We start from the raw sequence: 71,710 nt of genomic DNA, 5'->3' as shown, positions 1-71,710 counted from the left end.
GGGGGCCCGGCGGCATGGCCGCCGCCGCAGCCGCCGCGCCCAGCAGGGGCCCGCTCTGCTCCGCCCCCGCCCCTCCCTCCGCCTCCTCCCGCCCCCAGTCCCACAGCACCACCCAGCCGCAGGCCGCCAGGCAGGGGACGGCCAACAGGAACGGAGCCACCGGCCCCAGCCCCACCCACTCCGCCAGCAGGTTGGCCACAAGCCCCGCCCCCACCGCCAGCCCGTGGTTCCACCCGGCCGCCCGGGCGAAGGTGCCGGGTATCCACTCGCGCGGGAAGTCGCGCACGTCCAGGTGGCGGTGCAGGTACCAGGCCTCGAAGGCGGTGGTCAGCAGGGAGGTGGACAGGCCGCCCAGCACACGGCCCAGGACCAGGACGAAGTAGTCGCGCGACAGCTTGGTGAGGCAGCAGGCCGAGTAGGCCAGGCAGAAGAGCAGGCAGGTGTTCCTCCGGCCCAGGGCCTGTGGGAGCCAGGCGGCGACCGGGGCGAAGAGCAGGCAGGAGGCCAGGCCGCACACGTACAGGATGGCGATCTGGGACTCCAGGAAGCTGTAGTGGCGGTACAGCTTGTACAGGTAGGGCCCCTGGAGCCAGTCGGCCCACAGAGCCAGCAGGTAGCCGCGCAGGAACAGCGCCTGGAAGCCGCGGAAGGCCGGGTTGGCCGCGCCCGTCAGCCCGGGCTGCGGCGGCGGTGAGGCCCGACGGGCCGCCAGCTCCAACCCACCGCACAGAAGCGCCAGGACCGCCAACGTCACGTACGCCACCGCCAGCATGGCGACACGGCGATGGGGCGTACACGCGCGCGTGTGTGTGTGTCGTATTAAGGGAGACTTCACCCTCTGCTTATTTCTGCATACAGTCCTCTTCCTCAGGGTCTCATGGTCTTCCTAGATGAAGGGCAGCTTTGACCTGGGAGGGGAAACACAGGCACTTTTAAATGCTAGTTTACTTTTGAAGTGAGTCTGTGAGCGAGGCGACACATTAGAAATTTATTATAAAAGCACTTGCTAAGGAATGGTTTTAGAATTCAGTCATTTGGCAAAAGCTTTCAGTCAAATGGACTTTATAAATGTGCATTTAACATGGAAAGTAAACACCGTATTAAACATCTTCCTACACCTAAAAATGTTACCCTAAAAATCATCCTTTTTCTCCGGCAGTGCTTCTCTGACCGAACATATCTGAACACACATTTATATGTTATTTGTTATGTCACTCTGGATAGGAGTGTCTGCTACATTTCAATAAAGCATAATTAAACATCTTAATGATCAGGTGTAGCCGGCACAACAGGCCGAGTACACTCATACAAACAGGGAGGAATTTCGTAGCAACAAGCAGCAAACTTCAAAAAGGACGCGGCCACTGTGGATACCATTAACCCTGGTGCATACGCATAACTTGTGGGTGTGTACGAGAAATTTACGCATACGCCTTTGAAAAAGTTCGCAAGGCAGGTGCACATAGCAGATTATTCCCAAGTGTTTTCATGAGATATTATAATCGCTTGTGTGAGCTGCACACACACAACAAAAAACAACAGAGAACGAGAAACCTCCAGACAGTATAGAAGCCATGTGATGTAGTTGGACAACTCTAAAAATACAGTAACCTAACATGATCTCAACAAGCATACAAACTACGAACATTGGCCGAGCAAGGGTCTGTAAGAGTATTTGTTGCTAAACAAACACATTCGATACAGGCAACGAACAACGAGCAAGCAAGTCAGTTAACCAGCTATCCATGAACATTTTCTTCATGAACTCTGTCAGCTTACCATTTATTTGACACTCAATAGTCACGGATTTCCTCTCTGCCAAATCGTGCTGTCTGCAAACTATTGCATTTAACTGCCCCATAACTATTCAGGAGAAGATAAATATGAATTTATCGCTTCCTGCTAACATTTTATCCGTCCATGGACGTTTACTTCCGGGTTCTGTTCCGTTTGTGAACGGAGACTATGACGTGTACACTTACTGGTTAAACCCACTAAACTGGATGGTTAAACCGGAACAAAGTAATGAATGAATTCATCACGATATTGAGAAGTTATTAATACACGTGAGGGGGGATGCATTTTTCGTATGTAATACTTTGCTCGTGGGATAATAAGATTAAAATATATACGATTTTTATTTGCTTTAAGTTTGAAGCCCAACGACCAAGTTTTCTTTCTTAAAGACAAAATCAGAAAATATGATATATAACAAATTATGTACTAACTGATGTCCTTCCACAATTTGTCACTATGCACCCTAGAAGACACCGTATTTGTTGACAGGGATGGATCGGAAATGTATGCAGTAGAAATTATATTTTTAAAAACCATGCTGGCTAGCTATATTGTTGTTGTGTTGTGATAAAAATATATATGACGTTATATTCCATTTGAAATTACGTCTTAAGTTAGTTATGATAGGTTGTACTCTTGTATACGGTCTATGGTTGTACTTTATAATTCCCTGAAATTAAATCCTGTTGTCATCACGACCATGCAATTATGAAGTGAAATAAACTATATAACTTAATAGTAACAAATCAGTTATTTCCAGTAATTCTAAATTGAAATACGATATCAGTGACACTAGAAGTAGGGCGCAAGCGTGTTCCAGCTAAGCCGTGACGATAAAAGCGTGCGTCGTGAGCACAGTACCGGTATGTGTAGTTCCTAAGCGTACTGAATGTACACAACGTTGTGCCTTGTACTTCTCATGGGTCAATCGTGCTGCTGATATTATATGTCATGAGTCATATATGTTATGAGTACCGCATACCAATAGCTAACTGGTTATATCGCTTATTGAAAATTGCCCCATTCATTTTCCCATTGACAAATTTGCGGGAAAACGAGGGGAGTGGCTTGGTGACGTTTTCACTTACAAGCTCGCTGCATGCACATGAACAATGCTGTATAGAATAGGCCTATTCCAAACACTATCTACGCAAAATAGACCCCTAATATATAGCAAGATACAAATATATTTGAATCACAGCACTGTTTATTTCGGCTGTTGATTTGTTTATTTATACAAAAGGGTTACAGTGAAGACGTATTTTTGTAGGCCAACCCGGAAGTTTCTTCCGCCATGGGATGCACGGCAGATTTCCAATGCATTTTCCCCGTAGGGATTTCGTTTTCTGCCGAAAATAAGACTTGTGGTTAATATGCCTGAGACAGTTTTAGGTTTTGTTCTACGAGTTCAACGCCCATTAATATCTCAACCGTGAATTTCGAAGCCGTTATTACCTTTAAAGAAGTAAGTTGCTAACAAGTTGCTGCATTGAAACTACAACGGTTACCGCGTGCAGGCGGGCTAGTATGAAAACAAGAGTGGCGGTTGCAAAAATGCGACCATTGTTGTAGTTTCAACAGCAACTTGTTAGCAACTTTTTAAAAGCACACAACAGCTTTGAGATCCACGGTTGAAATATTAATCGGTGTAATTTATCTCGCAATACTTTTGCGTTCCCTCGTAAAAAAAACCCAAAAAACATTAATAATAGATTTGCCACACACATAATAAATAAGATAGTATGCATTTATTTACTTCTGGGTGCATATTGGTTAGCGAGGGCTAGTTAGACCTTTCTGAATACGAGAAAATAGTAAGAGAAATACTATGGACCCGAAGCTGACTGTAGTTTTACCAATTAACGATTCAAATGTAACAAAGCCCCAAAACACTATGACATCATACGTGTTCAGAACTTTGACATTACATTGCTGCTATGACATCACTAAACATTGCATAGCTTGCATATTAAAAGGAAAATGCTCACGGTTATGTATCAGAACTTCATAGTGCTTCACCTGAGACTTTACACAGTGCGATTTTTAGTAGTTAATTAAGTATAATTACGATGAATTTTTTCAGCCGATTTCTAGTAAGTGGATTTCAATTTATATTATTGTTATTGTTATATTATTGTTAGGATTTAAATTAATTTACATTGTGCTAAGTGTGTATCAATGTATCGCTTACATTGCCATTGACCTTGTTTAATCATTGGAGACTACCATGAAATACCTCTGATGATTCTCTATGAAACCATATTCATTCAATGGAGACATGGCTAAATCTAGGACCATTTAAAGCCATGTTTGTGAAAGTAAGAGCATTAGTCCAGCTTGCAGTTTAGTCTAGGACTTAAGCTGACTGGTCCATAAAGTACACACTTTTTTGCCTCACTCAGTGGTAATATTTACAAATTTTTGGTGATGTTTGGTGCTCATGCTTCATTCTTGTTTCCTTCCTTAAGTGTCTCGGCTGTCTGCCGAAGAGGAAACCACGCAGGCCACGCCAGAACCGTTCTGACCTGCAGGTTCATCCCAGAAAAATGGGGTCTTTCGTTCACCCTGAACAAGAGAACAGAGGCATACAAGCTCACTTTGTTTGCAGGGATGTACGACACAGTGCTGATCTGGAGACGCTGACAGCTCAGATTCAACATGGCCTTGAAGAAACAGCGCCCAAAATACAGATTGACTTGGAAAAAATGGAGCCCTTTAGTCAGGGTGACTTTAAAATTCCAGTCTGCGAGGTTCAGCGTGACCTGGAAGAAATTTCCGCCAAGATCCAAAGGGACCTGGAGGACTTAGTTGCCCAAAGGCAGCATAGCCCGACAGGGAAAGCTGGACCGATCCGACCTCAGCTGGATGGAAAAGATGAGATCATCCAGCGTGACCTTGATCAACTAGCAACCTGGACCCGACGTGACCTTGATGGAACAGTTGCCAGGATTCAGTCTCAGCTTGATGAAGCAGCAGCTTGGATCCAGCGTGACCTAAATGAAACGGTAGCCTGGATTCGACGTGACATCAATGAAAAAGCGGCTTGGATCCGACTTGACCTGGAAAGACTGGAATCCCATATTCAGCATGACTTGAAAGTACCAGTAGACAACATTCAATGCGGACTGGAAGAAACTTCCATCCAGGTCCAAAGTGACCTACAGGACTTGGTTTCTCAGTGGCAGTTTAGCCTGGAAGAGAAGACTGAGCAGATCAAACCTAAGGTGGAAGAAGAAGATAAGCAGGTCCAACGTAAACTCCGAACAGCAACCTGGATTGAAACAAAAGTTGAAACAGCTGCATTTCATATTCTGCATGACCTGACTGGATCAGAAGACCAATCTGAATGTGAGATGGATGACATTTTAATCCAGATACAAAGGGACCAGGAGTTTAGCCTGGAGGAAATGGATGAATGGAATAATTCTGACCTGGATAAAAATGCTGCAGACTACGAAGAAGAGTGGGACGAAACGGAAGCATTGATCCACAGTGAGCTGGGAGTGAAGCTCACCACACCCCACTTCGAGCTGTTGGAAAACAATGGCATGTCCTTGGAGAACTTTGTGTTGCACAAAGTGTTGGGCAGGGGCTCATTTGGAAAGGTAGGGCCTGATCTTCTTCTGGTTCTGTCTCAATGTAAAATCTCAAGAGTACAACGAATGATGATTACAGCACTCATTAAACATATCTCTCTCTCTCTCTCCTTTTCCATCTCTATGCTTCTCTTCTTTCCTATGTTCTCCCTTTGTTCAGGTCATGCTGGCAGAGTTGAAAGGAAGTGGCGAGTACTTCGCGATCAAAGCCCTGAAAAAAGAGAATATTCTGGCTAACAGCCACATACAGTTCCTCATGACTGAGAAGCATGTGCTCGAGCTGACCACAGAGTGCCCCTTCCTCGCCCATTTGCATTTCACATTCCAAACAAAGGTAATACCACCTCCCACTCCAACAGTTGTACTCCACCACTCAATAAAAAATAACATTATCACATACATGTGCCACACCTACTCGGCCAAGGAAAATGTCCATTCCTTTTATACACCTGTAATTCCATTTCCCAGACCAGTAGCTCTCCTCTCACATATTTATACTCCACAGATAGCATCCCTCCACTTCACACATCGTCTTTTCTGTCTAGACCACAGTACCCCCCCAAGTGCAGGGAAAGTCTTCCCCTGTCATGAGTGACAGTGCTATTTGTGTCCTTAGGCTAACCTATTCTTTGTGATGGAGTATATCAATGGGGGAGAACTGTTCTTCCACATACAAGAGAGGGGATGCTTTGACCTAGTGAGCACACAGTGAGTACCAAGCAGGTTTGCCCTTGCCACTATTACAGGGCATTGTTTCAGTGCCAATCAGTGCTGTGGTTCATGTGGTTGCAAAGTACGGTTTCGGATCACGTACAAAAGGTTGGTTTATGGATAGTGTTATTCTGATGATGTTGTTCAGGTCTCTCTGACCAAATCACACAGGCAGAAGCTCAAAAATGCTCTTGACTTTCTTTTCTTTGGATGACTTCCCTCATCCCTTTTCTTTCTCTCTCTCAGATTTTATGCTGCAGAGATGACATGCGGGCTTCAGTTCCTCCACAGAAATGGAATCATATACCGGTAAAAAAATTTTGTTCCTTCATTGGCAGGACGTTGCCTTGGCGATGTCAGCAACTCAGGAAGTCTCTGAGTTACATTTAGTCTCAGATACTAAATGTATCTCCACATGTTCATTTAATTTTGGTGTCAGATCTGTGAAAATTTCACTTCTAGCTTTATAATGAGCATTTTTGTGTCATCCCCATTGTAAATGTTAATGTATTCTGTGATTGTCAATGAAACTCAGCATCCGTATCTCTGTTTCTCTTTATTATCCTCTCCTCCCTCAGTGATCTGAAACTTGAAAACGTAATGTTGGATAGAGATGGACATATCAAAATTGTGGACTTTGGACTTTGCAAAGGCAACATGTTTGGGGATGAGCGTACCAACAGTTTCTGCGGAACGGACCATTATATGGCACCAGAGGTACGGGACCAGGGGGTGGAGAACAGGGGCCGAGAGGGCCGTGCAGGGGTACAAAAGACTGAGTAAATTGAATATGTTCTCTTGTGTGCCTGACAAACAGAGCCTATCAGTCAGTCTAAGCCAGCTATGTGAAGCTACGGTCAAGTCATGTTATTAATTAATAAATCTGGACCTGCTATTTCTCAGACAACAGAGGTTTTGAATTTCTTATTGAATTCTGAGGATTTATTGTGAATCTTTGGCTGAACAAGATATTAGCTGTATCATTTGAATGTCACTGCACTATATGAGTGCAGTGTGTTTGAGCATTTGTATTTGCAAGGCAGTATGCAACAGGACATGAAAAGGTTTACTTTAGATTTTTGGTTATATTTTGGGCTTCTTAACTGATCCCACTAGACCAACCACAAAAAACGTTCAGGTGAATGTGTCAGTACTGTTTAATAAAACTGTCTGCAGTGAATGTCTTTGTGATGATGTCAATGTATTCATCTCATGCACAGCTATTTCTGAATCAACCATACTTTTCCCCGGCTGACTGGTGGTCATTTGGAGTCCTTCTTTTCGAAATGTTGACTGGCGGGAGTCCCTTTGAAGGAGCTGATAAAGTGGAGCTTCGCATGTCTGTCTGCATGGACATTCCTCAGTATCCCACTTGGATCAACCAGGAGTCAAAGGACATTCTGGAAAAGGTCTGTGTGTGTGTGTGTGTGTGTCAACCCATCTGTCCTTCAAAGTTAATGTGGGGTTAATCAACCAATGAGAGCTCAGCAGTAAGAGTATTCAGTATGGGTTAGATCTACCACCCATAAATCAATGTCTTTGTCTGTGTGTCCCTTTGCAAATTTACTGCACCACTCTGACCATCTTTTTATCAATCAAATATTTCTGTTTGAGTCTTTCAATGAGTGAGTGAGTAAGTAAATGTTAGTCACTTGATGAATGTGACTGGGTGAATCTATCTGTGGGCAAGTGAATTGGTTTATATCAATCTCATTCAGCTTTACAGAGTGACCCTGAAGTGTACATTGTGTTGTTGACCATCTTCCAAACCTGCAATGTTCCCATGTACTTTACCCCCACAGCTATTGGAGAAAGACCCCAACGACAGGTTGGGCACGTTTGGATACATTAGAGAACACGCCTTCTTTGAGTCCATAGATTGGCCTAGACTTGAAAGGAGAGAGGTGGAGCCCCCATTCAAGCCTGAATTGGTACTATCTGCTCAGCCATTGGTTTATGTGCTGATCATATAGCAATATACAGGTCCTGTACTTTTAAGGTGAAGCTTATGTGAGATCAGCTTTACTAATGCTTACGAGCATCAATGCTTTTAAGACTTGTACAGGAGAGTCTACAAAACAATTCATTAAGTTCATAGAGTGTCAACTCGTATAATACTTCGGAGAGCGAAATGAGTCCGTCAGTCCAGGAATTTAATGAGGATTTGGATGAGCGCTCTTAAAGACACTCCCATGCTAAACTGTGAATGTACAAGTAGTAAAAATTGCAAATCTATATCAGCTCATGTGTGTGTCCTACCGCTCTACCATCTGATAAAACCTGAAAGGGATGAAACAGTTGCAGACAGGTTGTCCTCAGCTTCTGTTTTCCCATCATGCATCACTAACATTTCTTTCACTCTATTTCTGGTTCCTGACAGATTTTTATTTTCTGCCAATCACAGGTGAACCGCAACGATTGCAAGTATTTTGACGAGGTGTTCCTGAATCAGGCACCTGAGATGTCCCAGGGTAACTGCAGCTACTCTGACCCCATGGATCAATATGCATTTGCAGACTTCTCGTTCATTAATCCAATGTTTTACAGCACATATTGAATCATTTCTGTGCTATTTGTGCATCAATATTGTTCATTTACTGTATTCACTTCTAATAAATCTTAAATTAATACCTAAACTTTGTTGTCACAACTCATCTGTCACATTAACATTATCAGGATGTTGCATCAATCCGTTCAGCCATACCAAAGACCCAGAGCTCAGTGGTCTGACTCTGCACCATGAAAACGATCTATTTTCAGTATTTATGAGATAAAGGGCTGTTATTGTACCCAAACTAATGACAAATCTGGCAGTGTGGTAGAACTGTTGAGCATTTTAGTATCATTCAGCACTGATATAATCCACACACTTCCCACTGCTCTCAAAAAAATATATTCTTAATTTTTCATATATATAAAAATAATTTCTGATATTTCCTGAAGAAATAGTAGAACCTGAAGAACTGCTGATCCTCCCGGAGCCTTTTGGAACAGCGTCCTGTTCTTTCTCTGTGAGCCACTGAAAGGAGCCGGACCACTACTCCCCCATCAACGTACTCTCACCCGCCACCAACCACATCCCCAACTCCGAGGCTCCAAACTGCAGCACATGTAGCTGCCCTGTTTTGACTCCATTTGGGCTCAAATAGCTGTGTTCTGAAACTGGTTCTATGTAGGTGTGTATCACCTGCATTTGACATGGTGATATTGGGCTCATAGGCAGAAGCAATAAGGCTAGCAAATAAATCTGTGTAGTGTGAGTGTACTAATTCTCTGTATAAAAATCTTTATAGGAACATACATGCATGAATGTATGTATACACGTACAAGTGTGTGTGCATGTGCACATTTTTCATATTTTGTTTCAGTTCTCTAGCCTTCTTCTATGACAAGCTATCTGCTATCAATGTCCTCAAATGACACCTAACGGAGGAAATATTCAATTTTAGTGATTTTAGACAGATAACACTGCCCCCCTATGGGCAACTCAAGAAAATATTTCCTCTTCTGTTAAAAAAATCAGACCCCACCTGGATCGTTTGCTGTAAGCACCCTAAAATTACAGCACGTTTAGTTCTCTTCTTGAATAAATGGTTTGTAAAGGAGTTCACTTTCAGACATTCTATGCTTGAATTAATAAAGGCGCAAAATTGGCAGTAAGGAATGGAGTGCAAGCGGGCAGTTGCCGCGTCTTTACAGTCTGTGGTGTACACGTTAAACACTTTCTCTTCCAGACCGGCATTAACTCGGCACGCACACCTCAGACTCACAGCACAGACACACAACAGGAGGCTGCGTGTAATGAGAAACACTGACTCGTACGCAGTAGAGAGCAGCGACTGCCTGCGGAAAAGAGACAGCGCCGCGAGGACGAGAACTGCCATTTCAAATTATAGACTTGTAGACTAGCGCTGATTAACAATGCCAGCACTTGCCGCTTACTTACAGCTCTGGGAAGGAACGGCAAGTGTAGCCAACGCAAAACAGCCTTTCTGTAAGATGGTAGAACATATGCCCATGTAAGTACCATGAAATAAAAGCTGATTGTCTGTACTTTCGTGTTCACCTTTTGACCTCAAATCCGAATGCCTTAAAATATCGGCTCAAGTAACTGTAACCATATAACAGGGTCAGGCATTCTCTGATAATATTCCATGACAATGAACGTGGCCGTTAAGCAGACCAGAAACCCCTATTTGGGGTTAGGTTTACGGTTAGGGTTAGGGTTAGGGTTAGGGTCATAGGGTCAATATATTCTAATGAAAATATTTGTTATTTACTTAAAACAGGTTTAAAAAAACGGTTTACTTTATTAATAAGCTTATTGCTAGAATACATTGCCTTCTGGCATCCAGGAAAATGAATCTGAAAATGAATGAAGGCAGCATAACCAGATGCCGTACCAGGGAGCATGCTTAATGAAAACGTATTCCACCAGGTGGCGCCAAAGTTATATTTGCTGGGAAATGCTTATTCTCAAGAGCCAGTAATCTGCCTTCCTGAATTATTTTTCTCCCTTATATTTATTCGTCATTTGATCCTATCTAAAAATTGGGAATTGGTAATCATATTCGAGTGGGAATTAGCCTACATCTATTTTCTGTTATAGGTAACAATTTGGAAGTTTGGACATTACGATAATTTTGTTAAAAATTATTTTAATTCTCGTTTCAACCCAGTTTGTTGAATTCGCAGTCGCAGAATTGCCATTTTTACTTGCAAACATGTATTTTAATGTATTTTAATGTATTTTAATTAATAGATGGCACAGAACTGCACTCAACATTCTACAGAAAAAGTACCCTTTTTTGCAGGAGTGTGTCTGTGTGTAGTTGGAAGTGGCCCCTATGTGGTGATATGCTGTCAGAACTGCCTCTTCTTAATGGGTAGGCTTCTAATTAGGGGAAGGTTAGCTGGTAGGGGAAGTTCCTGCCTCCTGTTGTGTAATTACTGTGCAACAGCTTGCAAGCCTTCAGGTGGTTTACTACAGTAGAACCTCTACTATCCGGCATTCTACTTTGGGCTAAGACTTCCATTTATTGTATTCTATTCTATTCTGTTTATTTATTTGTTTGTTTATCTTTGTCTTCCATGGGGGACTGCTCCTTGCAGTGTGAACTGAATGCAGTAGCATGCGGAGGAGAGGGCCTCTCCAGCATCATCAGTGCTGATCTTCACAAGAGATCACCAGAGGCTAGGCCTCCAAAGCCCCTAATGGGTGGAGCTAGTGTGTGCTGTCAGTCACTGACTCTTATGAACCAATCAAAGATCTCTATAGTAAGACCTCATATTTCACTGAAATCTCTGACTTAACTTTTAATAGGTGATAGCTCCACCCATTTTGGGGTTCATGAATCATTAGTGTGTCATGACCCATTATAACAATGTGTTGATAGCTTAAAGGGTAGAATATCTGTAAATTCATGGAGGAATATAATACATATAATGTCTTAAACATGTCCTTATTTCAATCACTGAAAGATTACACAATGTGGTTGTGTTGCTTTATAGTAATATTCTAATGAATGTGGTACAAGTGCACTTTGTGATTGCCTTATTTTGGTGGTAACTGTTGTAAAGTGTAACAGTTTAAAAGAAGAAGTAAGTGAAGGAGAAATATTCTACATACACATGAAACTAGAAAAATAATATCACTATTTTCTATGCATTGATGGTGATGCTTAGATTATTCATTTTCTCACCAAAGATTAATGACAGCACTCAAGAAAGATGAACATCTAACCAGCTGGCACTGGATAAAGACAAAATATGCAATGAATTCAGAATAAGCGGGTATAGATAATGGATGGATGCAATGAATTCTGGGACAGGCTTCAAAAGCGGTAGCTCACTACCAGATTCAGAGAGCAGGTTTTTCACTTAGCATGCGTGCCATATGCTACGCTAGCTCATAAAGGCCAGTGTTCTGTGATTGACAGATCATCAGGCACGAGCTCCTGATCCTCACCTTGGACAGAGCTGTGCTTTAGACTAGAATGCACACAACGGTTCCTGTGCAAAATCCAGCCAATAGGAAAAAAGAGACCGAAGGCAGTGATCAGTATATAATCTCATCTTTAGTTTTTCTATGGAAGAAGATCAAGATCAAGAAGACATTAGCATTCATTTTGTTTCTACAATATATACAGTACAACGTGATGAATCAACAACAATCTAAGAACCTTTAACAACAAACAAGTCTGATTTGTGGTTTGGGTCCTGAAAAGGCAGGTTTTGGGGCCGAGGGGTGGGTGCTGGGCTTACTAAGGTTTACATAGACAGGTTGTGTCACAAGAGTTGTGTTTTATTCTCTTTGCCAGTGAAACTGTAACCCAATTCCCCCTGGAGCCCTCTCCATCACCCTACAATATACACACTGTGCCTTAAAACTGGACCCCAAGTTCTTCCCCTTGGGTTCTGGCCTGCCATTCAAAATGAAAACCATCAGAATCGATTGTGGAGCAAGCAACCGTGATACAGTATTTACAAAATCCGAGATCAAACCAGAATGAACAAACAAACAAAATCTTAACATGCATGAGACAAAAGGTCACATGGGCTCTCCCTGATTAGCTAAAATATGGCCAGGGAGGCCTTGTGAAGGAATAGTTTGCATATAATTGGATTGCATCTTTAATTGCAATTCATTGCTAATAGAAACAAAATATAATCTTCCATGAAACATTTGAAATAGCAGATTAGGAGTTATTTCAGAGCAGTCTGATGCAGTATCCCATACTCGACTATGTGCCCTTGCTATAGTCTTTCATTCAACATTGCAATATACAAACGGCTCATGTTTATGATGTTTTAATGTTTTAACTATACATGTTATGTACAATAAGTTAATTCCCTTTCCATTTACACACACACACACACACACACAGATACAGATACATGCATTCACACGCGCACACACACACACACATACAGATACATGCATTCACATGCACACACACACACACACACACACAGATAGATGCATTCACACACACACACACACACACGTACACGTTATTTGTGGTCCTTAACCCTTGTGTTCGGTCTGGGTCAAATTTTAACTTTTAAAAGAGGAACAACACTGTAGAGAGATATTTCATAACCAGGAACTAAACCACTGTAAATTTTTCTTGTTTTGCATTTCTCTTTGCTTTATGTCTTTATGCCTATATGGTTTCCTTGAATATAAGACGAAAAATAATTGAGAATGTCAGTCCAAAACAAATATCAATAATCTACTGCAACCATAAACCATATATGTATTATTTATATTATTTGGAATTTAGATAAAGATTATATATATAGTGTATTTTTGTGTAATTGTTATTTCTGTGTAAATTAAAAATCCCAATAATATCCTGCGTCTATTTGACCCAGGCTAACAGTCTCACAGGTACAGAGCACAAGGGTTAAACGATCCACATGTGCTGGCCTTATTCTATTTACTCTATTTCATTTAATCTGCGAGTGTGTGGGAGAGAGAGAGAGAGAGACAGAGAGAGAGAGAGAGAGAGAGACAGGGAGAGAGAGAGAGAGCTTTTTTTGAAACAGCCACTTCAGGTCCCGCATTTGCAGTAGGAAGCCAGGGTTCAGCCTCAAGACTGCACTGGCACCGTTTCAATGGAAAATTGTACTGGTCACACAAGCCATTTTTCTACAGTTCTGTGAACTGGGGGGGGGGGTGGGGGGGGGGTTAGGGGTTTGGCTGGCCTCGCCGAGCGGGCGGGCCGATCGGAGGACTGCGATTGGGGGAGAGAGGGGGGCCCGCGAGGCGGGGCCGCTCAGGGGTCGATGCGGAAGGCCAGCAGCTTGTCGGAGTGCAGGTTGTTGAGGGTCCGCAGGTCCGGCAGGCGCAGGAGCAGCTTGGGGAAGAGGGCGCTGTCCTCGGGGCGTCGCCGGGTGACGAGGGAGCGCAGGGCCCGGATTAGGCGCTCCTGCAGCTGCTCCACCGCCCCCACGTTCAGCACGCCCGAGCGGTCTGGGGAGACAGGTCACACAGAGGTCAGAGAGAGGTCAGAGAGAGGTAAGACAGAGGTCAGGCAGACGGCAGAGGGAGGTCAAAGGATGGATAGAGAACAGAGGGAGGTCAAAAGGAGGTCAGAGAGGTCAGAGAGAGGTCAGAGGATAGAGAGAGAACAGAGAGAGGTCAGAGAGAGGAGAGAGAACAGAGAGAGGTCAGAGACGAGGAGAGAGAACAGAGGGATGTCAGGGGTTGGAGAGTGAACAGAGGGAGGTCAAAGGAAGGTCACAGAGGTCAGAGAGAGGTCAGAGGAAGGTAAGACAGAGGTCAGACAGACAGCCGAGGGAGGTCAGAGGTCAGAGAGAGGAGAGAGAACAGAGAGAGGTCAGAGACGCGGCAGAGGGATGTCAGGGGTTGGGGAGTGAACAGAGGGAGGTCAAAGGGAGGTCAGAGAGGTCAGGTAGAGGTCAAAGGGGAGTGGTGCGTCAATCACAGCTCCTCTCACCTGCAGAGACCAGCACCACGGCCATGAAAAGCGCCATCTCGTCGGGCTCCAGGCCCAGAGCCCCCAGCTTCTCGCTGAACTCAAACATGGCGTCCAGCAGCGAGCCCATGCCCAGGGCCCGCAGGACGGGCAGCGGGTACGTCTGCCCGTTCAGGAAGGTCACCGTCCGCTCCTTAGGGCGGAACAACGAGCAGAACCGCACCATCAGCACCTGGCCAGGAGAGGGAGACAGAGCTGTGTCACGCCTGTAATGCTCCTTAGAACTGAAATTTTAAATTCAGAGAGTGAGAGTATACATACACACACATATTATATATTATATATACAGTACATTTATGTCTATACATAGGGTTAATGGTCTATATCTTACTTTTGTACTGCTAAAGTGCTGTTTTGCCCTCCTGATAAAGAATAAAGTGCACTAGAGTGTTACCACAGGTGGGGCAGGGCAGGGTGGGAGTGGGGGGGGGGAGGGTGGGGCAGGGTTGTGGGGGCGGGGCAGGGTGGGAGTGGGGGCGGGGGAGGGTGGGGCTGGGTTGTGTGGGGCGGGGCAGGGCGGGGGCTGGGGAGGGTGGGGCAGGGCTGTGTGGGGCAGGGCTGCATGGGGTACCTGGAATGTTCCGGCCTTGAGCAGCATGACCTGGTCCTGCTGGCTGAGGCTTTGGAAGCCCGGGATGCCCTTGGCGAACTCCACCACTTCGCGGACGGCGGGCGTGAAGCACTGCGAGAAGGCCTCCCACACCTGCTGACTGGAGCAGTCTGCGGGAGCCACGGGATGGGTGTTCAGGGGGCACGCCTGGGGGGGGGAGAGGTTCACACGGTTACACTTCAAACGGAGTCAAAATGGCTGCTATGGCGTAAAGACAGGTTGGGTACTTTACATGAACCAACATTCACACACACGCACACACACACACACATATAAACATACGCGCACACACACGCACACACACACACATTTACTCACCAGGACTTTGCCGCCTGCAGCCAGTCTCCACGGGCAGGACGTCTGGCTCTGGGACTCCCCTGCAGGATAGCTGTTGTAATTGGCTGAATAGGTCTGCGTGGGAGGGTCCACACTGGACCGGGAATGGCTCTGATTGGAGGAAGGTGACAGGCTGTAATGCCCGTTGTCAACGTAGGCGAATGAAGGGTCGCTGTCACGCAGGGTGACGGGACAACCGGGGGAGGTTCGGTACCCTGTGGCGGGGCAGGAGGGGTACCCCTGGGGTGGGTAGGTTTGGGAGGGGGGGTGGGGGCAACCGGAGTCCTGGGGGGAGGGGCTCTGGTAGTACGGAGGGTTGCTGTTGCCGTTGGTGTAGCATTTTTTCCCAAGCCGGTCCTGGCCGTTCACAAAGATGTCGTGGTAGGCCCGGGAGATGGCCCCAATGGCCGCCTCTGATTGGCTGTCCTCCGGGCTGGCCGGGGCCTCGGGGGGCGGGGCGGAGTCCATGTCCATGGAGGCGGACTCGTTCAGGCTGTTCATGTAGTTCTGCATCTCGTCCAGCAGCCTCTGCTTCTCGCGTTTCGGGATTCGCCCAAACCTCACCGCTGAGAGGGAGGAAGAGCGAGGAAGCCCGTTAGAAACCGTCGCTACGGGGTTTTAACGAGACACACTTTCAATCCCTTTCTTTCTCTTTATCGCTAAGGCATCCTCCGTCCATCCGTCCTCCGACAGACGAGACCGTGAGTGTGGAAGAAGGCACACTTACACTCTTGTCTGTCAAAGTCCATTTGAAATGCCACCCACCACTTCTTTGAACCACAGCTGAGCTGCGCAGTCACTCTGCAGTCCCCCAGCTCAACTGCGCAGTCACTCTGCAGCCCCCCAGCTCAACTGCGCAGTCACTCTGCAGCCCCCCAGCTCAACTGCGCAGTCACTCTGCAGTCACCCAGCTGAGCTTTTATTAAATCCACCATTTTATTGTAATGGATAAAAATGACATAGTGCACTCCTGAAAATCAATGAGTCTAAAGTTAGCTGTGACTAGTTCTTCTTCCTTGCTTGTCTTAAATCTGCCAGTAAGAATGCCTCTATAATGTAAAATAGTGTTACCATAACCATAATATTAATACATTAAACAAATCGAATTTTATCTGTTAGCATAATGCTAACCTAATAACCTAATAAACAGCTGGTGGAGGGGACCCTGGTAAGGTTCAAATACATTTCTACGAATCTAACAGCAGAACCCTGTACATCCAGTCCATCCCCATCTTTCACCCCCCCCCCCCCGCCCCCTCCAAGAATGGCAGTCAGCTGGCAGGCCTATTTATAGCCCCCACCACTCCTGTACCCTGCAGTACATCTCCCCCTCTCTCCCTCCTTCATTCCATCTCTACGCGCGAAAGTAGGTCAGTGGAACAGGAGGAACAGGAGGAACAGGAGGAACAAGAGGTTCCTGCTTCACACCAGGAAGAGAAAGAATCTGGGGTGCAACTGCAGTGTTCACAGGCATACGAGGGGGACTGATATCAGTTTTTTTTTTTGGGGGGCGGGGGGGGGGCGTAAATTGAAAATTAGTGAAATGATGAGAGAAGGGGGAGGGGGGGGCGCTTTAACAGGAAAGAGCGTGGGAGGAAGTACATTTTGGTGAAGCGGCCGTTGTACAGTTTTATGACCACGCGGAGAGAGACAGTTCAGATGAGGTCTGCCGCACTGCTGCGGCCATTTTCTGAACAGGTTTAGAGACGGAACGGTTCGGCCCAAAGAAGAGGACTGAGTCTGTCCTTTCTCTTACGACAGACAGTCAGCTCTGTTGCATGATGCTTAGCTGCGCATTCATGCATAAATTATGACCGCAAAATAGAACACTGAGATCAGAAAGAGGGCGGCAGTGTAGTATAATGGGTGAAGAGCTGGTCTTGTAACCTAAAGAAATCTCTCATTTGTAGGACTAAAGCTGTTATTGTGACTATTGCATGAGGATATTACATACTAATTACTACATATGTCAAAGAATTGTAATTTTGGAAATTTAAAGTAAAGTACAAGTTACATTATAAAGTACAGTGATAAATTGAGTTTTATTGCAATCTTTGCATTGACATAGTTAAAAAGGAGTCCTGGAATAGTCTGCAGACATCTTTTTCATTTTTGGCAATTTCATATTGCAATAAGCGAGCCTGAATAATAGACTATAACTTCTATACATACTGTATAATTGCATGTAGCAAAACCTTATAGCTTCATTACAACATCACCGCTAAAAAGCAAACGTTACTGTACACCACCCTATTCTTTGCATAAATGCCATAAGAATAGATGGCATTTATTTAATTGCGAATGGTTTCTGCTCAGGAAATAAGAGTGAATCACATGACTGCTCAGAAAAAAACATGATAGGACATCACACATAATTTGTCACAGTTATAAATCTGCTTTCACTTTCTGAGGCTAATTCTTCAGCTCGAAGCGGGCTTTTGGTTGGCCATTCTGTGCTTGTTAGAGCAGCAGCCATTGGAAGAGAAGCTGGTGCAATGGATTAAGGCCCCCTAGAGGAAACAGCCTGCAAGTGTCCCACGCTTTACAAAGATATAAAAAAACACCCTCAGTCTTGTGGGTCAGAGATGGTGAAATTAACCGAGCGCTTTCCCACCTGCACGAGGACAGCGAGATGACACAAGACGCTGAGCGAAATCGGGGCGTGCGGTCGAATGTAGGATGCAAGGCCGTTGCGAGAGGTCTTCCTGTTTTCACAGCAAGCGGCGCATTCGAAAAGGGGGTTTCTAGGTTGCGGTTTCTAACAGTTTCAAGATGGCCGATATGAAGGCCCTGCCCTCGTTTCACACACCCCCCCCCCCTTCCCCCACACGCTCCTTCTCCACCACCTTCTTCCGACCACAGTAACTGCCACCCAAAAGACCCAGCCTTCTCCTTCTCACGTGTGGGTTATGCAAGGCGAACGAAGGCTCGGGGTACAGTGAGACCAGCTGGCTGGCGGGAAAGTCGCGCTAAGCGGAGATAAGTAGGTCGAGTAAACCACGGCGCATTCGCCTTTTTCTGGCTCGGTTTTATTTTATTTTTTTTCGGCGACCCCAAAAAATGACTTCCGAAGCTTTTACCGAAACGCGGAGCGAAACGGCTCTCCGGAGTAACCACGCCGATCGGTACGGGGGGGATTAAACAAAGCGGGTTCTGAGAAACAGGCGGTCTGATGACTGATGAGATCCGCGCTAATGCCAGGGGGATTAATGTAGCGGTACTGCTAAGTTTCTTCCTTAATTGTTGCCGGTGTTGATAAATTAACTGTACGAGATGTTCAAAAAAAAAAAAAAGGGGGCAAACTGGAAGTAATCAAGGAGGCTGTGTTCCCATTTCCTAAAATAAATCCTACGCTCGCTGCACTTTTCAGGATGAATGATAGCTTCAGGGGCCACAGAACCTCCACGCTCATAAATCACTGTCTGCGGGAGAGAGAGAGAGAGAGAGAGAGGGGGGAGAGAGAAGGAGAGAGAGAGAGAAAGAGAAAGGGAGGACGAAAGAGAGTGGAAGTGGAATGGGGAGCTGAGGGAGGGAGGGAGAGGGTGGGGAGAAACGAGAACGAGAAAAACGAAGATAGGAGAAGGAAAGGACGAGGGGAAGAGAAACAGGAAGAGAGGGAGAGGGGAGGAGAGCGGAGGCCTTCGCAGTTCCTCCCCGGCGGCGGGGCGCTCTTGGCACAGACCGAGGCGCGCGCGCAGCGCTATCCTGGTGTGACCCGGCACCGTGCCCCACCCTCCTGTGTGGGTTTCGGCCGAGGGGGGGGGGGGGGGGGGCGTGGTTTGTGTGTGATATGCAGAGATGGGCGCGGTAACCACGACAGTCCATGCCTTTGGACACGCCTACGCTGGGTCACTTGCCCAGGGTCAGGGCCTGGGTATTTTTGGACAGGAGGGAATTTTAATTTTCGAGGGGGCCTAATCACATGACTTTGCATATAAGGGGGTGGGGTGGGGGTTTGAAATTGTGTTACTTATTCTGGGCTATGGCCGTGTAACCTATTGAAATTTGGGGGACACAAGCACCTTTTGGGGGGGGGTGGGGGGCATTGCCCTCTAATGTCTCCAGTACTGCACCACTATGAGGCAAACTGCATCAGTGGGTAAGGTGGGGGGTGGGGTCTGGGTGCGATGGGTGTGGTTTGGGCTGATTGACAGGCGCTCACCGTCTCGGGACATGCCCACGGAGAGGCACTTCTTGAAGCGGCAGTGCTGGCAGCGGTTGCGGTTCATGCGCATGATCAGGCAGTTCTCCTTCTTCACGCACATCTTGTAGTTGATGTTCTGCTGGATGCTGCGGCGGAAGAAGCCCTGCAGGGGGCGACAGAGAGGCGGTGTGAGACCGCGATATTGGGCAAGGGACCGGCTCGGCGCTCACTACGCGGCTAACGCTGCGCGGTGGAAGGGCCCGCCCCCTCCCTCCCTCAGGCTCTGCCCCCCCTCTCACCTTGCAGCCCTCACAGGCGTGTACGCCATAGTGGAACCCGGACGCGATGTCCCCGCAAACTTTACACAGCAACACCATACCACCGGTCTCTGTCACAGGGAGAGAGAAGGAGGGAGGGAGGGAGGGAGGGAGGGAGAGAGAGAGAGAGAGAGAGAGCAAAAGACAGAGAGGGAAGGAGACGGAGAAGGGAAAAATTAGTTATTATTGTTATATATAATTTGCTGTTTCCTCCAAATACATTACATTACAATCACTTAGCAGACACTTTTATCCAGAGACACAAACAGTAGAGGCAAAATATAAAGCATTTTTTATGTAGAGAAGTTAATGTTATCAACAGAGAGATAATCAGAAAAACATGAATCAATAAACAACGCCAAACTGTGGGCGAAATTGGTCCTTGATCAGACCTACAGTTGGACTATAACACACACACATTCAGAGGAGAGGAGATAAAAGAGAGAGAGAGAAGGGGTGAAATGGAGAAGGGAGAGAGACAGATAGATAGCTAGATAAATAGATAGAGAAAGATGAACAGAGAGGAATAAATTGGAGGTACTCACTGGTGAAAGTGCCTGTGAACCCAGCGGACCTCTTGCTTGTGACTGGGTGGTTGTCATGGGTGACCACGGGGGCTGAGGCGGGGGCTGCCGCGGGGGGGTGCGTGACGTCGGGGAACTGGAAGACCATTTCGGGCGAAGGAGGGGTGCCCTCGTAGCCGCCCCTGTGCTTCAGCACCCCAATCTCGGTGAAAGAGACTTCCTCCGGGGACGAGGGCTGGGACTGGGAGGAGGGGGACTGGGTCTGGTACCCGCTGGATGGGCTGCCGGGGCTGGGACTGGCACTGCCTGTAGACCTGGCGTACAGAATCACACCCCCTACAGGCACAGACAGGACAGGGGGGAGACTTCAGTCACTGCTGCACGAGCCATGCTGCCTAGAGACCATTACATTTACCTCAGATTTCATTACATTTACTTTAGATAACACTACATTTACCTTAGATTGCATTTACCTTATATTACATTACATTTAGTTTAGATATCGTTACATTTACCTTAAAAGACATAACACTTAATTCAGATTGTATTACATTTACCATAAATTACATTACATTTATCTCAAATTGCATAACATTTACTTAATATTCCATTAAATTTACCTTAGATTACATTACATTTACTTTAGATATTATTACATTTACCTTAAATGACATAACATTTACTTCAGATTGGATTACATTTACCTTAGATTACATTATATATATCTACAATTGCATAAAATGTACTTAAGATTGCATTATATTTACCTTAGAATACATCACATTTACTTCAGATCTCATTACTTATTTTAGATTACATCACACTGACCTCAGACTACATTTACCTGAAATTACATTTGCTTTACATTAGATTTAATTTAGTTTACATTACATTTGCCCTAGATTACATTACATTTACCTAAGATTAAATTAAATTTACATTATGCAATTTTCAGTAGTGGATACAAAGGTTTAGAACGAACAGCAGTTAGTTAATTAGTTAAAAGGATAATTAGTACTTTAGAATGATCATTGACACGTCATCAAATAGCTGAACAGGTGAAAAAAACAACATGAGAAGCATATTAGATATACACTGTTTTCATAGGTTTGGTTGTATTTGGTTTATATGTCATTGCCCCATGATTAGTTAGATGAAGTTAAAAGCACTAGATTTAGCTCTAAACTCCAAATGCACACACCTACAGAAATCAGTCACCAAAAACGGCTAATTTGGATTGATGTTTTCACTGCGCTCATTAACTGGCTTTTCATCATCACACTGACGCCTCTGTTCCCCTCAGTACAGTTTTTGTTAGCCCAGTTTAGACATCTCATGTGCAGCAAAAGAGAACACCCAGTACAAACTGCTCCTCGATACAACATTAATTCAAATTATGAGAGAAGTATAATAACTAGTCCAGAGATGCACAAGGCCTGCTGCCTCACATCTGATTCCACTAAATACAAACCACCAGCTGTTCATTTTGTTTTCTCTTGACACAACGGTAAAAATATTTTACAGCTGGCCAGATGGAAGTAAAGCAAACTATATGAAACGGCAGGGTAGGCTGATGTGTTATGCGGAGTTGTTACCTCACAAAAATCCCAGATGAGAATTTAATATAATGCATGGAGAAAAAAATTACTACGGTATTTTGTGTGACGCAATTTTGGACAGTATTCTGGACAACATGTCCAATTGCGTATTCAAACGAACAAGCGCTTGAGCGCTAAAAATAGTTTTAATAATCTGGGACAACAGACCAAACCTCTGCAGTGAACGAGAACAGCCCGCGGAGGTTATGCATTCATGTTAGAAATATTTAGTAGCTATACAATTAGGGTTGTTTCTTGTTTGTTTGTACGCGAACAAACAGACCGCTTTCACTGCACAGCGTTTCCTCCGTTCCTCTCACACACGCGCATTCCCTTCTGTTGTGCATCGCTATTCTCTCCAATCTCTCCAAACACGGGCTCACGTGGCAGTGAGTGCCTCCTGCCTCCACTGCTCCAATAATAGCTCAGCTCCCTTGGGGGCGTGCCTGTAGCCGGCTAACTGCACAACACCTGACCGCTGAATCACATGGACTCCTAACACAGTTACCGCCCGCGCGATTTCCGCAGTCCCGTGCAGACAACGAACGCGAATACCCCCAGCGCGTTCATTACTGCAACCACTACAGGACTAATGTGTTTAGACTGCCGCAGCAGTCAGCTCAGGCTTTGGATGTGGGTGGAGAGGAATTACAGTCACGTTGTATTTGTACTTTCGACATTGTTGGACAGTTTATTAAAATTATTTTGTTATATTGAGGCTGTGATAAGATTAGCACCGCTGGCTGTGTTTTCAGGCATAACATCATATAACCATGATAAAAAATGCCAGCATATGCAATATGTAGTTTCACTATAGGAGCAAGAAATATAATCCTAATTATATGCTACAATACTGATGGCAATGATAAACTACTGAGGAATTGATTTATATGAACCTTGGGTCACATTGTGCAATAGGTCACATTGTTCTCCCGTCCTTGCTCCATCACAAACAGAGATCAACACTTGATGACACCTAGGCATTTGAAAACATTCAGGTGTTAGTCTTGCATTTTAAACGGCAGGTTAGTCGGTGCTTATCTGTTTACCACTATTTAAGTGCTAAACAGAGGACTCAGTAACAATAGTGACAGCTATCAATGTTGAGATTTAGATGATTCAGGCAAATCACTACAATACACAAATATCTCTGGGCAGTTACTGTAAGTAAGTTTTCCATATTTTTTTTAAGACTACAGAAATGTAAATGTAGAAAGTGTTGTGCTCTGACTCAGATAATGTAAATGAAACAGGTAACGCTTCCCTCAAAAGAAGCACACCTTCTCCCAATTCTGGCTCCTGCACGTGGCTTCTGCTTCGTGTGTTTAATAGCTCCTCAGCCAACACATTTTTCTCAATGAATTTTGTTTTGTTATTGACACACAGCAGCGTCGGGCTTTCCCAAAAAAAAAGTACCCAGGGCAGTGGCTGGCTGCCAGACCTCATGCAAGCCCCCCCCCCCCCCAATCGGTCCCACAGCAGGCCCACGTGTTGGCATGGTGACCCCTAGCATGGCATCCTGACGAGAGCAAGGTGCAAGACTCGTTATGTTATATGGCTGCAGTATCTGTTTCTGTGGAACCAATTACCCTCCTCAAGGGCACGATGACACCACATCACAATATGGAATTCAATCCCACAATGCACTGGCTGTACACCCGCTGATGGAAGAGCCGTCGGGGCAAGGGACTCTGAAACGAGATAAGCGGGGCCTGCTGTCTCCATCGCTGCATTTCTACACATGTAACATCCAGAGGTTGGTGGTGGCAGGGTGGAATAGTGGTTAAGGAGTCTCAGTCTGATAAGACAGTTGCAGGTTTGAATGCAGAGTGTGGCCATTGTGTGCTTTATAACCACCGCAAACTGCAAGGGTTAATGTCCAGCTGTGCACATGGGGGTAAATCAGCTCCTCTGAACCTCTCTGATCTGCCAGTGGATGAGGGCCCATGATGGTAGGGATTATGCTTTTTATACATTTCGAATGCAGTAATGGAGGGTGTGGCTCGCCCCTGAAGGGGGTCTAGGCCAGGGTTGTCTGTGAAGCGTATTGGGACAATTGCCGTGAAATACGCCGTACAAATAAAATTTGATTGATTGATCGGATGATGTGGAACTGTGGGCCGTGGTCTGCGTTGACCTTTAAACTCTGACCCTTGAAAGACGGCTTGTTGGTGTGCAGCGAGCAGGCGGTGTCCCAGGCCTGACGGGGACCGGTGCTCTCGGGCCCACGTGCGCGGGTGCAGGAGATTGAGGGCAGACTGAGGGCGGAGCACAGCCCTGGCATAAAGCTGAGGAGTCAGCCGAGCCCATCGGAGCACACCGCTGGCTTGGCCTCCCCATGCAGGTGGTGATCCACCAGCAAGCAGAGGCAGGCTGGGATAGGTGAGCGCTGCACTGGCAGCGTCATCAGCCTTCCTCCCCTCCTCCTCTTCCTCCTGCCCCCTCCCTCCTCCACAGCACACACTCACTAACATTTCTGTGTTCCCGGGTGTGTGTCTGTTTGTGTGTGCATGTTTATGTGTGTGTGTGCATGTCTCTGTGTGTGTATGTCTGTGTGCATGTTTATGTGTGTGTGTGCATGTCTCTGTGTGTGTATGTCTGTGTGCATGTTTATGTGTGCGCGCGCATGTCTCTGTGTGTGTATGTCTGTGTGCGCGTATGTGTGTGCATGTTTGTGTGTGTGTGTGCGTGTGTGTGCATATCTGTGTGGTGTGTGTGTGTGTGTGTGCATAGGTTGTGGGGGGGGGGGACTAAAAAAACTGACTGAATGCCTTACTGACCTCTGTCAGGGGAAAACCCCTAATGTAACAACACCCCAGGAAAAGCACATTGATTGGGCCAGAGGGATAACATGAGGACGGTGCTGAGCCGAGTGTTCAGGCTGGGAAGCGGAAGCGGCCACGCCGAGCCCGCCCCGGCCTCTCGGTGGGATTTCACCGCACCGCCCGCCGCATAGAGAAACCGGGAGAAGTGGGTCAGCGCCGTAACAACCTGGAAGCTCCAAACAGCGCTGCAGCTCTGGGGGGGAGGCTGGGGACCCAGAGTGCACGTGGACAAGTTCCGGAGAGGACGCCGCAACCCAACCGTCGCACACGCACACGGTTTCCTCTCCACGCGACCGCATATTTCACTGCAGCAGTTCGGACAAAAATATCTTTCTCGAGGTTGTAAAAAGCAATCGAACCCGCAACCTCCGGATCACGTTAAATTCTGCATTTATACTCCCCTCAGCTGCTTGCGCGCGCGTGATAAGTCTGGCATAAAACCATACATCCCCACAAACTGCAGGCAGGACGAAGGCGCATCTTGATACATCTGTTGGCTGATCATGGCTTTTCAATATCAATATCTTAACCAGTGACAAAAATGAAAAAATTTCAATCACAGTTTATGCATTTAGAAAAGACTCCTATAAATAAGTGTATGTAAAATTAACCCTGCCTCACACAGTGATGTCACGTGTCAAATGCTAAAAAAAAGTAATTAAAAAAAAAGTCAATATCCCTCGTTATTGCACAAGCTCTGAATAGGCCTATAAATAATGGTATGGTCCAGTACATGTGTTTCCATTGGTCACTTTTTTTCTGGTCACAGTTACATTGCGTTGTGTAGAGCTACAGGAGAGCCTCACATTTCTCTCTGCATGCAAGACAGCAAACATAACCTCCAGTTGAAATATTCCACAAATTGAGGCACTCAAGTGAGTTACAGTTACAATTTGAAAGTAAGCAAAGGAAAAATAAATTAAGGGTGCCTGGGAGCTGATGGCAGTGGCATATGGAGTAGTTTAAAAAACCCGACAGACTTGCATTTAAATAGTTAAATATCGAATACTATTATGCTTGCTTTTAAAATAAAACATCCCATTAAGTAAAGGCACGTGGCCGAAACAAATCAAGTTACTGTACAAAATCACTGACCTACTGACCAATCTCCCACTCTCCATCACTGTAGGCGGAATAAAAACAACAGTCTCCGGGCAGACAAGCGGAACGAGTCAGCGAGAGAGAAAGAGCGAGCGCGGGGTGCTTAATATAGGGTAGATGGGGGATCACGCGCGGCACGAGGCAAAATGACTGTGTCCACGTGACGGTGATTGAAGTATCCGGACGTGCATTTTCGAGGGAGGCAGCGCGCGCCCACCACCAGCAGGATAGACACGCAAACGGAGCACCATGGGCTTCGCTTCAGGTGCAATTAAAATTAAAGTTAAATAGAGCAGGATGTAGAGCGTAGGGCGTGGAATAAAAGTGGCGGTTTGTTTAGCAGAATATCCGCATCATTACTCATACATGCGCGCAATGATTATCATACGATACTCCTCCAGATATAACTGAGATGTGGTAACGTAGTACAGCGTTCAGAGTTCTTCGGTTTGTAATGAACTACAAAACCGGACTAGCCCTATCTGTCGTTGCTTTACATTGATAACTTTGACTTGAGACAGTTGCAATGTCCGTTTAAATGGTAAATGGACTGCATTTATATAGTGCTTTTATCCAAAGCGCTTTACAATTGATGCCTCTCATTCGCCAGAGCAGTTAGGGGTTAGGGGTTAGGTGTCTTGCTCAAGGACACTTCGACACGCCGAGGGCGAACCGGCAACCCTCCGACTGCCAGACAATCAGTCTTACTTCCTGAGCTATGTTGCCCCTTATTTAAAAATATATTAGATAAAAACAGCCAGGTAAATCAACTAAAATTAGATATATGTGTTGCCAATTAACCATATTAACCAGTCCATGCAGACAATGGGACAAGGCCAGTGGGCCAAAGGGGTCTCCGTTGTCAAATGTCCTTGTAATGCTCAGTGACCCCAAGATAGACGACACTGATGATGTCTTATCTGCGGGTTTCCCTTCATCTTGGAGCACCCTCTTATAGTTCAGAGAGCTCTTTTTACTCCCAGAAAGCATTGGGCTCATAAAGATGCCTCAAACAGAAAAAGAGGTTAAAAGGGTGCATGTCTAGGAGAGAAGTGTTGTACCTGCTATTGGCAGTTAACCTGTTAATTTAACCTGTTAATATGTTCAGGCACCATGACTGTTTTCTAATTTAATTTGGTTTAGCCTGTCTCTCAACTCCTTTATGTTTATTATTCTAAGTTTACTTTGCCACATCATTTGACCTCCATTGCTCCATTGATTTCAACCCTACACACCTTTACTTTGAGTCCCAATAAACAGCCAGAGACACATTATATTGAGATTATACCACAGAGTCCCTTTGACTTAAAAGTTTTTGGTAGGTGGACAAGTAATTCAACATACTCAGATCAGCCAGAAGACTTTAAATCTACTAGGTTTAAATGCATGAAGTTATTTGCCTTGGACTGATTACCCAGTTATCCAGAGTGACTTGAATATCAATACACAAATGTTATTAATGTTAATTTTATTAATGAAGTTTATTAATTATCTTTTTTTTCAGTAAGCTATATTTTATAAGTATTTGCTGTCGGACAGTAGCCCCTGAACATTCTTGAGCCACAGTGTTTTTTTGTTTTTTGTTTTATTGTATCTTAGGTCAATTTTGGAAATGCAGCCTGTGTCATTTAAATATGTCATATTTTGGACTTAGGGGGTGGTCCAGCGAAAAGTAGGTGGTCCAACAAAATACATATTGCACAGCCATAGGAAATCACTGGGAAATAATCATTAGATTTCTATGTGAATGACAGTTTAACCCAAAGCAGAAGTTTGGTAAATGTTTGATGTATGTTGGTGTTATTTTGTGTGCCCTTTTTGTGAAGAACATTCCGTATTATGAAAGTGCTGTAAAAGTATTATTATTATTATTATTATTATTACAAGTTCCTTATTACTGAAGCTGTAAAAACGGGCAGATTGTTTTTATAAAAAAGTTATGGCAGTTAAGCCGGCATGATATTTTAAACCCGCCTCTAAGACTCCCACCTTCCAAATGGAATACACTCCGATATTTATTTTGATACATTTCCTCACTTGCCCCAGAGCACGCCTACTTAGAAAATCTTGGAGCTGAAAGGGGTGCCCCTCAGCACGCGACTCTGATCCAGTCACCAGCGCGGAAACGTGACTGCAGCTTTGTGCAATGAACCAGAAGCCAATTAATTCTGGCCAAGAACACGGGTGGGCAGACACTGCAAACATACTACACCCCCGGGAATGGCGTCACAGAGGAAGTACGGCCGAGCATTACTGAACTGCTGAACTGTCCTTTGCTGAGCTTCCGAATTGTATGTTACAATTGTCCTCCTGAATAGAAAATGTAGATCCTTCTGGGAGTGTTACGCTTTTCTTATTTAAATCCATCCGTCCTCCTTAAAACGAAGATGAGGTCGCTGCAGCAAAGTACAGAATCACATTCGGAAGCATATCCATGCGTCAAATGTGTTGGCTGCACACACGCCATACCGATCGCAGAGGCGGGGAGAGCGGGCAGAATACAGGTTGCATTAGGTCAGCCCAACACGTGAGCTTGTTTACATGACGATGAGCAGGAAGTGGCGGGGCCGAGCCGCGTCGCAGTAGGCTATTCGGGGGCTCGCCTCAAGCACGTGCACCGAACTGAGAAAGAAACGCTGGGCGGAGCGGATGGCAACTTTTACATCAAGGGCGAAAACACAATAAAAAGAATGTCTCAAATCAGAGACTTGTCTGGAATTTATGATACCGATTATGTTACCCGGGTTACAGACTATTAGATGCCAACATCATTAGATTTAACCGCAATTCTGATACAACACATCAGACTTTATTAAGGCTATGCGTGCGCTTTATCGGTGCAGTCTCCCATTCTGTAACATTTATAGTCCACTCGGTATTCATCTTAGACCCACACGGCGCCAGGAAACGTGAGAAAACAAAGGACAACACTTAACTATTGTACTGGTACAGTTTGTAAAACTGTTTCCTTTAGTTAGTGTGCCTTTTTTAGTGTGCCCCCACCGGCCACACATCCCGCCTTGTACCGCTTCCCTGGGAAGAGCGCAGTGAGTTGTCCTAGTTCTCAAACGGAGCAGCCGCTCCTCCAAATGATCTCTCATACACACCCTATTGGGCACAAGACGTCCCCAGTAATGCCAATAACCCAATAACTGCCTCAATCAATTCAGTCCTGCTGGAATAGTTACCAGAATTTAAGATGCAGTACTGCATATCGCGCTTTTACTGCATTTTGTGACTCAACACAATCAGCTGGTGTCATCGTAGGCTACATGCTTTATCGCCTCTGTTGCAGAACCTGTATTTAAGCTTACTTTATGTGAAATGAACAGAATACTGTAGAAAACACATTTGCGATTAAAAAATGACATGGATCAACATAATAGCGTTAACATGGGCTACCAATTTAAATGTATCGATAGCCTACTACAAAACAACAACAACAATAATAACAATAATAATAATAATGATAATAATAATAGCCAATACTCACCAGGGCTGTTGTCCATCTTTCTTGTGGTGGAATGCTTTATTAAACGGTTTATATATGATTTGCCCTTAGTCTTCTCTTTATATCAGTAGACAGGAGGGGAACTCGTGTCGATACAGGTTTAAGAGTCATGAAAGACCTGGAAACCAGCTTTCCCAATGTTACGGAGAAGGAAGTGCGTACGCTGGGCACGGGATGCGCGTATGAACCCGTCGGAAATATGCGCTTCTTTGAAACAGTGATATTGATCGTGTTCACTGCTCGCACTACTTCGGGTTTCCTGCTCTGCGGCGGTACGAATCTCCTCTCTTATTTCTTGACCAGTGATGAGCGTCTTGGCTCAGCGACGTGATGTACAACTAGAGAACAAGCTGTTTTCAGAAATTCCGACAGTTCACGGCCAGACAGATCTCCTGCAGAGCTGTCAAGGTAGAGGCGTATTTGCACACCCACTAATGCACGCCCTCCTCCTACCTTCAAACATCAAACACGTTTTCAGGTGACCGTGTAATGTGACTTGCAGTCCTGTCCCCTTCACTGTTCATGGGGGGTGGTGGTAGTGGGGGGGTTATCGCGCATTCTATGCGTGCCGGGCACCGTTTCTTTTTCTAGCGCTTTTATCGTATCTCGCGTTCTCATTGGACGAACTACTGCAGAGAAGCTACACCGCATGTGCGCTCTGCATGTGCCGAGGTGAGCGCTGCTCCACTGACACACATTTTATGCAAAGTACCGCGCGGGCGATAAGGACGGAAGGAAGAGGAGGGCATTAGGCACGTGGACTGAAGGCGGAGCTCTCCGTGACTGCCTTCAGTTCTGTTGGCAGTCAGTGTTTAAAGATCTTCTTAGCATTGAAATTTGGCAAGATGCTCAAAAATATTTAGGGCACGTTACTTGAGCAAACAGACCACATCTGTCAGGGCAAGGGTTTGGTAATGTGAGTTTGTACATGATTTTTAGCTCTATATCGTTAGATTACCCATAGACGGACACTTTTTTCGCTATTTTCGTATAATAATGTGTGCCTACGTTGTTCCGTGTCCGTTTACCAGATAAATAAACAGCTTGAAACAAAGCACCACTTGTCACAAATACATACATAGCCTATATGAATGGTAAGGTCAGCTAACCTTATTTTCTAAGTTCCTAGTGTGAAAACCATCGCCGGTTAGCCTAGCCGCACGGCTAGCCTACCCATAAACGGAGACCCCCATTCAAAGCGGAAGTACAGAGTAAACTGTACCGGTATCGTCTCCCAGGCCGAATAGGCCCATGTTATGCTCTCGGACAGGGTGAAGGTTATTAAACACTTCGTAATATTCCCATATATGTTTTGATGGACATGAAATTTCACACAAAGGAAGTTTAATTACCCTAAATACAGGACAACTACTTTTTTCGACCACGTCCTTTCGAAATTTTCGATGAAAAGGAAAATGAATACGCCACAAAGGAGCGTGTCCAGGTTTGGGCAACGAAATCTGAAAGTATATGTGCTGAACCATTAGCAGAGCTATTTGATCAAACGCAAACGCATTCTTTTAGAACAGAGCAAAATCAGCTATTTTGTGTGCAAGGCCGCCCCCCTGAGGCGAAATTAATTAACAACAAGTTAAGTTTTACAAGGATTTTTAATGTTTTCCCGAAGTTGACAGTGGTTAAGGCTCTTAACCATTAAACTTTCAGTATTTATTAGTGTAAAAAGCACAGCTCTGATTACACATAAACATGATAATTTAAGAATAAACAGGAAGAATTGTCTTCAAAGCGTATTTAAAAGGGACTTTTCAGGGCCACATCTTCAGAAATACACTACATGGCCAAAAGTATGTGGACATACAAACATCACACCCATATGAACTTGTTGGACATCTCATTCCGAAACCATGGGTATTAATATGGAGTTGGTCTCCCCTTTGCTGCTGTAACAGCCTCCACTGTTCTTGGAAGGCTTTCCAGTAGATTTTGGAACATGGCTGTGGGGATTCGCTTCCATTCAGCCACAACAGCATTAGTGAGGTTTGGCACTGATGTTGGGTGATAAGGCCTGGCTCACAATCGGCGTTCAAATTCATCCGAAAGGTGTTTGATGGGGTTGAGGTCCGGGCTCTGTGCAGCAGGCCAGCCGAATTATTCCACACCAAACTCGGCGAACCACTTCTTTATGGACCCCGCTTTGTGCACAGGGGCATTGTCATGCTGAAACAGGAAACAGCCTTCCCCAAACTGTTGCCACAAAGTTGGAAGCACACAGTTCTCTAGAATGTCATTGTATGTTGTAGCATTTAGATTTCCCTTCACTGGAACTAAAGGGCCTAGCCAAAGTCATGAAAACAGCCACAGACCATTATTCCTCCTCCAACAAACACAGAGAACACATTTCCACTGCCCCAGAGTCCAATGTTGGTGTGCTTTACACCGCTCCAGCTGATGCTTGGCATTGCGCAGGGTGATTTTAGGCTTGTGTACGGCTGCTCGGCCATGGAAACCCATTTCATAAAGCTCCTGATGAACAGTGCTTGCACTGACATTGCTTCCAGAGGCAGTCTGGAACTCGATAGTGAGTGTTGCACCCAAGGACAGACTATTTTTACGTGCCAAGAGCCTCAGCACTCTGTGGTCCCGTTCTGTGAGCTTGTGTGGCCCACCACTTTTGCGACAGCTGTTGTTGCTCCTATAGACGCTTCCACTTCACATTAACAGCACTTACAGTTGACTGGGGCAGCTCTCGAAGGGCAGAATATTGGCAAACTGACTTGTTGGAAAGGTGGCATCTTGTGACAGTGCCACGTTGAAAGTCACTGAGTCACTTCAGTACAACCCGTTCTACTGCCAATGTTGCATGGCTGTATGTCCCCCTATTAGAAGGGGTGTCCACATACTTTCGGCCATGTAGTAAAAGAATTAAAAAAAACACGTTGTTGTTTCATCGTCTCCTTATATTACAGTAGTGGGTTACAGTAGCGATATCTTGTAGGCCTATGTATCTATCCTTCTATTCAGCCCTATAATTTGCTCTGCGTTGTTTATTTCAAAATCAATTACACTCGTGTCCACTTAATGGGGAAATTGTTTGAATGATTTGAAAGTTGTTCCCAGAAGCTTCATTAATTCCCAACCGCTCAATCAGACGTTGTAGGTTATGAGGTTAAAATACTTAAGTGCGAATAAGCGGAGATTCTCATTATGAAAATCTGTTTGTTTTTGCTTTGCCCCGAACTAACAGAGATCGGTAAGCTCTCCTTGATGTTGTCTGTCAGTGACACCGAACGATAGAACGGTCGAATTCCAGACATCAAAACACCTGCAAGCCCGCATAACAGGTATGGCTTCGCGTGTCTTTTCGAGCGCAGCAACTTCAATGTCCAACGAGGGGATTAATTTAATTTAGCCTGATATAAATACTAGCCTACCTTGCCCTGGAAGGAAAAATCGTCTTTCAGGCTAATGCAGTCTTTTTCTTTTCCTTTTTCATTTTCTATAAAGGTGATTACTTTATTTGAATTTCCTAGTGCCCGTGTGCTTGTAGTTTCGAATGAGTCAGAAGTCATCTCGACGCGATCATACAATGCCACATTAAACATGGCTTAAACTTGAAAACTAGCAGGCCTCCCTCTTTCGTTCAAACAGGAAAATGCTTTCATCTTGTAAAATATATTTGCCATACATCATGTTGCCCCTAGAGGGTAGTGTTGGCTAACTGATAGTAAGCTACATTAAGTCATGAAAGCACAAGCCAACAGTCAGAATCGTGTGTGATAATTTTCATATACAAAAATGAAGTTTTAATGTCCCCGGTTACACTTTTCAAAAGAACAACTCACTTCAATGTGGCCATTCGTGTCATATAAACGGTTATTTTGAAACATTAGGCCTACTTTCGGAAGGCATTGACCCTCAAAACCGCATTGAAGACTTTCAATTCCACACATTAACATGCCGATATTTGCACCATCTACGAATTATTCAAGACCGAAATGTTAAATGTTCATGTTCATAAAAGTAAGCCTCTGCAACGATGTGGACGCGTTAAAACGATCGAATGTACATTCCGGCGCGTTAGTTGCTCTGGTTGATTTAGATTAAGTTTTCATAGGACGTTTTTGGCGTGAGGTAACTATACTATAAAGGGTGTGCGCGTTTGGCTCAACATAAACGGCACCGCTAGATGGGGAAACCTAAGTCTTTCAACTGAACCGGGGTGAGAGAGCTGTTCGTCTACTATTGTGATGTTTTTCTACACAGTTATCCCCTCCCACCCAACGTCATTTCTACGGGAAAACCAAACAGACGCGTATAGACATCCGATGGAACGCTTTTCTGCCCGAGTGGAATGTAGCATCTAGAAGAACTAAGAGGTGAGACATTTCAAACATTTAAAATGCAAATCCTACGATGCTAATGCGTATGTATGTGCGTTATGTTACGGTGTGTGTGTGTTAGGGAGCCCGAGTGTATGTATAACTGGCGTGTGCTTTCGCGTCTTTGAGAATGTGACGGTGAATGATTGCGTGTGTAAGGGTGAATGCACGCTCCTCCGTACAGGTTGTGACAGAACAGTTCTTAATTACAGAGCGCGAGCGCTGTACAATAGTCGCTGCCAACAAACGCACCTGTGAAACACCTTTGGCCTGAAGCACAGCACAGGCTACTACCGCCGTCTCTCATCACTCCGAGGTACACTAGCAATCATTGATGATAGAGATATAAACAAGCGTTAAACGCGCGCACATACAAATACACACAGGTTCTGACAGTTACTTAGTGGCCTAGGCTACTTGTGCTTGCCCGCGTGTCTTCTGATAATCACATGTTTAACAAAGGCAAACTTGAAAACGTCTTGTGTGAAGTGATGCCAGGTTTGCCGGGGGCGACAAGAGACTATGCAAGTTAATACCTCCGCTGCAATTCTTAATTTGTTTTCCTGGCTTTGGTACCAGGGAAAACAGATGTAGAATTGTGCCGCTAATTGAGATATTTTAAGGGAAATGTGTATAAACAGAGAACAAAGAAATGTTTACGACCAGCATCTCAAAGCGGCAATGGACGGGAGTGGTTGAATAAGTTTAGCAATGTCCGTAAAATTGTTAGAACGCAGTAAAAAATAGTTCGTTATGATTTGCGTAGTTAAGACAGTAATGAATGCTCTATTAGGTTTACGCTTCTGACAGAGCCTATATTGTGAATTGTGTGTATGCTTATCAGCTTGTCTAGAGGAGAAAGGCTCACCTCTATCACTGACAGCTATACCCGTTTGAGCGTGTTTGCGAATGCTACTGTATTCTCTATTAGGACATAGTCATAAGTAGCCTATACTGTGTAGCTGGGTGGTCTATGTTATATTCTGCTGTCATATGAGCTAGTTATTAACCAATTAAATATATTGAATGCTTGCAGTGTATGCGATGAAAACAGTGAGCGTCGATTGTCCCGCAGTGCTGATAGTGTCCGTTTATCGTCAGTGTTGTTTGTGCATGAGGTTCGTACTGAGCAAACCCCCCCCCCCCACCACCGCTGCTCAAAAAGCTTCTCGTCTTAGCTCACAAATTCGCTGTAATAAGAGAATTGTTTCCACATGTGAATCAAACCCGCCTTCTACCAGTGTACCCCCGTCCCTGTGCCTCCCCTCTCTGTTTTCTACATTTCCCCTCTTTCTACCCTTCTGCATCCCCCCCACCCCACCCCACCCCACCCACCAGCCGTGCAAGCAGATCCAAACCCGCATTTTAATAAGGCCTGTTTTAATCACAACAGCCTGGCATATTTTAGCTCAGCACTGCACTTGTGGTGAATAAATCAGATGGAGAGGAGAGCAGAGGGGATGGAGTGAGTGAAAGAGGGGGGCAAACAGAAATGAAGGGAAAGAAAAAAGAGGAAAAGAAGTCAGAAGTTAGCCAAAGGAGAAAAAATTGTTGTTTTGTCAAAGGAATTACTTAAAAAAAATAGTGATAGAAAGAAGAGGAGGAGTGGATGGAAGAAGAGAATGGGGAAAATGAGAGGGGGGGGGGGAGTAATAGTGGGTTCAGATGGGGTTCATGATTACATCATGGTGGATTTTTAGGAAAGTTTGAACAGCAGGGCCATTTGCCTTTGATTGGACACACATGTAGGGAATATGATACACACACACGCACACACACGCGCACACACACTCTGACTCCCTCCATATGTTGCATTTTTGGGTGGCTTTTTAAATAAGTGCATGGTGTTATCGCAGAGTATGGGGGTGTAAAGGTGCAGTATTGGTGTGTTAAGGTGGAGTATGATGGTGTTAAGGTTGAGTGTGAGGGTGTAAAAGTTTGGTATTGGCATGTTAATGTAGAGTATTAGCATGTCAAGGTTGAGTATGGCAGTGTAAAAGTGCAGTATTGGTGTGTTAAGGCAGAGTATTGGTGTGTTAAGGTGGAGTATGGTGGTGTTAAGGTGCAGTAATGGGCAGTGTTAAGGTGGAGAATTTGTGTGTTAAGGTTGAGTATGGTGGTGTTAAGGTGCAGTTTTGGTGTGTTATCAAGGATTATGGTGGTGTTAAGGTGCAGTAATGGGCAGGGTAAAGGTGGAATATTGGTGCGTTAAGGTTGAATATGGCAGTGTAAAAGTGCAGTATTGGCGTGTTAAGGTGGAGTATGGTGGTGTTAAGGTGCAGTAATAGGTGGTGTAAAGGTGCAGTGTTGGTGTGTTATTGTGCAGTATTGTGGTGTTAAGGTGCAATATTGCCACGTTAAGTTGGAGTATAGAATTGTAAAGGTGCAATAATTGGCAGTGTAAAGGTGGAGTATTGGCATGTTATGGTTGAGTATGTTAGTGTACAGTAATGGGCTGTGTAAATGTGCGTATGTGTGTGCATATGTGTGTGTGTATATTTGTGTGTGCTTGTGTCTGCCTTGCATCCTTGACTTGCCTCTCCATGCACAACTTCACATGACATCAATCTGAACACAGGGAAATAGTGATCTCATTACAGACGCCTCCTTCCTGATTAAAACCCTATCCCTCCTGCCCTTTCCTCTCTCTATTCCTCTCAATATCCTTTCCTATGTCTATTGCTTTCTCAATATTCCTCCCTCTTCCTCTCCCTCTCCAGCCTGTTTCTCTCTGACCTTCTCAAATACTCCGCCTTCCCTACTCTCTCTCTTCTTCTTTTCTTTCTCCTTTCCTCTGTTGCTTTCTACTATCATTTTCTTATTTACTTTTCCTCCCCCTTTCTCTGTTGTTTCTTTCCCTGTAACTTCCCTCATTCTAGTCTCTGCATCCTTCTGTTTATTTGCTTGTTTTTTAAATTCTTATTTAATTCCCTCCTTCCCCTTTTTTCATTCTCACCCCCCCACTCCTATCCTCCATTACCTCATTCACATCTTTTTTGCCCCTCATTCTGTCACGCTAGTGAAAGACAGACTGAATAACAAACTGAAGAAGCTATTAAAACTTTATTGAAACATTCCAGTTTGGGACCCTTCCTGGGGTATAACAAAAGGTTACTTTGGTCTGCCCCCCCCCCCCAGATGTCACCAGGAACAGAGGTACTGGGCCTCAGTTCTGGTTAGTTTAGGGTAGGAGGTGAAGGGAAGTAGTGTGGCGATTGTGTGCGTGTCATTTCCTGTTCTGTGAAACCTACTGCCAATGTAGCATGTACGTCACATCTCTGATCATGGAGCAGAGCTCTTACTGGAGTGTTGTAGGGCGGGGCTATGCTGGGTATGACAAGGTGAGGCGGGGGTTTCTGATTTGTCACATTTTCCTCAGTCCTCATTGGTGCACGATATCAGACACAAAATCATAAATCTCTACCTCCACCCTTCTCTGAAATGGACGCACACACAGTACTGACCCATCACCTCTACACTTGTACTGCAGGTGCACACACACACTTACACTCATACACATACATACACTAATACACACACACACACATACACGTACACACACACACGCAAATACACACGCACGCACACACACACACACACACAGTTAAATAAAGACACACAAACACACGTAATGGAAGATAGCCATCTCTCCCTCTTTGTACTGCAAACAGGTTGGTGAAACCACTTCCTGTTTACTGGGTACATATGAGGACGGAGTGCCATCCTTACATGGGTACCTGTCACACTGTGTTAAAAACATCTTCACGTCTCAGAAAAACACATTACAAAGCTAGATAATATCAGTGGCCTAATAAGCAGTAACATTTTTTTGTTCATGCAAGAGTTACCTGTGGTACATAGTGCATACTGAGTCACTGTCAGAGAAAAGAGAAAGTACATTTATTGAATCATTTTTAAAGTAACTTTGATAGTCACCCACTTTGTACTCAGATATGTCCTGGTTTCACACATGCACACACATACACACAATCAAGGACTCACTCTGTCAGTCACACCACACACACGTGCACACGCACTCATTAATACGCAGCGTCTTGGTGAAGCTCTGCAGATATAGCACCATCTTGCAGAAAACTGAGATCTGTGATCGTGCTTTATCAGGCATCGGACAGCCACATCTGGGGACCGTTGGCTTTTTCTGGGGCTCTTCCTGCTTTACTCAAACACAAGTGTCAAAGCAGACTGCTCCATTCCCACTGTGGACGGATCACAGTTACAGCACTGTACGATGTTGGAGTGTATAAAATGTATTTGGCGCTGCATGGCTAAGTCTTGGGGTGAATGGCTGAAGGTCTAGGTGTATGGTAGCATGTTGTGTAGTTTTATGGCAATGTTGTGTGGGTAAATTTGAGAGAAAAATCTTTTTGAAAAATATACTGTGGGTGTGGTCCTCTTAGCAAGATCTGACAGCTTAGAAACAAACAGAACTGTATCTGTGGTTATGTGTGTGTGTGTGTGTTTGTGTGTATATGTGTGTATGCGCGTGTGTGTGTATATGTGTGTGTGTGTGGTTGTATGTGTGTGCGTGTGGGTGTGTGTGGTCGTGTATGTGTGTGTGGTTGTGCTGTGTGTGTGTTTTTGTGTGAGTCACAGTGAGAGAGAGCACAGTCAAAGTCAGAGCACAGTAAACTGATTGTGTGGCATTGGGCAGATTTGATGCTATTTGGTTTGCTTTTCAAAGAATGGCACACCCTCAAAAAGTGCGGAATGAGCTGTTTCATGGTGCCCACACTCTAACGGCCTAGTGCATGATGGTGTGCTGCCCGTGTACCTTTGAGTTCTGCTGCTGTGGCTCTTTCTCCTCCATTTTCCTTTTCACCCCTTCAGTTCTGTCTCTTCACACTTCACTTTTCTCCCTCACTTTCTCTCCATCGCTATCATAACAACTCCCACACCTCTAAAAGCCTAAACCGCAGGTGAAATTGCAGTTTAGCAGTGTACACCCCAGTTCTTCTTGTGCCAACCATGCTCTGATCTCCTCCTGCTCTGTGATTGGCTGTAGTTGGAGGTTTAGGTGCAGAAGTATGTAGCGGGGCCAGGTGATGTGTGTCTTTGCACTGGGGTTTTGGGTCTTTAAGAAGAAACAGCACAGCACACACACACACACACACACACACACCCACGCACACACACACACACACAACCAGACACACACTTCCCCAGAAACGCAATCAGGCAGATACACACACAATGACACACACATGCACAAACACAACCACAATTGACCGTTAGCAAAACGTCCACAAGTCCTATCCTCCTTAGCAACTGTTGCTATTTACGACAAAAGAAGATGGAGTCAGCTGAATTACCACAAAAAATTACGGCTGGTTTTTGGAAGTATAATTTAGTATCCCTGAAAAGTAGTTTGGCCTTCATATAATCGTAAATAACATATATAAGAAAAACATCAAACTGCGGGAATGCTGAAAAATGATTATGCACCTTTTTAACGGGTGAAGTTTGTTTTATGGCGTGGAAATTTTGGTCCTTGCAACCACAGGCTTCAGAAAGGAATAATTTGGTCCTCCGTAGATAAAGTGCGGGAAGAGGTTACCTGTCGTCGGTTACTGAGTAGTGGTTCGAATTGGCTGGAGGTACTACGGCAAGGTTTGCAGAAAAGGCGCCTAAGAAGAAGTGCTCGCTAATTATAGCTTGAGCAAGTCTGGCCTAGCGTTAGCCTATCTTTCGCTATCTGCAAGGCCGTGCCCAATTTACGCTGCGGCGTTGTGGGAGATGGAACCTACGCTGCCTAATCTTTAGCGATATCTACTTATTCTGGCAGCTCTGTTTGTATTTCCTGTCTTTTCTGTCTTACCTTTACTTATTTTAGTTCCTTATACTGTTTTATTAGGTTTCCCCTTTGCATAAACAGGGACACTTGCAGGCCAATGTTAAGCATTTCATTGCCTACTGCCTATCTACTGTATTGTAAACTGTGCGTTTGCCAAATAAACTTTGATTCAATCACTTGGCACACTACAGCTAGTAGGCCAAATATTTTATCTCATGTTTTTAATTGGAAGCCCGATAGCTTACCTTTGAGCAAATGTACACGGTACATGTGTGCCTGTCTATGGCGTGGACATTAAGCTGCGCTATGTGTCTGTTTTGCAAGTTCCCAAACAGCACCTTTTAACCCCCTCCAGAAGAAGCCTTGGAACTTGTATCTGAAGTGTTTTTCCACTTTCAGGTACAACGTCGGAGCGAGATGTTGGTGGAAGTCGTATATAGCAACCGCTCCTAAGCAGGGATGGATTTCAGCATCAATCATAAATTGCAATGCAATTTCAGTGCAAATTGCGCACACACACACACACACACACACACACACACAACCACAGACAAACATGCACACAACCTCACTCAATGACACACACAATCTCACACACCTCCACTAACACACACACACACACACATACACACACACTCATACACACAAAACCACACAAAGACATACGACGACAAACACTCAAAGGTTAGAAACACTTGGGCACACTGGGGATGGGCACACACTCAAACACACCCTCGGCTGTTTTTCCAGTCTTAGTGGGGACTTCCCCTCAGTGGGTACTGCATTGCGCTTTCGTTTAATAAAAAAACTACTCCCTTTGCAAGCTGTTGAAAATAACCAAAAATATAACTTGGATTTGATTCTAATTCCAAAGACAAAACACATTTTCTTTCACGCACACACATACGCACGCACACAAATACAGACAACCACATGCACACGCACATACACACACATGTATGCATACCCACGGACACACGACCGCACATAAACAGATTCACAACCAAATGCAAGAATGCTCACGCAAACTCACAAGCATACACGCGCGCAAACAAACGTACACACACTAAAATTTACACACATGCATAAATAAACACACACACATGCACAGACACATGCATGCTCAGGCACGCACACACACACACACACACGCGCACACACACACACCCACACCCACAACCACACACACATGCACACACACACCCACACACACCCACAGTTGGCATTGCCTGTTTAAAGGAAGGAGGAAGAAGAGAGAGAGAATTAAAAACAGAAACCATAGCTCTGTTTCTCTCTCTCTCTCTCTCTCTCTCACTCTGCTGTGTGTTTTTTTTTTTCTTTTTTTGCTCCTTTCCCTGCGGGCGATTGCGGCTGCTGTAAAAATGTGCTGTATTTATATTTGAAGTGTTGGGTCACGTGAGGCGGGCACGGTTTATGAATCAGACGCGAAGATCGCTCAGTAGGAGAGCCGGGCAGATATAGAGAGGGAAGAAACAACAGCGAGAGAGAAACGGAGCGAGAGAGAGAGAGAGAGAGAGAGAGAGAGAGAGGGAAAGAAGGAGAGACAGAGAGAGAAAGAGGGAGAGAAAGAGGGGAGAGAGGGAGAGGACGTAACGCTTCAGCCTGCTCTGCGTCTTTCTCGGCTGTGAAAGGGATCCTTACGAGCGAACTCAGACCCCCCCCCCTGCTCTCCTCCTTCGTCCGCGCTCATCCCTCCGTTCTGCCCTCTCACCGGCTCCCCTGCCAGAGCCACGATTCGGACGGGTGAGTTCGGGCTTCGGGGAACTCCTCCATCGAAATATCTTCATCTGTTTATTTTCTCCTCTGCTTGTTTTTCCTTCTTTCACTCCTCTTTGGAGAAAAACAAGTCGGAGCAAGAGCGAAGAGAGAGAGAGAAAGAGAGGGTGAAGGAGAGAGGGAGAGGGTGAGTGCACAGAAGGGGGGTTGAAATGGCACGAAGAGAGAGTTTAAAAAAAAGTTGTCGACAGCTTTAATTGAAGACAGAGATTGAAAGTGAGAGAGTCGGAGAGGGAGAGTGAGAGAGAGCTTGAAAAAAAAATTTCATCACAGTTTCCATGAGCTGGAACAGGCTTTTGTGAGAACATGTTTCTTCCTCTGCTCTGTCATACTCTCTCACTGTTTCTGTGTGTGTGTGTGTGTGTGTGTGAGTGAGTGAGAGAGAGAGAGAGAGCATGCATGTGTGCATTTCAGAGTAAGTTCACGTGAATGCGTGATGGGGTGTGTAGTTTTTGACTTGCTATCATAGCCTGTTGATGTGATGTGAATTTTAGTTTGGGTAAGCAAACGAGTGCACATTACCCAGCATCCCCTTGTGCACAGCCAGCCTTGACCAATGAAAACCAATAACATTCGATCATGTAACACTCCTATGTTCCAGTCAGTAAAGGAAGCCAAAATTCAGTTTCTCTACTCCTGCACAGCCCAAGCTGAACTTTATCAGATGCGACAGGCAGATTGAGATTAATGTTCCGGCTGGTTCTGCCCATCGCTAAAGCTAAATCGGTTCATAGCCCTTGTGTAAAGCGGTTCTACCCATCGCTAAGGCTACATCGGTTCGTAGCCCGGAGTCTGTCGGCCGATAGGTTCACAGCGCAGAGTCTGTCCTCGTGTAAACAGCTACATGCTCCATTGCCTGGGCACAGGAATGTCAAATGAACAGGTTTGGCTGACTGTTGAGCCATATCATTAGCTAGGTGTGACAGGGCTTATTTTTCACAATCTGAAACTGTCCTGGAATTGTCCTTTTTCCTTACATTTCAACAAGGAGTTACTCTTAAGTTAGAAATGTCACCGTTTTCTGTTTTTTTTGGCGGTCACTCATGGCAAACCCCCCCCCCCCAAAACACCTGCACGGGTTCTCCATTTTAGGTCAGACTCAAAGCAAGTTGGGTTTCAGATGGAATATGGTCGTCTGGCAGTTACACGGGTGCAGCCAAACTTCTTCATGGTATTGACGGTGTCCTGGGGGCTGGAGAACCTGAGGCTTGTGCTTAAATGACTGTGTAGTGCAGTTGATTTAGCGTTTTTGATACAGGCACTAAAAGTTTGTAAAAAAATCTGTTTTACATCAGAGAGGGTGCATGTGCCTGCATTGCTCGCCTGATAAACAGCACTCTCTGCTTCGGGGTTTTCCCGTCTTTAAAAGAAAAAAAAGAAAAAAAGAAAACTGGACAAAGTCCTTCCAAAAAGTGGGAAGAAATAATAATGGTAGAAGTGTGGAACCTGACCAAGAATTTGTTTGGCAACTTCCAGAATAAACGAGAAATGTGTGGACATGGAAGAGACCAAAGAGGAGGAGCCTAGTGCATTTGTACCCACAGCAACATTGTTTCGAACTGAAATTATATTTTTGAAAATAAACATTAATTAGGAACACATTATTTTTTTTTTGTTTCAAGAGGGGGAGGTAACTTTTTAGTGGTCCGTAAACACGCACTGTAACACTAATTTGGTGTTCAATTTTCACCATTTGGGTCCTTTTCAAGAACATGTTACGTTTTTATTTATTTTTTTGTGGTGGAATGTTTACGAGGGCACCGAGTTGAACTGTTTGGCTGAGGAACAGGAGCACGTCCCGCAAACACAGAACCCTCACGGAACCCAAACACAACCCTTACGGAACCCTAATAGAACCTTTATGGAACCGTAACACGAAAACTCAAAAACAGAAACGGCAGAACGCAAAAGAGTTTGAGTGTAAAGTGTGTTTTTTTCCCCCCCAAAGTGACCAGGACCTGCTCCTCATCTCTCTTCAATGAAAAAAAAAAAAGCTGCATATCTTTAGCCGTGCGTCAGATTTGGAGAGTAAGGACAACAGCAGTAAATGGTTATGTGTGCATTTGCAGTTTGTCGCTCGGTCGCTTCAGTTCCCCTTCCTTGGAGCAATGTGCTCTCCAGATTTAGTACGAGAATAAAAAATATGTCAAAAACGGACGCGTTTTGGCAATTATGTCTTTCAGCAGACCTGACTGATGAAGTGAGGTTGTGTACCAGTGGCCACGCCCACTCATTAGTCAAATCATTACCTCACAGTGAGCTTCGTTATTTATCAATAGGACTCAATTGTGTAAATTTTTTTTTTTTTTGCATGTAATTCACAATGCAGTGAAACTGTAATTCAGAAATCCTGGACTATCACATATGACACTTCTTTTAACAGGGAGAAAAATGCCTGCCCAGAGCACTTTAGGAACGATAGCCAATCTTGTTTGACTGTTTTCTTATGTCACAGAAAAACAGTCCAACTCTGCTCACTTGCAGGGAAAGGAATGATCGGTTGCAGGAAAAGTTCATTCAGAAAAAGTGGATAAATCCAAGAACAAGTTTTCAACAGCCACATTCAAGTTTTGATGTCAAATAGAAATGATAACTCATTCTGGAGGCTTTTGATTGGCTGATCCCAGCTCTGGAGGCCTGCGATTGGCTGATCCCAGTTTCGTGCATCATGCTTTCTGTGTACAGCTCCGGTTCGGTTGCACCGAAAACTCCATTTCAAAGCTTTCGTGACTCAGAAAATGTCTGTGGCTGAAAAGCAGTATTTTCACCTCTTTCATGCTGTTCAGATAAAAACAGTGCAGTGTAAAATTAGAGTCAAATTACTGCCGTTTGGGTGGATTCAGGTCCAGCGCTGGGAGCGGGTTATTGCACCGCCAGTGGTGAGAGAACTGCATATTTAGCTGGATGGCTAGGTTCAAAATCTGGTCATCACAACTTCTGACGCTCAGCGTCTTTGAGAAAGGTACTCAACCTAAACGTTTCCTCAGTGAAAACTCAGCGGTATGAAACGTAGACGTGTGCGTGACGCACCGTACAAGGCCGTGTGCGTGACACACCGTACAGGCCCGTGTGCCGAGTTAGTAACGCACGCGGCGTGTGAACGCGCTGGCACGGGTGGGGTCCTTCACAGCAGCTGCCCTCGTGCCTACCGCTTTCTGTCAGGGGGAAGTCGAAGCGAATGCCTTCTGTCTGCGTGTCTGACTCATACATGTGCGGATGGGTTTGGATGAATGCGGGGTAAAGAGGTTTGGAATATGTAGTTTCACAGCAGGCACGACCGAGGACCTCTAAAACGAGGGTCCACAAATTCTTGTTTTTTTTTTTTTTGCTTTTTTTTGCGTTGCTTTTAAATTATTGAAACTACGGTGCCACACAAACTTCGAACTGCTGAAACTGAAACTATGGAGGCGTGGTCTTATGGGTACCGTTTTTCATCTTTAGGATTGATTCATCAGATTCTGATTGGTAATTTAAATATATTGGACCATTTTACAGTTACAGCTGATAAGTCATCATTGGAGTCTCAATGTAAAAAAGAAAAAACTAAAAAAACACACAAGATGCTTGTGAATATAACCTTAGCTTTAGAGATATGAAGCCTTCCTAAACAAGTTGAAAACAGGGAGGGTACATGCACTGGATGAGAAGTCACAAATTCAGATGAATAAACTTAATAATTAACACAACAAAATAAATGGATTTGATTTGAAATATGGAAAATGTTTCTGGTAAAGACCAGACCTTTTTTCCCCCTGTCTTGTCAAGAGTTGGTGGCAATTGGGAAGTAATTCTTGAGTTGGTTGAGTGGCAGTTGACGTGGGTGGGGGGTGGGTGTGGGTGTGTATGGTTTCGGGGGATTTTGAAAATGCCCCCACCCCATTCTTCCTGTACTTCTGCTCTGTAATTACAGGGGAAGCCATCGGGACACCATTTCCTGTGTGCAATTCTGCAGTTCTGCAGGTGTCCACAGCCGCTAGTCTGTCTGTCTTTGTGTCTGCGAGAACATGCATGTGCATGCCTGTGTGTGTGAACAAGTATAGTCCTAGCGTGTGTATACGTGTGTGTGTGTGTGTGTTTTAATTTGCATGGGCATACCTGCGGGCGTGCACGTACATCTGAATGCGAGCATGTGTATGGGAATATGTACACGTGTGTGTATATGAGAGGGTGCTTTTGCCTGTATGAATGTAATTGTACGTGTGTGTGTTCACGTGTGTGTATATGAGAGGGTGTATGAATGTAATTGTACGTGTGTGTGTGTGTGTGTTGATGGCATACCTGCAGTGGCGTGACTGTTCACTGTAGAATGCGAGCATGTGTATGTGGATTGTACACGTGTGTGTATATGAGAGGATGTATGAATGTAATTGTGTGTGTGTGTGTGTTCACGTGTGTGTTCCTGCATGTGTACGTATGTTTGCTCGCCTCTGTAGGTACACGGCTTGTTTGAGTGTGACCTGCGGGCGATGTCGGATTAAACCGTCTCTCTCCCGCTCATACAAACTCATCGCTACCCCGACCTGCTTCCCTCGACGACACGAATGTAGTTCGCTGCCGAGCAGCCAATCAGACCGCGCGGCTGCAGCGTGCGCTGTGCGGGCCGCGGCCCGGCTGCCTGTCTCGCCGTATGCCCCGACGCTGCCCTTCGGCTTCCCGATTCCGTTCTCTCCGGCCGCCCGCGGCGTATCGCTCGCCGACGAGCCTTCGCCGTCCTTCGCGTTCCCTGTTTACCTTCTCTCGTGTTTTCCCGGCACAAATGAAGTTTTTAGTTTTTTTGCGATCCCCCGTTTTCCCGCTTTTATTTAGCAAAATCGTGACGTGCGGTTTGCGATGATTTCCGGTGCTGCTAGCGGCCCGGCGGCTAACCCGCGCCGGCGCCAAGTCCCGGTGCAGGTTCGGGCGGGTTGTTGCCGGAGCCGGGCCGACCGCTGGGAGCGTTCTCTTACACGCCCGGGCGGGGAGCGTCCTGCCAACCGGAGCGCCACCGCTGGGCCGTGTGAGGAATCGCACCTCAGGACAAAGAGCAGAGCCGGTCTTCTCAGGCCTCAGTGTGCCGCCATTTTGCCGAGGTGTGGCTGGTGGTTTGGTTAGCCGGGGGAAAAAAAAAACGTTTTTTCCTGGGCTACATTTTGGAATGGTTTAAAATAGATATATTTTTAAAGTTTTTTTTAAGGTAATGTAATATTTATTTTAAACTCCAGGTTTACGCTGATGTGAAATATGTGGTGTGCTTGGCTGATTTGGCAGAAAAAACCACTGACACTTTAAAATGAAGCTTGATTTACGATTCTGTCCCTCTCTACTCCTTCTTCCCCCTCACTTCTTCACTTCTTTTCCCTCCTCCCCTCTCTCCCTCTCTTTCTCTCTCTCTCTGTCTCTCTCTTTGTCTGTCTTTCTCTGTCTCAGTTCACTGGTACTTTATTGGTAGGATAAACCAAGCAGCACTGCCAATGCTGTCATATACAGTGAAATAAACAACAGGGAAATATAAGTACAACACTGCCATGTAATATAGCACGTCAGTGTGCATAGCTAAACATCACTCTCAATCTGCTTCTCCCTGTCTGTTTTTTTCCCTTCTTTTTCACCCCCTTTTTTCATATGATGCCTTTTGCCAAAGCAGGTGCGTGTGAGACAGAGGGAGCAATAATACTTTTTATTTTGTCCTGGATTTTTGTATTCCCTGATGATCATATATGACATATACATTATTTTTCTCCTCTGAGCTGAGTTTATTCATTCAGCTGTGTTGAACTGCTGTTTTAAAATAATTGCTATAATTTTAACTAGGGTCTTTGGAAAAGTGTACTATTGAGTATGGAAGTACACAGAATGTAAATGTAGGCTTCTCACCACCCAGGGGGTGCTTAGTGCACATCTCAGGATTGCATCATTATGCTTGTGTTGTGTTGTGCTGTTATACGATGAGACGCACTTTTGTACATCGCTTTGGGTAAAAGCGTCTGCTAAATAAATGTAATGTAATGTAATGCTGTCACCATTCGTAAGTTTGTTGTCATCATGAGCTGGTGTCTCTCCCTTATCGCGGTGGCTCATTTGTGAGAGTGTAGAGACTAAAGCCCCAGAGGTCCCTGGTGTGACCCTACCGTCGGGCAAGTTCGGCAGGCAGTGTGATGTAATTGTCAGTGTAGCGCACTTGCAACCCAGGAGTTGCAGGTTCAATTCCCAGGTGGGGGCACTGCAAGGGCACTTCCCCTGGTACAGTAGACAAAGAGTAGAGCAGCGAAGGTAGTGTCATGCCACATTCAGGTGACCAAACATGAGCCAGTTAAAGTTTGACCTTTGACCCTTTGAGCCCCTTGCCAATGGCGGCATTTGTTTATTTCTTAGCCACGAACCACCACCTCGCCGACGTCAAACGAGGCATTTCAGCTCAGGCTGCATTTATTAATAAGCGTGTCTGGAGGTTTTTTGTTTTGCTTTTGTTTTGTTTTTTTTTTAAGTTCTGGGGAAAAAATGGCTGAAGCCTACAGGATAAAACACAACGTTTAGACAAGGCGGAGCGGCGGCCGTCCGGACCGCGTCGGGAACGCGAGCCGCGTGGGCGAGCGGGTTCGGCGCAGCAGTTACGCAGGACTGACGCGACGTCGGCACGGTCGCAGGTGCAAAAACGCAGCGGCCCAATTAATCAGAAGGTTCACCTGCGCACGCGGAAGCAGCTGCAGCCTTTCGGGACGGCTCAGATTGATGAAGGTGAAGAGCGGCAGGCCTGGCTGCGCAGTACAAAACCACTTCCTGTTTTGCGGTTCACGGGTTCCGGAGGAGCCTTGATTTGCTCGTCACGTTTCGCTTCGGCAGTCATTGTGCCCTTTTTTCTTCTTTTTCCCTCGTCTTCTCGCAGTTTTGATAAGAAGTATCGAGTTACGCCCTCTTTGTGTTTCCGTTCAAATGCTCTCGCGCGTCAGGCGTCGCGTTTGACGAGCTCCGGCCCGCCGCGGGGCCGTCGGGCCGCGTGCGTTCGGGACCGCAGCGAGCGCGGCCGCTAGATGAGAGGCGAGACGAGGGTGGAACGTGAGCAGGGCCGAGGGGCGGGTTTCTGTACCCCGTGCGACTGGAAGGTTTTACTCATCTGAGGTTTTTTCTGCGTCACCGAATGGCACCCCTGGCATGCGGTGGGGCCTTTTCGTTTTCGCAGAAATGACTGCTCCCTTTAACAGCCGCGGCCGTCTGAAACCCGCAAACAGCTTTTTTTTCCGTTTTAAGGGTGGTCGTCCTCTCTCGGCAGTAAGCGATCTTGACCCGTGTGCTCCTGCTCGCGTCTAAAACGGTGACAATTTTAGCTGTTGGCGTGAACAGTATTTAGTATGGTTGCGCACCTTCAGACAGTAGCAATATGTAACAAATGCTTGTAAGGTCGGCATTACCGTCTGCCGTTGTCTTTTTAAGTGACGGTGTTCCTCAAAAACAAGAGGAGAAGCACACCCAAAGAGGGTCTCAGAAAAACCTCAGAAACCTCATCGCTCAACAACTTGCACGTACCTGCACGCGTGGTGGGGTAAACTGGATTGAGGTGGAGCGTGTGCCGTGTCCTAAGGTTGGAACGAGGTCCTCACTGCAGTCGCCTTCAGTCTTGAAAACACACCCGGGGTTTTTTCCCGGCTCAAACCGGGACTCTGCGTGACGGCGACTGCGGCCGGTCCGGCTCTGCTGCCACTGTCACCTCGATGCGTCGTCTTCCTAAATATAACCAGATTTAGAAAGTCATGTTTCGTAAAGCCTTCACGAGACCACCGCAATGCATTGAGATGTATGCTAAGGTTGCACGTAAATTTGAAAGCAATCAAAACAACAAAAAAAACCGCAGTATCATTCATGACCGAATTGTACCAGTAAAGGCACGGACCATTTCTACTTGTTTTACAGGGTTTCTTATTATTATTATTATTATTTTTGCATGATTTCTTCTATGGGCAGCTTAGGCGACTTGAAAAAAACACTTTTCCAGGCATTTCAATGCAGGAAAAACCCTGGCACCTATTTAAACTGCACCTTGGCTCAGTCAATCCTGGATCTCTCGAATGGATTTACAAGCTGTGCCTATGCTAATTCCGAAGCTATTTTCCCCAACCAATTTGCCTTCGAATTATGCTACATTCTCAGTTTTTTCTCTCGCACCTGTGGCTAGGCTGCTTTGTGTTGCTATATTGTGTTGTGTTGTGTTATGCATCAGCACCAATAGTTAACATAACGGGCATATGCACACGCTTACGTAAATTGCTCTGGATAGGCGTGTTGGCTAAATGCCTGCATTTAAATATACGTTTACATGCAGATTTGTTCGAGAATAACACCATGCATGGATTGCTGCTTTGAGACAGAGAAATATCTTTTGTGGACGACACCTAATCTACAAGCCCGAGGCGAGATCAATGTGAGGGGCGGGACCGGCAGTTCCTCAAACCACGACACCAGGCGAACGCATCATTATTAACCCCGAGCGCTCGGTGCCCACAGCCAACCAAGTTTCACTTCAGTCACATGCTTTTTTTCCCACAGCGCGCAGGAAGCTACGTGGGCTACGCATGGCAAATTGAGGTCACTCACTCACTCACTCACTCGTGGACGACCTGAATTGTGGTCACTCACTCACTCATGGACGACCTGAATTGTGGTCACTCACTCACTCATGGACGACCTGAATTGTGGTCACTCACTCACTCACTCACTGACTGACTCACGGACGACCTGTCGGGGACGCTTTGTGGGAGGCACGCGCAGGTGGTGCCAGCTAAAACGTGACCGCGGGAGCGAGTGGCGCCGCGGGTGCGGACGGTTCCGCGCTCGCTAGCGCAGGAGACGACGCGAGCGCGGTGTGAAAGCGCTGTAAGAATGAAACGTTACAGCGATGGCACGACCCGACTGGACTCAACAAGTAGTGCTGAGCGAAGAGCGAGGAAGTCCCCCCCCGTTCAGGTTCCAACGGGACGTTTGGTTATAGTGCCAGTGGTTAGTGGACGGAGTGTAGCACAGTGGGTAAGGAACTGGGCTGAACGAAAGATCGCAGGTCATTCCCGGTGACACTGCCGTTGTACCCTTGGCAGGTACTTAACCGAATTGCTTCAGTAATCCAGCTTATAAATGGTACAATGTAAAGCTATGTTGTGTAGTCGCTCTGATAAGGCGTCTGCTAAATGCCTGAATGTATGTACCTCGAGCGACAGCGACGAGAGAGAAAGGAGAATTGCATCGGCCGCTTAGCTGAAGGAAGGTGCCGCCATCAAACGGAGGAAATACCAGTTAGACTGCTGGAGGCGAGAGTGAGGACTCTCGCACAGTGCAGGGCACTCTTTTGACAGAGAGAGGGGGAGGGACACGTAGTATGAGAGGGATGCATGGAAATGAGAGCGATGGGGTGAGAGAGAGAACTGGAGAGAAAGACGAAAAGGTGGAGAGAGGTGACTATGGTAGTTTTGGCAGGGACAGAGTGGGGTAGTATTGGTGGGGTGGGGGGGGAGTCCGCTGTGTGGTGTGTGTCCTTCCTGAAACGTGGCCACCACCCGCTCCCCCCTCACACACACACACACAGCCTGCCAATACTGCCTGTGGACATACGTGCACATGCACACACTCACCACACTCTGCCTGTACTGCTTGTGGATGCACACACACACATACACACACACACACATACACACACATAATCAGCCTGCCTGTAGTGCTAGTAGATGCACACACACATACACACACACACACACATACTCAGCCTGCCTGTACTGCTTGCGGATGCAGAAACACACACACACGCACACACACTCACACACACACACACGCACACACACACAGGCGCTGTACGCTTGCATGCGACACACACACACACACACACACACACACACCCACACACAACACACACGCACACACTCACACACACACACACACACGCACACACACACACACACACACGCAGCCTGCCTGTACTGCACACGTGGAACAGTTTACTGTAATGGAGCTCTAAATTAGCACTGGGCTCAAACTGCCTACAGCAGCAGGGTGTAATTAACTGACTGCACAGAGAAAAAACAGAAAAAAGAAAGGAAGAGGACGGGGGGAAGGGTGTGTGTGTGTGTGTGTGTGTGTGTGTGTGTGTGTGTGTGTGTGTGTGTGTGTGTGTGTGTGTGTAGTGTGTGTGTGTGTGTGTGTTGTGTGTGTGTGTGTAGTGTGTGTGTTGTGTGTGTGTTTGATGAGAGTAGAGCTGGTGTGTGTGTGTGTGTGTGTGTGTGTGCGCATGTGTGTGTGTGTGTGTGTGTGTGTGTGTGTGTGTGTGAGTGTGTGTGTGTGTGTGTGTGTGTGTGAATGTGTGAGTGTGTGTGTGTGTGTGTGTGTGTGCAGATGTGCATGTGCGTGTGTGTATGTGCTTGTCTGTGTGCACGTTTTAGTGAGTGTGTATTTGTGTGTATAATGAGTGTTTGAGTGTAAGAGTGCGTGCCTATGTGTACGTGTTTGTGCATGCTGATGTGTATACACATGTTACCGCATGTGTGTGTATGTGTGTGTGTGCACCTGTACATTAGCATGTATGTTTATATGTGTGGATGCACATAGTGTTGTTTGTGTGTATTTGCATGAGCATGTATATGTGAACATGTGTGTATGCGTGTGCACGCACGTTATTGTGAGTGTGCATCTTCTGTGTGTATGTGTGTGCATGCGCATTTGCGAATGTCTGCGCATGCATTAATGTGTGCGTATGTGTGTGCATGCGTGTGTATGTGTGCAGGTACTTTTGTATGTGTGCGTATGTATGTGCAGTTGTGTGTGTGTACGTGTGCATATGTGTGTGTGTGTTCATGTGTGTGCTTTTGTGTATGTGCACATGTGTGTATGTGGGCATGTATGTGTGAGCGGATGTGTGTATTTGTGGATGTATGCGTGTACAGTATGTGTGCATGTATGTGTCAGTGCATGTGTGTATGTGAACATATATGTGTAGTTGTTCATGTATGCGTGAGTGCGTGTGTGTATGTGTGCATTGGCCAGATTTGTCCCTCCTGGGTGTAGCGCCACCCCGCTGCTCCCTTTGGTGCCCCCTGGTGTGCAGGCTGTGTCACTGCGCTCAGTTCAGCAGTTCAGCTGTGGGCTCTCTGTCCCCCTCCTGTCTGAGTGCCCAGTTCATTACTGCAGTTTTTCCATATATTTCCCTGATTCATAAGCCACAGCAGTTCCAGAAAGCGCTGGACTCCTTGGCTCCGCTCTTATAAAAACCACATTTAAACACCAAGACGCAAATGCAGCCTGCTCATAACGCCACTCTGGGGAGGGAGAGAGAGAGAGATGGAGAGAGCGAAAGAGAGAGAGAGAGAGAGAAACACATGTGAATGGGACAAAGAGCTGGCTGCAGACGGAGAGGGGAAAGAGGGAGAAGGAGTTTGGGGAAAAGAAGGAGGGAGAGAGAAAGGCTGTCTCGTCCAGCCCCGCTCCAGCTGGAGCGCTCTTCTCCGATGGCGTGCGGTGCGTGGCGCGTAGCGTGTGCGTGACCGTGTCTGACCCCCGGCTACTGGACGGGGGGGGGGGGGGGGGGGGAGAGTTCAGGAGACCGCAGGGGGGGGGGGGGGGGCGTCTGGCTGGGCCGCTGGGCGGAGGTGGAGGGAGATGGCGGTGAGCGGGCGGAGGGGGGGCGGTGGGACTTTCTCAGGCAGTCAAACCCGTGTTCAGGCCCCCGGGCCCTGGGGCCGCCAGGAGAGAGTCTGGCAGCGGGAACACAGGGCTTCTTTCTTATGAGGTTCTACTGATTTAAATCATATGGCATCGCCTGGAAAAACTGCAGAGTCTGGAACAAGAACCCTCTCTCTCTCTTTCTCTCTCTCTTCTTTATGCTCTCTCTCTCCCTTCTCACTCTCCGTCTCTGCCCACTTTATTCTTCTTCTTTTCTCAGACTGCAGGTTTTTTCTTGTCTCTGGCCTCGGTGGGTGCCTTCTCGTCCTCCTCCTCCTCCTCCTCCTCCTCTTCCTCTCCTCTTACTGTGTGCCTGTGCTGGACGTTTAGGGAGTGCCACTGGACCTCAGCATCACTGTACGGCAGCAATGATTATTCTTACTTTTTTTTGTTGTTGAGTACCTTGCAGTAACATTTCTTTGCGTTGCGCACCGCTGTGACATTTAGTGGGATGCTGTAAAGCAGCTACTTCCATCCTATCTCCCGCGCTCTTTGCCTCCTCTGTAACGCTGCTGATTTCTGTCTTTCTGTTTGTGTGGAGAGCTTGCAAGCATGTTTCTGCCCATCCTTAGCTTGGGATAAAAAAAACAAAAAAAAACAAAACGAAAAACAAATGTTAAAAAGAAAAAAAAGAGGAGCGTTGGAACAGTGGGGTTCAGGCGAGGTGAGCTTGGTGGTGCAGGAGAGGCCTTTTGAATGGCTGTACTAATGCCATTAGAGAAGCGGTTAATGCTGATTTATAGTGGGAGCAGATGTGGCCACCGCGTGTTTGCTGAAGTGGTAGGAGCTTCAGATCCTCCACTTTCCTGATTTGCTTGTCTGTTTCTTTTTTTCAGGCGCTGTTTGTGGAAACCACCGGCTCCGCGCGCTTCTGCTGCCTTTGATTGGCTGTCGTCACCTGATCACCCACAAAAACCGTAGAACCCTCAGCTGCCCTTGGGGAAGTTCAGCCAACCCGAGAGAGGTAGAGACAGATACAGAGAACAGAGACTGAGAGAGCGAGAGAGTGAGAGAGAGAGAGAGAGAGAGAGAGAGCTCTAAGGTTGAAATCTCTCTTTTGGACTCAGGAGATCCCCACGGCTCACTCCCGCATCAGGCCCTGCCCCCTCTGGGTGCTCACAGTAGGATGGCAGCCAATAGGGAACGGCAGGTCGGTCACATGACAGGCTTCCCTCCCGCAGTCTACCCATTCCCCTTCAAGTCCATCCGAAGCCACTCCTCCTTTGACCTCCTGCCCAATGGCAGCCTTTTTGGAAGATTTGGCACAGACCTTCCCAAAGAGATGGCGGCATTGTGTAAGTAAACTTTTTATGTTATTTTATTTGTTTTATGTGCTCTTTCATGTTTTCATGTTCATGAAATTTTCTTCAGCATTACTTTTTGCTTAATTTTATAAATTTAAATTCGAATCGATTGGACAGAGGGAAAGAGTTTGTTCTCAGGTTAATGGGCTTCCTGCGGGACCTCTGGCCCTTGCAGTGATACCCGAAGCCACCTCCTTATAGCAACCTCACCTGCCATAACCACCCCTCCTCTATACCAGATTGGCACGATACCCCCCAAGCAGTGCGCATACTAACCAGCTCATAACAACCTGCCTATTTACTTCCGACCTCGATACACCAGCAGTCGATAACAACCAGCCTACGATAACACTTTTCAGCCTACGATAATCAACACCGATTTACGATAAAGCCAGACAGCCTGCGATACGCAACCCAGCTCGTAACCAGCCGCCACCTCGATACCACCCCACTCGAACAACCCGCCAGCCTCGATAGCCAACCCCAGCCTCGATAACCAACCCCAGCCTACGATAACCAACCCGCCAGCCTACGATAACCAGCCCCCAGCCTCGATAACCAACCCCAGCCTCGATAACCAACCACCAGCCTGCCATAACCAACCCCCAGCCTACGATAACCAACCCCCAGCCTACGATAACCAACCCCAGCCTACGATAACCAACCCCAGCCTACGATAACCAACCCCCAGCCTACGATAACCAACCCCCAGCCTACGATAACCAACCCCCAGCCTACGATAACCAACCCCCAGCCTACGATAACCAACCCACAGCCTACGATAACCAACCCCCAGCCTGTGATAACAAACCCACAGCCTACGATAACCAACCCCAGCCTGATAACCAACCCCAGCCTAGATAACCAACCCCCAGCCTACGATAACCAACCCCAGCCTTACATAACCCAACTCTCCCCCCCAGCCTGATCACCATACATAACAACCCTAGCCTCATAACCAACCCCCAACCTACGATTACCAACCTCCAGCCTGTGATAACCAACCCCCAGCCTACGATAGCCAACCCACAGCCTACAATAACCAACGCCCAGCCTACAACCAACCCCAGCCTCGATAACCAACCCCCAGCCTACAATAACCAACCCCCAGCCTTTGATAACCAACCTCCAGCCTACGATAACCAACCCCCAGCCTGCAATAACCAACCCACAGCCTACGATAACCAACCCCCAGCCTTCGATAACCAACCCCCAGCCTTCGATAACCAACCTCCAGCCTGCGATAGCCAACCCACAGCCTGTGACAACAAATCGCCAGCCTGAGATAAGAAATCGCCAGCCTAAGATCAATATATGGGTCAATATATTGGTTATTTCCATTCTGGCAATGAATTAACTTCCCCGTTTTATTGTCGTTCTGTCATCCCTTAACCGGTGAACGATGAACATGTTCCCTCTTAAATCAGTCCTGCCGTGTTTGTTGAACATCTTATTGTGCTCTGTCACACACAAGCCTTTGTCCTGCCAATAAGATCCTCAAATTGAATTGAAAAAGAGAAAGCCAGAGATGGAAAGAGGAAGAGAGAGCAAGTGGGAGAGAGAGAGAGAGAGAGAGAGAGACTAAACAAATGCAGCAACAGAAGGTGATGTAACAGAATGGTAAATTGGAGGAAATCAATGTTCAGTGTCGCAATAATCAAGACAGATGATGTCAAAAAATATTTGATCTGAAGGACATGCATATGCGATGTGACGTACCAGAGCTCCTTAAGTGAGCTGCTGTTGGGGTTCAGAGTGGCAGTCAGTAGACACGAGCCCCCATTTGGGGAGAGAGCGAGTACCGGTCCCGGCCTCGGTCTCAGACTCCGGCTGCGAAATCCGGTTTCACCCGGCAACTGTGGAAAAGAAGCCCTGGGCTGATTGGCCGGCACAAGCCTGGCGCGTGTGCACAATTAACCAGTAGGTGTGGTCCCAGATTGCCCTGATTTCCACTCCCAGGCCGAGCCCTGCCACAATTACCCTTTTATTTTGTTTGTTAATTAAGCAACCCCTCCAGCACATTATTATTAAAACTCCAAGCATCCTGTGGAGCGCTGCAGTGTCTGCTGGTTTTTGTGGTTTCCTTTCATTCAACAGCCAATTAAGGCCATGAGAACATGGTGTGTGGATTATTGGGCCATTCAGTTCCTCTGGCAATTTCCTTCCATTCAAACTGTCCAGCCCAGTGGTCCTTATCCCGCTGATAACATTGGCTTACCAACAAACAGTATAATTGTAATCAAAAGATGCATTTCTAAATATGGCATTCTATTGTTATGGAAACATTACTTTGGTATTCTAGCAAATATCCCCAACCCCATACCACTTAGCAACGATCGCATCTTCTTAGTCGCTCTCTCAACCGGGTTTGATAGCAAGTTGACTTTATGATAGGTTCCCCATCACTCTCGTTACCAAAGAGGAAAAGTCAGTTTGGTTTTAGGTCAGAATGTTCTCACAGCATATTTGTTTTCATGGATAGCTAGCTGACCAACTCTTGCATTATATTCAAAACACGAGCTAAGCTATGGTCGTATCCCATAGCCCTTATTGGATACAAGGCTATCACATGATCGCGTACTTCGGCACATTGTTTTGCGCACGTGTACTTTCATTTGAGGGTTTGTCTGTACATTTTGGTTTCGTCGTAGTCCTTTACGGTCCACCTATTTCAGGGTGTCAGAACGTTTGGGCCGAATGGCTCTGCAGGCTGCTTCAGATTTGTCAGGTGTGTTCAGTGTCTCCCTTGGTGCAGGTATAAGAGAGCTTTCAGTATCACCTTTCGATTTCCTTTGTTTGTTATTGGCGTTTGTCAACATGAGGACCAGAGTTGTGCAAATGAAAGTCAAGGAAACCATTATGAAGCTGAGGAATAAAAGAAAAACAGTCATAGGACATATGCTATATATAAAAACTGCTGTAATTTTTACATGGTGAAAACAAAAATTGGCGAAAGTATAAAAATTGTACACGCTTACATAAAAGCTGAGAATGTGTACTTCAACCAAATTTGAATTGTTTGATTTTAAAAAAATGTGGAGTGGAGAACCAAATCAAGAAATGTCTTTGTCCCAAACATTATGGAGCTCACTGTATATATATATATACATACTCACACATACGTGAAAAGATCTATCCACTCCTAAAACAGGTATTTTCCAGTGCTTTAATGTCATGGATTGATTGACTGCTCCACTAAATTTCTAATGTCATTTCGAGACAAAAAAAAAATTGCTCTGTTTATCTTGCGATCTCACATGCTTATTAGAGATTTATTATGGTTCAGAATTTCGCCGGGCTTTTTTTCGGTTTCCACGCTCGTAAATCACGCTCCGAGCATTGGGGAATACCGAGCCTGCACTCAGGTTAACCCACATCATGGGACGGCCTTCCGGCAAGTGTGTTTGACCTGCAGAACAATGTCTGGTTTCAAAACGCTTCAGTTCGTTGATGTTCATTTAGCTCACATGTAGCAATTTGTGGCAAGCTGATTTGCAAGTCATTCCTGTATTTATATTTATATTTAGTGTTGGAGTTTTTACAGTGAGGATAAAATTATTTATTGTATGCACTGCCAAATCTATTACCCATTTCATTGAGTTATTAAATATTTAAGGAGACGGGTGATTTTTAAGATTATCTGAAGAAGTTTACATTTTTGTATTGGTATTGTCTCTCTCTCTCTCTCTCTCTCTCTCACACACACACACACACACACTCTCTTACACACACACACACACACTTGCACACTGCTGCCTTCCCCTTAAACACCCTTTCCAGGAACTGGCTCTGTTTTGCTTGGAACCTCACCAGATATATTAGCATTGTCATTTATGCTGTTTTCTTCCTTTCTGAAGTACAAAAATAAATCCATCAGGAGTAAGAGGGAATTAGAAACAGAGTGAAATTAGTTACTGAAAGGTTGTGCTGGACAGGATGGGTAATAACAGGACATTTGTTTATTAATCATCTGTTTTGCTTCTGCAGTCTGCAACAGAAGGTTATAGGGCCTTTGCCCACTGCAAAGGATTGTGGGGTTGTCTCCCTACCACAGTGTTATAGGGTCCACTCCCTGTAGTAGAGGGTTATAGGGTCCATTCCCTTTAGTAGAGTATTATGGGGTCCGCTTCCTGTGACAGAGGGTTATAGGGTCCTCTCCCTGTAGCAGAGGGTTATAGAGGCAATTCCCTTTAGTAGAGTATTATGGGGTCCACTTCCTGTAACAGAGGGTTATAGGGTCCTCCCTCCACCAAACCTCATTGATGCGCTGGGATGTGTTCCCAAGGTGTTTGCTCATAAGGGCTCACCACAGATTATTTTTTGGGCGCGGTCCCTAATAGATGGATTTGTACTGAAGCGAACCGCAAACACTGGAGAGCTGGAGAGGAAAGGGTGAGAGGGAGGTTCTGATGGAGACAGACAGAGTGAGAGAGAGAGAGAGAACACAACTGCGGTGAGAAATCTGTAACCCCCCCCCCCCCCAACCCCAACCCCACACCCAGCTGAGACATCTAAAGCATCAAATCAGCCTTTCACATGTCAATCAATACCACCCTCCTCCTGCCTTGCTCCAGAGATAATGGTGGAGTTATTTTCCGGATAGACTTCAGTGGGGGGAGAGAGAGCGAGCGAGAGCGAGAGACACAGACCAGCAGAGAGAGAGAGAAGAGAGAGAGGCCCTGGGGCTAATTTTCCTAGTGTTGAGAATCTGAGTAGATTGTCACACTCACATTCACACACGCATGCAAAACATGCAAAGTCACGTTTAGCGTACCGAAAACATAAGCTCACGTACACACGCAGCTACACACACACGAACATTCGACACAGCTGCACGCTTACGTAAGCACACGGCAGACACAAGCGCGCGCACCCACACAAGTGCGCACACGCTACCTCGCCAAATTGAGTCGAGCCGGTAGCCGGGGTTTTTGCCTTTGCGTTGGCTGAAGAGAGAGGAGAGAGAGAGAGAAGGAACGAGGGAGAGACGGAGAGGGGGAGGAGAGAGAGGGAGAGAGGCAGAGCGGTGTTGACAGGTGGTAGCTGCGATTTTGGCGCATGCTGTGGAATTACCTGTTTGGGACAAAGACGCAGAAGAGGGGAAGGAGGGAGGGAGGGAAGGAGGGAGGGAGGGTGAAGGTAGGGCTGTGCGGCACAGTGGGTAGTCCTCTTCATGAGTGTGTGTGCGCGTGCACACACCTGCGTGCTTGTATACCTGCATATCTGTGGTGTGTGTGTGTTTGTGTGTGTGCGCGCGCGTGTGTGTGTGCGTGCGTGCATGCGTGTGTGCGCGTGCTTGTGTGTGTGCGTGCGTGTGTGTGTGCGTGCGTGTGTGCATGTGTGCGCATGCACATGTGTGCGTGCGTGTGTGTATGCGTGTGCTTGCATGCGTGTGTGTGTGTGTGTGCCATTGAGTGACTCCACACATGCTTGCACGTCTGTGCTTATTCTTGCACCTAAATTGTACACAGGTGTGTGTATGAGTGCATGCCCCCCCGCTCCCCCCGTCCGATCCGAAATGACAGCACGGCCCCCCCCGGTCCGTGGTCCTTAGTGCCCCTGGGATGATGCCTATGAAAAGCACATTCACTCTATAATGCATCAGGCCTGGGACCCTCAGAGAGAGACAAGCCTTTCTCAAGCTCAGCTGATGCCTCCCAAAGGAATATGGAAATGCTTTAATTGACCTCATGTTTTTTTTTTCCATATTCAAAAGCAGATGTCATATGATTCGGCTTGATATCTCATGTGATACACATAGCAATGTTGTTGAAGCTAGTTGAAGTTATTAACTGAGTTTCAAACAGTAATGTTTCCTAAGTCTTGATCTATCTGCTTTCTACTGCCCCCTTGAGGAACATGCCCATGTATGCATCTTGTTTCGCACACACACACACACACAGAAAGACACGGAAACGAACGAGAGTGTAAACATACTAACCAAGACACACACACAAACATAAGCCATCAGAAACAGACCAAGACAAACATACAGACTCAGACGCACAGACACACACACACACATGCACGCACACACAGACAGACAGACACACACACACACACACACACACACACCTGCCCACACACACACACACACGCACACACACACACACATGCGTGCACACACACAGACAGACAGACGCACACACACACACACACACACCTGCCCTCACACACACACACACACGTGCGCATACACAGACACACAGGCACACACACACGCATGCACGCATACACGCACACCTGCCCACATACAGATACGCACACACACGCGCGCGCACGCGCACACACACATACGCACACACACACACACGCACACAGAGGTGATTGTACAGCATGTGCTGAGGAGAGCTGGAGATGTTCTGGTGGAAAGTGGCTGGATGGGAAAAGAAACATTAAAAAGAGGATATGAGGGAAATGGAGGTGGTGCCGTGCTGGAGGAGCGGAGCACAAACAGCACATTGTGCCTCATTATTTATTTATATAGAGCTGGAGCTGGAGAGAGAGAGTGGGGGAGGGAGGGAGAGAGAGAGAGAGAGAGATAGAGTGCGCGAGAGAGAGAGAGCGAGAGAGACAGACAGGGTCAGAGAGTTTAAGGGAAAGAATGTTTTTAATTATGTCAGTTTGTATGAATATATTTTGTGTTGGCACAGAGAAGTATTTTTATGGCCGTGTTTGTCTCTTTCTGTGTGTGTGTGTGTGCATGCGTGGGTGTGCGTTTGTGTGCATGTGCGTTTGTGTGTGTGTGTGCGCGTGCGTGTGTGTGTGCATTTGTGTGTGTGTGCGCGTGTGTGTCTGTGTGTGCGCGCATATGTGTGTGTGTGTGCGTGTGTGTGCATGCGCGCGTGCGTGTGTGCATAAGTGTGTGCGTGTCTGAGAGAGTTTGGGAGACGTTCCTCCAAGCTTCCATTTCAGTCTTTTGTTTTCTTGTTTACCCTGTGGAGTTGTGGCCAGTTCTCCTTCCAGCCACTGAGCCGATCCCTGCTGGCAGAGTCTTAAAGTGGTAAACCCTTGTGAAAATTTCTGTCTTTGAGCAATGTCTCAATAAAAGAGCTACTCTCTCTCTCCCCATCTTTCTCTCTTGCTTTACTCCCTCTCTCCCCTCTTTCTTTCTTTCTCCTCTCTTTCTCTCTCTCTCTCTCTCTCCCTCTCTCGTAGCCAAACTGACGGGTTTAATGGCGGTCGACCCATCTTAATTGAAGCACCTTCAGCTTGACCTGCGATTACACTTCCTGTGCTCTAAACTCAACGTAATTGATCGCTCCGCGCGGTAATGCTTCAAATTGATAGCACATGGACCGTCGGCTCCTCGGACTCCTCTTCCCACCGGCCTCTCCGTCTCAATCAGTGGACCTCCTCTCTGAGGTCTTCTTCTTCTGTGGTCGTCGGGGCGCCCGTACGGCAGTTAACCCACGTCGGTTAAGCACGCGCGGCGCGGAAGGCAGCGTTGGTGACGCCGCCATCAGTCCGAAGAGCCCGGCGCGTCCCTGACCAGGAACGGAGTGAAACCGTAAAAAAAAAAAACCCCACGCGTGCCAAGTCCACGAATGAGGACGAAGCTGCTGGATATGCCGAAGGGCTACGTGCGCGGCGCTGTTTAATCTGGGAGAGAAACCTGCCAACGTAATCCTGTTTAAAAAAAGCGTTAGCGCTGGCCAGGAGCACTGAGAAACAGATGGAACGGCGTTGTCACTGCGTAAATGTATATTCGACATACGTGTTTAAACAATTTGGCGTTTAAAATTTAAGAAGAGAGAGAGAGAGAAAGAGAGAGGGAGAGAGAGGGAGAGAGAGGGAGGGAGGGAGCCTGTGGGTCATCTTGTACGATGACAGATGGAGATAAAGTTGCATTTTTTCCCTTTTCCTGTTGGGCTACAGTGGGCACGTGCAGAATGGAATCACAGAGAAGGGGGAGGAGCTTCATGGAAAGGAGGAAGGAAGGGCATTTTGGGCAATGGCCTTGAGGTTAAACAGAACTCCCCTTCACTGGGGAAAAAAAAATATGTGTGTGTATCTGTAAATATGTGTTTGTGTGTGCATGTGTGTGCTTGTTTGTGTGTGTTCGTGTGAGTGAATGTGTATGTGTGTGTGCATGTGTGTGCTTGTTTGTGTGAGTGTGCATGTGTATGTGTGTATACATGTGTGTGCTTGTTTGTGTGTGTTTGTGTGAGTGAATGTGTATGAGTGTATACGTTTGTGCTTGTTTGTGTGTGCTTGTGTGAGTGTGTGTGCTTGTGTGAGTGTGTATGTGTTTATGTGTGTGTGTGAGTGTGTGTGTGTGTGTGTGTGTGTGTGTGTGTGCTGAATAACTCCAGTTGAAGTCATAAGCGTTCTCTCAGTGAGGCCCTTTGACAGATGGCCCGGGCAGATAAAGCCACTACAACGTGCAGCCTGTGCAGGGCCCGTGTTTCGGCAAGACTTACCCCCCCCCCATGCCTCCCCCCCCCTCACCCCCCCCATCGCCCCCCCCCGTGCCGGCGTCAGCATCGGTCGGTGACAGAGCGTGTGTTTGCTTTAGACGCGCGGATAAGATCAGCTGTATGTGCGCGGCGTGACACATGTATGACACAGCTCGGGGTGCAGCCCGTGATGGATGTGTTTCGGGTGTCGTGTGTGATTTGTGAGCCCGGAGATAACCGGCGGGGGGGGGGGCGGGGGGGGGCGCGATGACGACGCGCAGGGCTCCTGTCCCCCCCGCTGTCTGCGGTGTGCCGGAAGCTTCCGCGCCGGTGGTCCGCCGCGTCCGCCGCGTTTCCTCTCCCGTCGTCGGGGGGGGCGGAGAGACGGCGCGGGCCGGTCAGGGCGCCGGTCGCCACGGACACGGGGGGGGAGAGGGAGCAAGGAGAGAGAGAGAGAGGCCATGCGGGCGGCGGCGAGAGAGCGAGCGGCGGCATGGAGCTACCGCCGAAGCGCCGCCATCGCCGTGGCGACGGTCGCCGCTCCCGCGCTCCTGCAGGAGCCGCGCCACCGCTCGCGTCTCTTATCTGCCGCTCGGATCGAGGAGAACAGAGAGCGGCGGTTAAACCTGATCCACAAGACTCAGCTGCTACGTGACTCCCTCTCCACAGACACAGGGAGGGAGGGAGGGAGGAGAGGAGGGGGAGAGAGAGAGAGGGAGAGAGAGGGGAGGTAGGGAGGGAGAGAGGGGTAGAGAGTGGGAGAGGGAGAGGAGAGAGAGGGCGAGAGAGAGAGGGGAGGGGGGAGAGAGGGACAGAGAGAGGGTAGAGGGGGAGAGGGAGAGAGAGGAGAGGGAGAGAGAGGGGAGGGGAGAGAGGGAGAGAGAGGGGAGGGGAGAGGGAGAGAGAGGGGGGAGGGAGAGGGAGAGAGGGGGGAGGGAGAGAGGGAGAGGGGGAGAGGGAGAGAGAGAGAGAGGAGAGGGGAGGGGGAGAGAGAGGGGAGGGGAGAGAGAGGGAGAGAGAGGGGAGGGGGGAGAGAGAGATTTTAAAAGCTCTTTTATCGAGTCATTGTTCAAAAACAGAAATTACCGAACTTCAAAAAGCACCCACAGGCAGAGAGGGAGAGGCTTCTTGCTTCTTTGTACTTGCTTTTTTACTAATTATGCTTATGAAATGAAATATAGGAAAGAAATACTGAGTAGCTCTTCTTCAGAAATGAGTGCCTCTTATTAAGAGATGAGTGCCTGGTCATCAGAGATGAGTACTTGTTTATCACAGATGAGTCCATTTTCTCTATCACGAATTCTGGGAAAATGCTATTTTTGGTCGATCTTGTTGAAGGGCGCATAGGAAACACTGTCCAACGAGCTCAGTCTGAATATGAATTTAATTTTGAAAAGCTTCCCAACGGTCCTGTTCGATCTCGTTGGTCTTCCCGGAAGGGAAGCCAACTCACGAGAGGGAAAGGAAATGCATTTGGATCGTTCCTTTTCCTCCTTCACAGACAAATACGTTTCTCTGTGAATGCGCAGTATGAAGCTGGAATGGCGAGGAGGAAGAGCGGGTTAAAGAAATTTAATAACGCTGGTAAAAGGAAACCAACGTTTTGGAGTGACCAAGCAGGACAGGCGGATGGAGAGAGCGAGAGAAAAATGATAAAAACCAGTGGTGATGAGTGAAAGCAGGAGAGAGAAGAAAACATAAAGGAGGAGAAAGAGGGAAGAGTAGAGAGGGAGAACAGTGGGAAGGGTTGAGGGGGCAGGAGAAGAAGTTTTTTGGCCGGGGGGGGGGGGGGTGGGAGGGGGTGTCAGTGGCCCAGTGGGGGTTTCCTCCAGAGTTCAGCCTTCTTGGCCCGGGAAGGAAGAGGTGGAGGAACGGGGGGGGGGGGGGTCAGCGGTATAGAGAATGTGTGTGTTTAATAGCCATAGTTTCTGCTCCAGCTTGGCAAAGCAGTAATGTAACCGATCACTCCAGCTGAGAGAGATCTGTGAAACTGCACTGCATTTTCTGTTGAGCCGAAATGGGGGCAGAGGGGAAAGAGAGGGAGGGAGAGAAAGAGAGAGATCATTTACATAAATAGTAAATAATAAATATAGCTCATTTCCATAAAGGCGCGAAACACAAGTTCAAGTTCAAGTTATTCGGAAGCAGATTCCTAACTGATGTGCGGGTGTCACAGAGGAGCCTGATCTCCCTGCTGATCTCCTTGCTGATCTCCCTGCTGATCTCCCTGCTGATCTCCTTGCTGATCTCCCTGCTGATCTCCCTGCTGATCTCCTTGCTGATCTCCCTGCTCATCTCCCTGCTCATCTCCCTGCTCATCTCCCTGCTGGTATCCCTGCTGATCTCCCTGCTCATCTCCCTGCTGATCTCCCTGCTGGTCTCCCTGCTGATCTCCCTGCTGATCTCCCTGCTGATCTCCTGCTATCTCCTGCGTCCTGCTGGTCCCTGCTGATCTCCCTGCTGATCTCCCTGCTGGTCTCCCTGCTGATCTCCCTGCTGGTCTACCTGCTGATCTCCCTGCTGGTCTCCCTGCTGGTCTCCCTGCTGGTCTCCCTGCCGGTCCCGTGCCGGATCCTCGGTCCTGCGCTGCGGAGTGTGCGGCGCCGGCCTGGAGACGGACAGCTGTCAGACCGGCTCGGCGACGCTGCTGGGAGACAGGCGCTCACCTCCCGGAGACCCCCGAACGGGCTCCGGAGCTCTCGGCCAATGGGAAAGCCGGGAGAACGAGGCGAGCGCCCGCAGTGAAGATCGGCGCACGCGGCGGCTTTCTCGGCGACGGCCCTGAGAGGCGAAGCACTCAGAGATAATGCAGGAAGTGCGGCCGTCCGGACCGCGCCGCTACGCTCAGCAATTACGCCAGCGAGATCCGGCTAATTCGTGGAAATAATGGATGGAATTAGCCATGGGAATTTTGTGTTATTTTTCTAAAAGGGGGATCGGTGCTGCACGCGTGTGTGTGTGTGCGCTCGCACGTGGCGTGTGCGTGTGTGTGCGTATGCGTATGTGTGTGTGTGTGTGTGTGTGTGTGTATGTTTTTGTGACTTTGTCTGTGTGTGGGTGTGGGTGTGTGCATGTTTCGGGGAAGCCAATTTATAATATTGTAAAAGAAGAAGAAGAAAAAGAACAAGAATTACAACAACAACAACAGTCAGCAAAGGAGAAGCATTTGTGTGTGCAGAGAGGAAAATTAAAAGAGAGAGAGAGAGAGGCAGGGGATTCCACGCAGGCTAACTGAATTCAGATCAGCAAATCCAGCCAGAATACTGGAAAGGAGGGATGAGCGGGGAAAGGAGGAAGAAGCGGGGATAAGGACAGGAGAGACGGAGGAAGAGTGGAGAGTAAGAAAGAAACCTGAGAAAAGCACAGAAGAAAGAGGGAACAGGGCTTGAGAGAGGGGCGGGAGAGTAGGAGTAGGAGTTCATGGAGATCCCAGCCAGCCAGCCAGCCAGCCAGTCAGTCAGTCAGCAGGCTGCAGCAGATTGGCAGGAAATGGTGTCTCTTTCCGAGCCTGTTGGACCGTACCACTTCCACTCGCTCGGCGGGGGGAGCAGGACGTCTCCTTAGAGCGCCGGCAGTGCCTAGTTTAAAGTCACCCTCTAGTTCCACAGTCAAGATTCCCCCCGTACAATCTTACTCACTGATTGGGTACCTGGAATAAGACTCTTCTTATTCCACTTATTCTCTGAAGTCTGGGAAAAAAGAGGGGAGTAAATTTCTGAGTATTTGTTTTAAAAATGAGTGATTGAGTCTACTGATTTTTTTTTTTTTAGGCCCGGTTCACAAGCAGATTATTGGTTTTGGATTTGGGGGGAGAGACCCCTGCAGTTAACGGCTGGCCTTCACATCAGACTCGACGGGTTTACCTCTGAGTAAAACCGCAGAAGCGATGCACTGGGCACTGCTGGTTCCTGACACTGTCGAATAATAAAGTCATAAATCAAATGCCAGATTAAATGAGCTGTGAACCGGGATTCGGGGAAAAGTGTGTGTTTCAGCGGAGGGGACTGAGGGACTGAGTGGGCGTGGACAGGTCTGTAGGTGGGACACACCCTTTACCCATAATCCTCTTCTGATGTTTCAGTAATGCACGATGGATCCTGTTTTATATCTCCTAGGCTGGTTAGCTTAGCAGGTGTGTTTGCGACAAACTAAGACCAAACTAAGATAAACCTTAAAAGGGTGCGGACAGTGGATTTGGTGTTGGGGAGACAGCAGGACTGAGAGCGGTTGAGTGGTGGGGCTGTGGGCTGAGGAACCGGCTGCCTCTCGCTGCGCCAGCGGGACCAGCACCACACCTGTGAACCCTCTCCTCTGTGTAGGAGAAACGCACGCGCTGGTCTCTCCCCTGTGAACGCTCTCCTCTGTGTAGGAGAAACACACGCGCTGGTCTCTCCCCTGTGAACCCTCTCCTCTGTGTAGGAGAAACACACGCGCTGGTCTCTCCCCTGTGAACGCTCTCCTCTGTGTAGGAGAAACACACGCGCTGGTCTCTCCCCTGTGAACGCTGTCCTCTGTGTAGGACAAACGCACGCGCTGGTCTCTCCCCTGTGAACGCTCCCTACCGTGTAGGACAAACACACGCGCTGGTCTCTCCCCTGTGAACGCTCCCTACCGCGTAGGACAAACGCACGCGCTGGTCTCTCCCCTGTGAACGCTGTCCTCTGTGTAGGAGAAACGCACGCGCTGGTCTCTCCCCTGTGAACGCTGTCCTCTGTGTAGGACAAACGCACGTGCTGGTCTCTCCCCTGTGAACGCTCCCTACCGTGTAGGAGAAACGCACGTGCTGGTCTCTCCCCTGTGAACGCTCTCCTCTGTGTAGGACAAACACACGCGCTGGTCTCTCCCCTGTGAACGCTCTCCTCTGTGTAGGAGAAACGCACGCGCTGGTCTCTCCCCTGTGAACGCTCCCCTCTGTGTAGGAGAAACACACGCGCTGGTCTCTCCCCTGTGAACGCTCTTCTCTGTGTAGGAGAAACACACGCGCTGGTCTCTCCCCTGTGAACCCTCTCCTCTGTGTAGGAGAAACACACGCGCTGGTCTCTCCCCTGTGAACGCTGTCCTCTGTGTGGGACAAACGCACGCGCTGGTCTCTCCCCTGTGAACGCTGTCCTCTGTGTGGGACAAACGCACGCGCTGGTCTCTCCCCTGTGAACGCTGTCCTCTGTGTGGGACAAACACACGCGCTGGTCTCTCCCCTGTGAACGCTCTCCTCTGTGTGGGACAAACGCACGCGCTGGTCTCTCCCCTGTGAACGCTCCCTACCGTGTGGGACAAACGCACGCGCTGGTCTCTCCCCTGTGAACGCTCTCCTCTGTGTAGGAGAAACACACGCGCTGGTCTCTCCCCTGTGAACGCTCCCTACCGTGTAGGACAAACACACGCGCTGGTCTCTCCCCTGTGAACGCTCTCCTCTGTGTAGGACAAACACACGCGCTGGTCTCTCCCCTGTGAACGCTCTCCTCTGTGTAGGAGAAACGCACGCGCTGGTCTCTCCTCTCCTCCAGAGAGGGGGAATACAGTGCTGCATGAGTGCTGTGTTCCCTCTCTCCATCTCCATCCTTCTCTCTCTCCTTCTCCTTCTGTGCCTGTCTCTCTTTCCCTGTCTTTCTCTCAATTTTCTATTCAATTCAACGTGCTTTATTGGCATGACATATTTCAATATACGTGTGGTCAAAGCTTTGCAAAGCTCTCTCTCTCTCTGTCTTTCCTTTTCTCTGTCCTCTCCCTCCCTCTCTCTCCATGTTTCAGTGACTCTCCCTCTCTTTCTGTCTCTGTCTCTCTCTCGCTCCCTCCGTCTCTCTGTCCTAGTCTCTCTGTCCCAGTCTCTCTCTCCCTCCCTCTCTCTGTCCCAGTCTCTCTGTCTCTCTCTCTTGCTCTGTCCCTCTCTCTGTCTCTGTCTCTTTCCCTCTCTCTGTCCCAGTCTCTCTCTCCCCCCCCCCCCCCCGTCCCTGTGTCTCCCCCTCTGTAATATGGTTATGATTAGAGATGGGTGTAAGAGTGGTGGGGGGAGGCGCACGCACACGCATTAACTCTTAGGAGGGACCCTGGGGGGGAGGTGTTGCCCGGAGTCGGAGAGAGGAGCTCACGCTGTGATTGGAGCAGAGCGGGGGGGGGGAGGAGGAGGGGCCTGTGTTTGTTTGTGTTGGTGGGTGAATCGCACAAAGAGGAATTCAATAAAGTTTGTCCTGTAACCAGATTAGCCCTCCCACAAGACTTCCCCCACCCTCCCTCCCTCACTCCCTCCCTCCCTCCCTCACTCACTCCTCAGTTTCCTCCCCCCCCCGGCCGCCCCAACCCCCCCTCCCCCCGCGCGCTGTGCTCAGGCAGTTGGTTCGTTCCGCTGTGTCTGGAAGGCTGGGAGCCTTTGGGGCTGTTATTTAGGTCTCTAACAGCAGACCGCGAGCAACAGGGCTGAGGCAGAGACAGCCAGGCGAGCCGGGACCGAGAGCAGGGAGCCGGAAAAAGAGAGAGGGAGCAACGGGAAGACAGAGAGAGAGAGAGAGAGGGGGGGAGCGAGAGAACAGAGACAGGGGGAGAAGAGGCGGCCGGGCTGGTATCGGGGCAACAGAGCGGCAGATTTTTGTAAAAAGTTGTTGTCGGTTGCTTTGTTTTGTTTTGTCCCCTGCTCCGAGTCGGAGAGAGAGGAGAGGAAGGGCGGGCAGAGTCCTCTGCGCTCGTTTTGTTTAGGAGAGGTGGGGGGGGGGGTCTGTTGGGGGGGCACATTTTTGGAAAGGTGCTCCATGTTCGACTGCATGGAGGCCCTGGGGATAGGCCCCCGTCGGCTCTATGATGTCACCGCGCGGGGAGCCTGCATGGTCCGCAAGGCCGGCCCCTTCTTTGCCGGATTGGACCCCTTCGCCTGGACGGGCACGGCCAGCATTCAGTGTAAGTGGCACCTAACCCCCCCCCCCCCCCCCTTTTCCCCACGAAACTGTTTGCATCTCGTCCATCAGGCGTCATGGGTCAGGGGTCAGGGGTCAGGAGTCAGGGGCGTGTGTCGTCCTGGGCAAGTGGAACTGTTACAGTAGTGCTGTGGACAGGGAGGGGAGACGTGTGTGTATGTGTGCGTGTGTGTGTGTGTGTGTGTGTGGGGGTGTGTGCCTGTGTGTACGTATGTGTATTTGTTTTCTTTCTATGTGGAGGTTGAGTTTTGCTTGGTCTGAGCAAAATGGTAGAAAATGATGACTGCCACAAAGAGGGAGAGAGAGAGAGAGAGAGAGAGAGAGAAACATGACTTGTACAAATCACTTTGTCTTTCTGATAGTGGGAGTGATGTGTTAATCTTAGTTTGTTATTTGTTGTTACTTACCAGTGGCAGTTTTGTTTCTTTAGTATCTTCTGCACTGATTACTTCCATATAACAATAACACACACACACACACACACACACACTCACACACATACACACACCACACACACACACACACACACACACACACGCATGCACGCACGCACAGACACACACACACACACACACACACACACACACTCACACACGCATGCTTGTTTAAACTTTTGTCTCGGAGCAAGCTTCACCGTTCTTTTCTCTGTGTGATATGGAGGTGTCTTGTCTTTCACATAAGTGCTGCTTTTGCTCACAAATTCCTCTGGAAAAGAAACAGGCTGAAAATAAATAAATAAATAAGTGGAATGTGCAGGCTTTCCTCAAAAACAGAAGAAGTGCTTGAGACTGCCGGAGGGCCTGGAGCTATCTGCCTCTCTGTCTCTTTCTGTCTCTCTCTTTTTGTCTCTCTGACTCACTCTGTCTCTCAGTCTGTTTCTCTCTGTCATTCTGACTCTCTCTGTCTCTCTGTCTGTTTCTCTCTGTCATTCTGACTCTCTGTCTCTCTGCCTCTGACTCTTTCTGTCTCTCTCTCTCTGTCTGTCTGTCTCTTTCTGCCTCTCTGACTCTTTCTGTCCTAAATTCAAATATAAAGTAGCTTTATTGGCAATTATACATATACATTTGTAAATATTGCCAAAGAAGCACTCAGAAACCAATGTAAATGTTATTCAGATTAATAATAACAAATAGGATAATGACAATGAATAGATAAACCACACAACAAAATAATAATATCAACATGTTCATTGAAGGTCCCATATTTTAGATATGGTTTATGATTTATGATTTTGCATGGTGGCATGATATGTGCTGCTAAAATATGAACTCACATGTTTTGTTGTTGTTGTATATGTTAAAAAAATCACCAGGCTAAACGGTCTGCTCAGAACTGACCCCACTTTCAGCATCACGACCGGGCTCCTGTGAAAACAGCCAATCACTTTTAGCTATGTCATTCGTATAAACCCACCGTTGGGTCTGCCTCTTCGAAGAACCCGTCCGTCTTTTTTCGAGATTTACCATCTGTGACAGCAACGTATAATTTTGAACAAACGAGCAGGCGAGATTTCACGCGTAACTACCTAGGTCTGGCCGTGTTAAAAGTGCTGAGTCGGGGCATTTTTAATCTTTCCAGCTGCAGTAGTAGTAGGGGGCTTGGATGTAAGCTGTCAGTGTGCTTTACAGCTTTCTGGCTAAGTAGCTCGGTATGCGACAGTTCCTGCAGGGCAGGAACCGGCTCCTGGTCTCCCTCCGCGGCTGTGAATTCGAGACGGGACTCCCGGCCGGAACGTATACCGCGTACCGGGTTCGTTTGCGGCCGCCATGTTTGTTTGTTTGCTCTTCTGGAATAGACAGGAATGTGGAATGTGGGCAGGAGATGGGAGGGCCGCCCCTGTCATCCCCGTTGATTTAACCAATCAAAGCAGAGCATACATTAAAGTGCATCCAACGCCCGCCCACAATGGCCT

The 71,710-nt window shown here is 47.1% G+C and overlaps 3 protein-coding genes across 4 annotated transcripts in view; 1 reads left to right on the top strand and 2 right to left on the bottom strand.

The window, feature by feature from the left end:
* mfsd5 (major facilitator superfamily domain containing 5) overlaps positions 1-1,973 on the bottom strand; it is a 3,878-nt gene extending 1,905 nt beyond the window's left edge. The window contains exons 1-2 of the mRNA XM_064299574.1: positions 1,780-1,973; positions 1-908 (exon numbers count right to left, since the gene is read on the bottom strand). The exon at positions 1-908 is cut by the window's left edge and continues 1,905 nt beyond it. Coding sequence (XP_064155644.1) covers positions 1-772 — 772 coding nt within the window. The 5' untranslated portion in view covers positions 773-908; positions 1,780-1,973. The remainder of the gene's footprint in view (positions 909-1,779) is intronic.
* Positions 1,974-12,162: 10,189 nt separating this feature from the next.
* On the bottom strand, positions 12,163-30,265 carry LOC135234709 (nuclear receptor subfamily 1 group D member 1-like). Of its 2 annotated transcripts, none has more exons than XM_064299572.1 (8): positions 29,557-30,265; positions 20,561-20,875; positions 19,998-20,086; positions 19,717-19,861; positions 15,537-16,120; positions 15,180-15,365; positions 14,570-14,780; positions 12,163-14,082 (listed from the first exon to the last, which is right to left on the bottom strand). In XM_064299572.1, exons 1-8 carry the CDS (start codon positions 29,570-29,572, stop codon positions 13,886-13,888), a joined length of 1,743 nt encoding a protein of 580 aa, XP_064155642.1. In that variant the 5' UTR covers positions 29,573-30,265; the 3' UTR covers positions 12,163-13,885. The 2 variants fall into 2 exon arrangements, with proteins under 2 accessions (XP_064155642.1, XP_064155643.1); XM_064299573.1 differs by lacking the exon at positions 29,557-30,265 and adding an exon at positions 26,058-26,153.
* Positions 30,266-69,597: 39,332 nt separating this feature from the next.
* Positions 69,598-71,710, top strand: part of LOC135234708 (retinoic acid receptor gamma-A-like) — a 27,811-nt gene continuing 25,698 nt past the window's right edge. Inside the window, exon 1 of the mRNA XM_064299571.1 lies at positions 69,598-69,781. Within this exon, the coding sequence (XP_064155641.1) occupies positions 69,637-69,781 (145 nt within the window). The 5' untranslated portion in view covers positions 69,598-69,636. The remainder of the gene's footprint in view (positions 69,782-71,710) is intronic.

This window comes from Anguilla rostrata, chromosome 11 (genome assembly GCF_018555375.3).
Source record: "Anguilla rostrata isolate EN2019 chromosome 11, ASM1855537v3, whole genome shotgun sequence".
Taxonomy (NCBI): Eukaryota; Metazoa; Chordata; class Actinopteri; order Anguilliformes; family Anguillidae; genus Anguilla; species Anguilla rostrata.
The sequence above is the reverse complement of the archived record's forward strand: the minus strand, read 5'-3'. Positions and strand labels throughout refer to the sequence as shown.

Bases quoted from the DNA above. Each gene is read 5' to 3' on its own strand.
- LOC135234709 (XM_064299572.1), bottom strand. The intron at 19,862-19,997 runs GTGAGAGGGGGG...CGCCCCCTGCAG, and splicing joins ACGCCTGTGAGGGCTGCAAG to GGCTTCTTCCGCCGCAGCAT. The intron at 14,083-14,569 runs GTGAGAGGAGCT...CTGTCTCCCCAG, and splicing joins CGTGGTGCTGGTCTCTGCAG to ACCGCTCGGGCGTGCTGAAC.